At 37.4% G+C, this 72,089-nt stretch overlaps 2 protein-coding genes and 1 pseudogene across 5 annotated transcripts in view; 1 reads left to right on the top strand and 2 right to left on the bottom strand.

The window, feature by feature from the left end:
• Positions 1-34,643: 34,643 nt before the first annotated feature.
• Positions 34,644-34,744, top strand: LOC116668388 (annotated as a pseudogene).
• A 4,541-nt stretch (positions 34,745-39,285) lies between these two features.
• Positions 39,286-52,908, bottom strand: IFI44 (interferon induced protein 44). 3 transcript variants are annotated; one of them, XM_006178516.3, is made up of 8 exons: positions 52,814-52,908; positions 52,125-52,561; positions 48,131-48,167; positions 47,211-47,406; positions 46,904-47,053; positions 43,461-43,632; positions 42,263-42,363; positions 39,286-40,539 (listed from the first exon to the last, which is right to left on the bottom strand). In XM_006178516.3, exons 2-8 carry the CDS (start codon positions 52,549-52,551, stop codon positions 40,348-40,350), a joined length of 1,275 nt encoding a protein of 424 aa, XP_006178578.1. In that variant the 5' UTR covers positions 52,552-52,561; positions 52,814-52,908; the 3' UTR covers positions 39,286-40,347. The 3 variants fall into 3 exon arrangements, with proteins under 3 accessions (XP_006178578.1, XP_032350542.1, XP_032350541.1); XM_032494650.1 differs by having other exon boundaries at positions 40,400-40,568; XM_032494651.1 differs by lacking the exon at positions 42,263-42,363 and having other exon boundaries at positions 40,358-40,539.
• Positions 52,909-59,230: 6,322 nt separating this feature from the next.
• The window catches only part of IFI44L (interferon induced protein 44 like), a 21,444-nt gene continuing 8,585 nt past the window's right edge, over positions 59,231-72,089 (bottom strand). The window contains exons 3-9 of one of the 2 annotated variants that reach the window (XM_032494648.1): positions 71,853-71,901; positions 70,930-71,125; positions 67,533-67,685; positions 65,824-65,995; positions 61,221-61,321; positions 60,710-60,884; positions 59,231-60,014 (exon numbers count right to left, since the gene is read on the bottom strand). In XM_032494648.1, the coding sequence (XP_032350539.1) occupies positions 60,714-60,884; positions 61,221-61,321; positions 65,824-65,995; positions 67,533-67,685; positions 70,930-71,125; positions 71,853-71,901 (842 nt within the window). In that variant the 3' untranslated portion in view covers positions 59,231-60,014; positions 60,710-60,713. Of the gene's footprint in view, positions 60,015-60,149; positions 60,547-60,709; positions 60,885-61,220; positions 61,322-65,823; positions 65,996-67,532; positions 67,686-70,929; positions 71,126-71,852; positions 71,902-72,089 lie in introns of those variants that run through there. The other variant, XM_006178515.3, reaches the window with a different exon arrangement.

Raw genomic sequence — 72,089 nt, 5'->3', positions numbered from 1 at the left:
AAGCATTAATTTCAGTTCTATACCATTAAGCCTTTAAACCGTACAATTTCCAGACAGTTGTAGAATGCTTTCATCAAGCATATTGATTTTATTCAGAATCTTGAGTGTAAAATTAAGCCCCCTAGCTCAAAGGCATTTATAAAATTTTTCTAGATGTTAAAAGTACAATTAGAACTATTTAATTTGTTGGAAATATAGTCTATGAACTAACATTAGTACTTCCTCTTATTTTAGAAAATAAAAATATATTTTGCATCATTAAATCACCATTTAACTTTGAAATCACCATTTAATGTCAGTCTGGTATTGATTGGTAATTCTGAAGATGAAGATTGATGTATTTTTATTATATCTCCTACCAAAAAGAACTTTGAAGATACTTAATTAAACCATACATTACTATCATTTGTAAGGTAGTGAGAGTCTCTTAGACCATTATATATTTATTTATAAATAATTTTCTCTTGCAAATAAAGGCTCACTTCTAAAATATAATTATTTCCAAGTGTGTTTTCACATATTAATTCTCTATAATTCCACACTTAGTGCCGTAAAACTCTAAGGTCTTTTTTCTTTCCTTAGGACATGAGCTTCCTGTTGGTATGCTAGAGTCAATGTGCCATAAAAGGACAGAGTCCGTCTCTATCCACCTGAATTATAACACAAGACAACATCCATTTAAAATTTTAATGCACTTAAAGCTTCTCATATATATTCTGATTGGTATTGTCCATCTGTGTTTGTTCATAAATATCAAAGAAAGGAACTATATTCACTAGCTTGTAGTAACCTATAATGAAAAAGAATATGAAAATGAGTATATGTACGTATATGTATGACTGAAATATTAAGCCGTACACCAGAAACTGACACAACGTTGTAAACTGACTAGACTGCAATAAAAAAAAGAAAATCTAAAATTTTTTATCGCATTGATTATTAATCATCTGCTAAATCTCAAAAAAAAAAAAAAAAAAAAAACCAGCTGTGTGTGTGAGGTGAGAAAAGATATTGTAGCCCAGCGGTTCTTAACAAGAGGAGATCATGAGAAAGATCTGTAACCATTTTTAAAAATACGGAGGTCCACACCAACCCTCTGACATTCAGTTATTCAGATGTGAATTCACAGCTAAGAATCATCGTTTTAGGCAGAGATAATAGGCAATGCTAACATACATAGACGTAGAGTAAATAAGGGAATATGAATATGAATATACAAAAGGAATCAGGACATTTTTAGATTTTACTTTTATAGTATGAGCAACTGAGATATTGAGTGATGTCCTAATAAACAATGATTTAAATTTTAATTCTTCCTGATTTTTAATGTTGTTCTTCTGTATCCTTGATGTTTGTGCAAATGAATTTCATCATTAATTCTTCCACAAAGATTTCTGGATCTCCTACCACATGCCAAGAACACCTTAGGTGCTGGGGTTTTAAAGAAAGACGAGATGAGGCTCCCCTTTCAACAGGAGACATGTTTTTACTTGAGAACCATGAAGAACAATCATTTTAACTCCATGCTTGCATGGTATGTTTGACTTAATTTGCCCAGTTTGTGTAGTTTTGAAATTCTTTTTTTATTGAAGTATAGTTGATTTACAATATTGTGTCACGGTCTCAGATAATAAGAAAGTAGATTATGAATGCTTTTATTTCATCTTTTCCACTCTTCTAAAAATAATCAAAAATTAAAAAATTTCAAGGTTAACAAAAGGTAAATAATCTTTCATCTTCCTAGAAACATAAAGTGAGAAATTCATTCACCAATGTTTTAAATGGTCTTGTAAAAATAATAAGATTATTATTCAAATTTTTATTTATTCACTTAAGCTTTTTTTTTATTTCTAGAAAAGAGGAGTTTGTGAATTTCTGATTAAGTATCTTCCTAACTCTCCAAGTAAAATAACAACATAAGTTTGAGAATTGTGACTGCTAGTATTTTTCCAAAAATGTCCGCACCCTTACATAGTCCATTCCACGTACTCTTCTGAACGACACGATGTTCACGCCCCTCCAGGGAGAGGTGAGGTCTATACATCTTCCCCTTTGATCTGGGTGGACCTTTGTAACTGCTTCCATCAACAGAGGGAAGCAGAAACGATGCTACGTGACTTCCTAAGCCAGTCTACAAAAGACAATTCAGCCTCTGTTTCTTTCTTGAGACTCACACCTCTGAAGCCCTGGACCACTCTGTAACAGACCAGCTATATTGAAGATTTAATTCAGCAGAGATCACATTGAGAGACGGAGGAATGCCCAAGGAGCCCCAGCTGTGCTAGCAAACTGGGCAATCTGAGTCTTCTGAACGCAGCCTTCGGGTGCATGAGTCACAGGTCTTCAGAGGTTTCCAGCTCCCAAACATTGGACTGCTTCAGCCATGCTGAGTGGAAAGGAAATTAGACTGTCCTCACCAAGCCTGGCCCAGACTCCCGATGCTTGTTATGTAAGCAAAATAAAAGATGTTGTTTCAAATCATTAAGCTGTAGTTTTGTTATAGTCATAGTCCTGGAACAGAGATGTCCCCTCTACACAATCACCCTGGGTTGAGCAAACATAGCAAAGAACACCATGAATGTAGCAAAGCTACATCACTCATTCATTCACACGTTTCCATAAATGTACATTAACATGTGCCAGTCACTAGGCTAGGCACTGGCTGTATGTTGGTAAGTGAAGCACGCAGTATTGGCCCCCAAGGAATTCAGAGCATTGGAAATGTGCTGACAACAGGCAGGCTTATGAACAATCTGATGTCCTGTAACAGTGGGCATTATTAGAAGGATCTACAAAAAAAATTATTGCTATAGAAGTGGTGATGGAAATAGCTGACATCTTTCCTTGTCAATGGTGACATGTACGTGTACCTCCAACCTCAGTCAGAGCTGACACTGAAGAATAGCAGCAAAGAAGAGCAGGTGGATGCGATCATTCAGAATCTGGCGATCAGAGTTTTAAAGACATCTCTTTCTTTGCATTAAATTGTATATAACAGACACCACATTGGGATAATATGACATTTTCTGGTGTTTTGAAACCTGTGGGTCAGATTGGTTGGAAAAGTGTAATTCTAAGATGACCTTAATATTGTTTGATTTCAGCAAATAGGTGGTACTGAGAGTTCCAACTCAAATTTACAGGGTAATTTGGATTGTTTTAAACTGTTTTAAACATTCTTTATATGCAATATACATCTCATAAATAGCAAAGCCAGGAAACAAAATTAGAGAAGCTTTGCACATTCCAGTTATGCAAACTTAATCCAAATAGAGGCGCTAATACTCATCTCTGTACCATGATAAACCCCCAACAGCTGAGAATTTTTATTGGGAGGATGAATCATATTATCCCATTTAGATTATTTCAGCATTAAAGGATATGGCTTGTTCCTGCCGCAGATGATAAAGCCGTGTGGTCAGGTTAATGCTAAAACCGACAAATGCTATGCCAGCTTTGAGAATATATGGGAAATTTTAATTAGAAGTTTATAAAAGTCTGAAAAACCTCCAAAGGGTTTATCCCTAAGAATGAACTTAAAACAAATTTAGAGCTAGTATATTAGCTAATATGAAGGCAGTGATTAAGGGAAAACAGGTGGCTGGTGCAAAATTTGCACAACGGTGTCCTTTTTAAGGTTGCCTCTGGTTGCTCGCAGAGTTTGTTTGTTCTCAGCAAAGAGCAATCAGGAGCGTGCTTCCCTTTGCAGAGAACATAACACACTCTCAAACTTCGTGCTACCTTTGTTGGACTCTACCTTTAACTCTACCTCTGCAAACTATTTTTAGATCTGTTTATTTCTCTTACTATTAATTTATAAGCATTTTATTTTCTTTGCCTATTTGTCAGTGAACTCAACTGTCTAGGAGATTACAGGAGAAAAAGAAGCATTGTTCAAGGAAAAAGGGGGACATGGGGAGAACCAGAGATGCTGATTATTTTAATTGTGTGTGGTTCGGTGACCTTTTTCCCCTTGAATAGTATCTTACATGTTACTCTAAGATGCTAAACCACTATTACCACGGACTAACACCCCAGCTATAAAGGGGTTATAACAGATGCAGTAAAACATTTTAAAAATATGTTCTAAAAGAAAGATAAATCCAATGCAATTCATATAAAGCCTAATGTATTATGTGCAGTCTTGCTTAATAAATGCATTACTCATAAAATACACATCCACACGTCCCCCTTTCTTATCAATAAAGCAATCAAGTTGAGCATAAGATTATCCAGGAATTCCGCTCCATCCTATACAAAAATATAATCACATTATTCCCTTTTTAAATCATGCTTAGATGAAAAGAAACAAGAAATAGTTACCTTTAATATTTCATTGTATAAAGCATTTCATATTTAGCCTGCTGAAAATACTGCATGCATTTTTTTTCTTTCATGTTTCCCAGCACAGAAGAGAAAAAAAAAATTGATGCTTTTTACTCCTAACCCAGGAACTAATCTTAAAGTATAATACAGATCAGCAATTGAGACTGGTTAGAGTTACCCTGAAGCATTCAGGGACTTTCTGTACTACAAAGACCGTATTTTGATTATCCGTAAATGGACATAATGCTAGTTCCTGATCTCTAAAGGAATTTGGCTCTGTGTTTGTTTCTTTTAATATTCTTCTCCATTTGTCAGACTGAACAACCCATAGCCCCTGTGTGATGTTAGGCATCCAAATCACATTTCTCCCGCAGAGTTTGCCCAAAGCATTTCTTCAGATGAGATCAAGACTCTGTCTTCAGAATGAAGATTAAACTGGATGCTGGCAATGTGGTCCCCTCTGATCTACTATTCTTCATCTGGACAAATGACCCCTTAATTGCTAAGTGTCCTGTATTTTTATTTTTATTTTCATTTTATTTTTTATTGAAGTATATATAGTCAGTGACAATGTGTCAATTTCTGATATACAGCATGATGTCCCAGTCATGCATATATATGCATATATTCATTTTCATATTCTTATACCCCTGTATTTTGAAAGCCCAGTTCTATTAATAAACAATTAAACAGCAAGTTAAGTCGACCATGGTTCATTCTAGTATATAGACAGATTCTATAGAATGCCTGAAATGTTGGTGGCATTCCTACAGTCAAAATTATGGTTTATTACTGTGGGAATAAGACAGTCTTTAGAAAGACAAAATAATGCACCATAGCTTTGAATTCCTTCTACCCCCATTTCACTGCACCCCAACTTCAGCTCTTTTATGATTATTTGCTGCACACCAGCAGACCCTGTGGCTCTCTTCAGCACCTGCTAAGGCATCTTTGTACACTTTACTAGCAAACATGTCATTTGGAAAGGCAAGCACCAATTTACATGAGGCAGGACTTTGTGTATCTCTCCCATTCCTTTTTCTCTCTGACAAGCAAAAAAATCGTAGGTCTCATTTTCCAATCCTTATTAAAAAGTGTGATCGTGGTTGTTTGGAAGGCTCGTTAGTGGCATTGCTCTGTGATGGACTGCACATTCTTTATAAGAAAGACAGAATGTGTGGACGCCTCAGTACGCAGGCATAATGAAACCCAAATGTGTCCTGCACAAGCCTCAAAATTTAGGTCTTCATTTGCTTTTGTGAAAAATGAGAATCAAGACCATGGGCATTTGAAAACACAGCTAGTTCCTTGTCTTCCCAGTAATAGGAGTGCCCCACTATTGCATACACGACCTTCAGGGAAAGTAAAAGAAACAGTTAACTATGCAATGCTTTGTGACTGGAGCTGAGGCCAAGCAAAAAGCATGTTTGGCAGAGGGGCATTAGTGATGGATTAAGACCGTACATGGGAATAAACTCGGAGACTTGCCCTCATCAGCAGTGAAGCACTGGTCTTGGGTGATGGTGTCAAAGGCGTTTAATTTTCTCTACTTTTCAACTTCCCTTCCAAAAATATTAGTCATAGAGTGTCTGTCTAGATCACAAACTGCCAAAGGTTAAGTTAAATGAAAGATTTTTTTACAAAGTGAAGAAAATCATGGACATAACCTTATCAATAATTAAACAATTATCACAGGTCTGAATCTTGGGGGAAATGAAGCAAAATGTTGATACGGCGTGAGTAATCCAGAGCTCTTTTTGTTTTTTTTTTTAAACAGATATGTTTCTCCACTAGACTTTAATGAGCTCTGTGTGTGTGTGCCCCCCATTCCTAACGCACTCACGGAGGAGGACACACTGTCTTGTAGGCCTAGAGCTTACTTTGCCTCAGAGCCTGTCTCTTGCTCCCTGGGTGACAACAATGAATCACTTAACCTCAGTGGGCGGCAGAACTTTACCTACCTCTTGGAGTTGCTATTTTAAAAAAATGTTTCAAAGTAAAATATGGGCAGGGGATTTCTGGAAGTAATTGGACGTTAGAGACCATCTAAATCAATCTTTTTATTTTTTCATGAGGAAATTTAAGCAAAAGGAAGGTGAGTAACTTTACCAAGGGCACCCAGTATTTAAGTAAGAAAAATTAAATTAATGACAAGTTATGATCTAATAAGATAACCTGTATATTATTTTATGATTCATGTAGTTACATAAATTAAGACTAAAAAGTAGTATTTATCCCAATTAAACGAAAGTTCAAACACTTAAATAAGTGTATATAATAAATAGCATATATAATATATATCATCTCTCTCCTGATAGTGACCTTGAAAGATCCTGACTAAATAAACAATGTTATTTTCTAGGATTACTCTACTTTTTTTTTCCAATATTTTAGAAATACGAAAGAGGGTTAGGACATTATACATAAAGAATCCAGTTGTATTGATGGGATTTAAAATCAAAACTGTCTAATTTCTTATAATTTTATTACCTAATTTATCAAAATCATTGTGTTATAAGCAAATTGATAGAATTTTGTTTTATTTTTTCTAGAAATTTATACTTTATGAAGATTTTTTTTAAAAAATAGAAATAACTAAATGCAATATGGTATCTTTCTTTGGATCTTGTAATAGAAAAATTATACTTATGGAAAAACTAGGGGGATCCAAATAGAGCCTTTAGTTTAGATAATAATGACATACTAATGTTAATTTTTTAGTTTGAATAAATGTCCCATGATGAGATAGGATGCAAACTTTAGGGAAAACTAGGTAAAGGGCAAATGGGATATTCTCTTTGCTATCTTTGCAACTTTTCTATAAATCTAAAATTATTCCAGAATAAAAAGTTTATTTTTAATATAGAAATAAAATTGAGAACTATCAGTAATATTTGAGGGGGCATACTGGGCCAATCAGAACAATCTTACAATGAGCTCACTCATATGTGGAATCTAAAAAAAAAAAAAAAGACAAAAATACAAAACAGAAATGGACTCATAGACATAGAATACAAACTTGTGGTTGCCGAGGGGGTGAGGGGTGGGAAGGGACAGACTGGAATTTCCAAATGTAGAATAGATAAACAAGATTATACTGTATAGCACAGGGAAATATATACAAGATCTTGTGGTAGCTCACAGCGAAAAAGAATGTGACAATGAATATATGTGTGTTCATGTATAACTGAAAAATTGTGCTCTACACTGGAATTTGACACAACATTGTAAAATGACTATAACTTAATAAAAAATGTTAAAAAAAATAAAGATCATCTTTATTGGAAAAAAAATTACAAATTGATCAAGAAAAATGATGGAAGATGGTAATTTCAAATAAAGGAAAGAACAAAGAAAGGAAGAAAGGAAGGAAGAAAAGAAGAAAGGAAAGAGGAAGAGAGGGAGGGAAGAAGAAGGAAAGTCGTTCTAACTCCTTATAACCATAGAAATACGGGGCCGTATTTCCCCTAAAACCACAGATGGCCCAGTTCCTACATTTACTAATTTAATCCCAACAAAACAATGAAGTAGTTGTCTTTAGTACCCCCATTTTAGAGATGAGTAAACTGAGTCACAGAAATTTGAATTACTTGCCTAAGGTCACACAGCTAAACACATTGTGGGGACAGGACTTAAACTGGTCTCTCTTAAACACTTGTCTTAGCAAGGGAATGACCTGCTTTCCTTTCTACAAAACTGATGGGCTGTGCCTTGTGATGATTTACAGTGCTAAGAAACATTTTTCTTTCAGTTTTTCCTTGCAGCCTTTTTAGTCTCCATCCTCAGGCAAGAGGCAGAGCCCAGGATGGACCTCCATGAAAACTATTAGGCTTTACTCACAATTCTGGCTTTGAGCGTTGTCTAAGGTGAAGTTGGGCTGCTCCAGGCAGAAATTGAGAGACCACCCCATTCTGCATATTTTACCACCCAGGATCTAAAGCAAAAATCTCACAGAGTTCCTCCCAGGAGAAGCTCTCTCCAGTTTTTTCATTACAGCTCTCTTTTTCTACGGCTCAGAACTAGGCAAAGGGGCAGGACCAGGTAACGAACTACTTGATAATGAATTCTCTCCATCATCCTGTTCCGTTTTCCTGTCTCTCCTACTTCTACCTCCAGGTTTTTCACAAAGTTTCTTTTGTAGAAGCTGCCTGCTGTATCCTCTATCAACTCAAGCAAAATGGAACGAGCCGAGATGTGTGGACCAACATGGCAACTGACCAGCCACTCCAAATCTAGGATTTGGCTCCGCTGGGACACCCAGCTTTATAAACCAGTGGGCAAGCATAAAGTAGAGAAGAAAGGCTGTTATTCTTGTGCACTTAAATAGCTGTGCTTTTTACGTAGAATCCTTGAAGTTTTTTGAGAGGCTGTTTCTATGACTAGAAGCATCTTCCCATACATCTGGCAAAGCTTCAATAAATATCCACTGCTATTTAGCAATTTCAAATTTACAAATAAAAAAGAATTATGTTTGAAAAGGTGCAGCCTTTTCCCTCGGGTGGCTCCAGCTGCCTGGATACCCGTATTTCCTAACCCTGCTAAAGTGACAGTCCCAGGAGACACAGCTCATTAAGTGACAAAATATAGTCACACTTCCACAGCTGCAAATGCGAGCAACCCCAGAGGGCCATTGTGAGCATTAAATGAGATGATGTTGTGAAAACACTGGAAAACCCTGAGAAATCTAACCACTGTAAACCATTATTGTTGTGAAAGTATAATTTTCTCATCTCCTAAAACCACTGCGATGGGATGATACAGTGAGGTAGTAACTGGCAGGTTTTTCTCTCCCTGCCTTTCTGCCTTGTGATCACCTTTCCTTAAGTAGCTCATCACCTCCAGGGCGAGTAGTATTGGAGAAGAAAAATGTTGAATTCTTGGCTTTAAAGATCAGAAAGCCCAGTCCTTTGGTAAATTCATGGAAAAGAATAGAAATATTTAAAATAATATGGGTAAGTATTTTTCCCTCGGCCTCCATGCCCCACTTAATAAAGATCACCTAAGCTTGGAAGAAACAAGAATTGGAGAAGAAAGGGCCTTAGTCACTAACCAGGTGGCCTATCCCCTTCCTCTAGCCTCAGAGTCCCTCGGGAGGGATGAGCAAAGGCCAGGATAAAGTTGGGGACCTATGGACTGAAAGCTATGTGTCTCGTTACCCTTCTGGAGTCGTGAGGGTTCCACAGGGGAATAGAGACAGCAGCTCCACAGAAATGCCCAAAAAGAACACTCTTGACAGCCTCACAGAGCTCCAGCACGCCCCAGCAGGATGCTGAGAATTGCCTAAATCATTTGCTTGCTTTCATTTCTTCTGTGTGGCAGGAATTTGCAGATATGAGCTGCACCAAACTAAGGATGCCCAGAGTTGAAATGGGAGAATTTATCTACAGACGAATATGGCACCCTTGAGTTCCAAACTCAGATTCCACAAAGGGATTAACACCATCTGAAGCCCCAACAGATGGTTTGAACACTTCAGTGGACGTCAGAACAAGGCAGGATCTCTGTCCACTGACACCACTGCAGCAGGTCATTGTCCCAGGACTGAGAATTATAATCAAAGAGAAGAAAGAGGAAGGGGGGAGAAATCCTTAATTTTCTTTTAATTTAAACTTGAAATGATCTTCAAAAAATTCCTGAGTTGGACTGAATGCACCTGTAAGTGTAAGGTAGAAAATAAAAACCTTCCCTGCCTTCGGGTGGGAATATGGCTTGAAATAGAAATTAAGATCAGTTATTGGAGAAGTTATATTTTTGTACAAATGATTGCATAGTTTGTGAAAATTAATATTTACTAGACTGTTATATTTGATAAGCCCACATTGTATAAAATGGGATGGTAATGTTTCACTCAAAAGTTCTTGCATGTATCTGTCTTCTCTGGGCCCATGAGCACCACGTCTAATGCTTTCCCTGAATACTATCAAGTCCATGAATATTATCAAATCAATGGGTGAAATTTTAAAAAGAAAGAAACAATAAAATCATTATAGGGAAATTTTCCATTGTGTTTATTTAATTAATATTTTGAAAGCCTTGTTTTTCATTTATTCTCAGTACTCCATCTCCCCAGTTTTAAAAATTCCTCCCCAAATGTATTTATTAGAACTCTCCTTTCTGGAGGTACCAAAATATCAAATGGAAACATATATATATATATTAATTAATTTATATATATATATATATATTAATTAATTAATTCTGCTTTTAATCTTATCATTAACAGAGCTATTTTTCTTCCCTGCCCCACCTCAGGAAAAGCCACACAGCCTGCTTTGACCAACAGGATATTAGCAGCTGTGACAGAAGAGGAGGCTGGGCAGGCAGTCAGGAAATTGGTTTCACTCTCTCGTGCCTCTGACACCAGCATGAGAAGAGCTTCCCCAGAGTAGCTGCTGCCCCTTCAGCCTGGGCCCAGAGTAAACACACAGGGAGCAGATCTGGTCTCTCCAAGAGGAGCCAGCTCCAGCGGGGTCCACAGTTTGAAGCAGAGTCGCCCTGTTACAGTCACCCTAGATCCGTCCACCCCAAGCTGCCCAAGGGCACGTGGGCAGGAATAAATCGGTTGTCGCCTTGGCACCCACATTTCGGATTGGTTTGTTGAGCAGCAAGAACTAATGACATGAGACCTTAATGTTACTGGATTCTCAACCCTTAACTTGTACTAATAGTAACTTTGCCCAGAGTGGTTGGGGAACTTGTCCACATTCACCTGTCACGATAGTGGCAGAGCTAAATTCTTTGCACACACAGACCGATGTGTGCTCACGAAGTCACATTTCCCTGAACTGCTTGGACATGTTTTGCTTTAGAAAATCATAAGCAATGGAGAATCATGTTTCATTTCCCCCCAACACTGTGCATGGGCCTGGAGCCAGCGCCCCTCCTAAAGATGGAATCCACAGCCAACCACAGTCCCTAGGGTCTTCTTATATGATGCTCAGCAACTGCCAGAGATGGGATGCTTTCTCCTACAATGAAGACTATTCATGCCTTTGCTTTAACTAACAAGATGAGAGTGTCCAATCCTCTCAATAGTGAGCACTGAGCCCTTACCAGGGGAATAAGGAAAGAGAGAAAGAGAAAGAGAAAGGAAGGAGGGAAAGAAAAGGGAAGGGGAAAAAAGAAAGGAAAAGAAAAGAAAAAAAGAAAGGAAAGGAAAGGAAGGAGGGAAGACACATAAGGGATGCTGACAAGACATCTGATAAGTTACCATTCTCCAGCTCTACTGCTTTGATGGCAAATGAAATAGACCAAACCCAGGATGGTCATTATGGTATCTTGGCACCGTGCATGTGGTTGTGCCCATGTAACAGGAGCCATCTAGTTGCAAGGGTTTGTTAAGAGGAGTCAGGAGGTGGGGATGTGGAAGGACGGGTGGCTGGAACAGTGAGTGGGTAGCTGGGAGGAGAAGGGAATTCACCTCCTTTCTAACATGTCTCATATCCCAGAGCCAAATGTGTCATGAAATGTGGGGAAAGAAATCTGTACATTCTGTGAAGATTATTCCCTTGAACTTAAATCTATCTTCAAACAGGCACAACTTATAATTCTCTTGGGAATATGATTCTATACGGACTTTTTTTCAAAAATAATAAACGTTCTAAGCAGAGCTGTAGTAACTTTACGTATGCTTTCTAACAGGAAATAGAATATTAAGAATAGGAAGAAAATGTGTGTGATGCAGCATCCAGTCACGCTATAAAGGATGGAAATTTTAGAAACATTCAAGAAAATAGCAATTTTCCCTTTGCTATAGATAAGGAATTCCCATGGGTATCAGTGGAATTTTACATAAAAATCGATGGCAAATTACAGTCCTTAATGAAAGAGGAAATTATAATTACAGCGCTGCTGGTAGCATCACCAGAGTTAAGGCTGAGCGGTCTTCTCCATTATCACTTATCAGGATTTAATAGCTCAGCTGTTCCGAGTTTTACTTGGCTAAAATGTGATATACAACTCACCAGGCTGGGTGGTGTAATTAGTTATTATTATTGTTACTAAACAAATATTTTAGTTAGTAAAGCATTTTTTTTAAATTATGAAGCTTAAAGAGAGTATATTTTCCTAGTGACAGGTGCAGGGGTGGGGAAGGAGAGAGAAAAGAGGAAACATGCTTAAGAGGAGGTAAATCGAATGTTGGCAGGTCCCTCACCTGGAATAACTCACTTTCTGTGGCCTGTGGCATCCGTGGGACCTGCTATGAAACTGAATCCCTGGGGGAAGCAGCTCTGTAGAAAACTCGGGGAAGGCCATTCCCTGGCTCCTCTCAACCCATCTTTCTACCGTGGGGGTAAGCCCCTGTGCAATGCAGTTAAATAGTGACATACTACGGGCTTCTCAGATTCCTACTGGCCGATGCCAGTCTTACACTTCTGGGTCAAAGGGCATCATCTTTGGCTTGTACATGCTCTCTTGTCACTCATTGTGGGAATGTGCATCTTAGATATGCATAAACCTTAGATCAGAACATTTTGATAGGTCCCAAGGAGTGTATTCAGGATATGATGCAAATATCCTCCCATTTAGGTGGGTGGCCCCCGGAGATCAATAGAGAAACCTTTGTGCTTATTGCCCATCACGCGCAGGTGAGGAAACTAGAGCAGCAAAGTCTTTCATTTTTTTATTTTTTTATTTTTTGCAGTTTCTGTACTCACAGCCCCAGAGGTTCCTGGAACTTGCAAAGGCCACATGTGGTTGTTTACATCAGAAACTTTCATTCCCTGAAGAAGGGGTGGATCAAGGGAACAGAATGTGAGAGGGAAAAGTAAATGACACTTGTGTCTATTACATACGTAACGCACTCTGCATACATTGCTTCGTTCAATCCTCATAACTACCCTCATGTGCAGCATTTTATCCCCGATTTACAGAAAAAAAAAATGAAATTCACAGAAATGATTTCTCCCAGGTGGTTCAGTGGTACATGGCAGGGATCAACTTCAGTCTCAGGCCTTCTGAGGCAAGTGCAGTGCTCATCCTATGTTCCATACCTTCATTCTCTTCTCAATACTGTCCTTGGGGACTTCCAGCCTCTTCTGTTAGACAAACTGCTCTTGGCAGGCCCATGGACCACCCCTGTTGCCAAATCCAGTGACCATCGTCTATCTTCATTCTGCACGTCTTCTTGTCAGCATCCAAAGCAATCAGCCTCATTCCTTCTGGACATCGTCTCCGACCTCCACTTCCAAAATGACTGCTATCCTGAGCCAAGTGTTCTTCCTACCTCCCTAGAAGCTTCTTCTTGGTGCACTTTGATGGATCCTCATCCTCTGCTCAGCCTCTAAATGTCCCAAGGCTGAATCCTGGGCCCTCTTCTTCTCTCTTCTCTTGCTCACTCTTACCCTAATAGCTTCTATTCAGCCCCATGTTTTTTGTTCCACCTCTATGCTGACGAAAGCACACCAACCTACATTCTCTACTGAGATGTGGGCTTGTGTCTATAACCACTTACTCAGTAATCCCATGCAATTCTAATAAGCATCTTGAATGCCTCAGTCCCAAAACAAACTCTTGCATCCCTGCCCTCAGACAAAGACTCCATGCTTTCTCTATTTTTCCCACCTAAGTGAATCACACCACGCCCTTGTTTTTATTGAAACGGAAAAATTATGTGTCATCCTGTCTTTCTCTTGCCATGTATTTATTATCTATCTACAAATCCTGATGATTCTGTGTCTAAATCACGTCTGAAATCTACTCACACTTTCCAGCATTGATATTCCTGCTCTGCAATTGCCTACTGACTAGGTTTCCAGCTTCCACTCCATTTAGTAGCAATGTGATTGTATTAAAACATAAATCAGATCAAGTTACTTTCAGGCTTTAAGGTGTTCCAAAGAAATACAAAGTTACACACACACACACACAAACACACACACACACACTCCAAAATCTTCCCACAACCCTTAGGATAAAATCCAAGTTCCTTTCCATATTCTCGCCATGACCTTACCTGCCTCATTATCCTTCCTGATTTCCTACATCTCACACTCCCACACCAGATTCTGAACCAAACACACTGGGCTGTTGTTGTCCTGGGCACCCCCCCATCCCCCGCAAGCTGGATCCCACCTCCACCACCTTGAGGACTTTGCACTTACTGTTTACTCTGCCAGGAACACCTTGAGTTTTGCATAATTGGATCTTGCTCATGATTGATTTCTCCGCCAACTGTCACCTTAGAAAGGCATTCCAGAATAAGCCTTGTAATGCTGGCCTGGCACACAAGCCTAAAATATTTATTATCTGCGTCTTTGCATTAGTCAGCTTGGGCTGCCATAACGAAGTATCGTGGACTGAATGCCTTAAACAACAGCAATTTGTTTTCTCACAGTTCTGAAGGCTGGCAGTCTGAGATCAGGGTGCCAGGAGGTCAGGCTCCGGTGGGGGCCCTCCTCCTGGCTTGCAGAAGGCTGCCTTCCTGCTGGGTCCTCACCTGCTGGAGAGTGCCCTCAGCTGTCTCCTCCTCTTCCAATAAGATCACCAGTTCTAAAGAATCAGGATTCCACCTTTATGCTCTCTTTTAACTTTAACTATCTCCTTAAATCTCCTGTGTCCATCACAGTCATGTGGAGGGTTAGGGCTTCAACACAAATCTGGAGGAGACACAATTCAGTTCATAGCAGCCTTTATACCAAAGAATACAGTCTCTCCCCTCCACCATATTGCCCATCTGTCTGGCAAAGCTACTTCACCAGTGTTTAATGCCGCAGAGCGCATACGCATTTCCACTAAAAATTGTTATATATTTAGAGCGGAGTAAGATTAGGCATAGCCGTAATGTTGGTTATAAAACACCACCCAGTTATTTTAATTCTGTAACATTTTCATTTTTGTTCTGTCTTCAAAATACATTGTTAGAACAAGAGAAAATAAATCTGAGTGGAACGAATGTAAATATCTCCTTGGTTTTTATACCTACACTTGGTAAAAATAGAAAAATTAGTCATCGTGAGAATCAGAAAGCCCTTCTCGAAGCCTTAAAGAAACAGAGCTGATCTGCAGCAGAGGACCGAGAATGCTTTTACCAACACCTTGTTGCCTCAGTTTTATTCACTGCTTATCCCATTTTTAGAAGCTATTGTACAAAAATGTATGTTTTCTAAAGTCTGACCATGTCCTAAGGAAAAGAAAGAGAAAGTAGATTACCCCCAGATAAGCAAGGTTTAGCTTTGTCCATCACTAGAGGAATAGCCTGTCAAAATACAGCAGGTGCATGCCAAGGAATAATGACAGATAGCAGTTAGAAGTAACAGCAACTTGCACGTTTCTTAGGAACATGGTATTGAGTGGAAAAAAATAAGAGACAAAAATCAACAGTGTAATACTATGCATAAAAATTAAAAATATGCACATGCACAAAACATACATATTTTACAAGTGTACATACACTGTCAAGGTAGACATCAAATACACGGGCCTGAGTACCTATGGAGAGACTGACTTGGAAGTCCAGGAAAAGAGGAAAGCATTCCGAAAAAAAGAACAAGAGAGGAGTTTGCAACCTGTGATGATGGTGAGCGGAGTGTGAGTGGCTCAGATACTCGTACTTGAGGTGCGGAAGGAGGGAGGAGGGGAGGGAAGGAGGGAGGGAGGAAAGAATAAAGATGGGGGAAAGGAGGGAGGAAGAGGGGGAAATGAGCATGGGGTGGAAGCAGGAAAAAAATAATGGTGAATAGAACTCTCTTCGGATCACGTCCGTTCATTGCGTTTTTGGTCCCAAGCCCCTCGGGGTGTACTCATGGACCGTTGCTGATTGTGGACCAAAGTTGAAGTCGTAGTTCAGAGTGTCAAAGAGCATCAGAGAAGCAAATAATGCAAGCTCGGATAGAAGGGTTAGATGTGAAAGGCGCTGCCAAATGGCCCTTTTTCTTTCCTTGAGCCTCCGAGTCTATCCTGACTTATGGATGCCATCTACTGGTCCTTTCAATTAATCGCCTCTCCAAAACTCACTGCTTGACTTGGACTTTACAGTTATTTGGAAGCCAGTACTGAGAGCCTTTTTCACTCAGATACTCCATTTCTTGCTACAGGTGTCATCTCTGAGGCAACCTCTTCCCCCCATACTGGTAGGTTCCATCTTAAGCTTTTTCTTTGTTAGCAAACCTCCGCAGAATTAATTCCTCTGTTAAAAGTACTTTTTCAGGGGGAAAACAGAATGTAGCTTCTGACAGAGGCAAGGAAACTATTTCCCAGTTTTCTCTAAACATCAGCTTTGATTTTCCTTTTCCAAAGCCAGAAACATGCCTTGGACCTGAGGTCCTTACATACACCTAAACTGCACTTGTAACACTTTCCCATTTGAATTAAAAAGATTTCCATAAACTGATTTGCATACAATCCTGGAGAGAGATTTCTAAGGTTTTTTTTTAACTTTAGTGTAGATTTCCCAACTATCTTACTCACCGTTGGACGTGTATTATCAAATGCCCTTATTATCTTACTGTCATTTCCCATCTTTCTGTTTTAATTTTCTCATTTATCAGACTCTGGCTCGATTCAGAAACAGGATAAATGTCAGCATGTGTAATGCGGTTCCAGCCAGACAGCCGGTCACTCACTTCATTACTGATGGTCTCTCTGAACATGTGGACGAACCTAGTCAAGTCTTGTACTTGCTCATAAGCAGAAGTCGTTCGTTAACAATTGCAACATTTCGACAACAACCCCCCAAAATCCTGTCTCATTCCACATTCCCTTCTTGACAGAACAGTGCATCATGTTGAATCACTTCTCATTCATGTTTAGTCTTTGTTACTTGAAAAAGGAGGAAAAAACTCAAGCAAGTTATTTCTGGAGCAAACACCGAGAACAACCATGAAACTGACACGCCATCTTCCCTCCCTTGATGGTGTGGCTATTAAGCAGCAGAAGTTGATTCTAGGAACAGATTGTCCTCAGACTATTTCCCCCAAATCCCATATGACTATAATGCTGTTGTTATGGGGAAAGAAGAGGGAATCTCCTGAGGATCTTGAACACCAGGGAGGACATGAGGCCCTGAGACAGGTATCAGGACACAACAGCCATGGGCCAAACCCACCCACCACTGTGCTCATACGGCCTGTAAGTGAAGAACGTTCTTCACATTTTACATGGTGGAAGAAAATGTCAAAAGAAGAATAATATTTCATGATGCATGAAAACTATATGAAATTTAAATTTCAGTATCCATAATAAAATGCTATTGGAGCACAGCCATTCTCATTTATGTACTTCTTTTGTACTGCTTTTGTAATACAACAGTAGAGTTCTGTAGTTGAAACAGACACCACATGATCCATTAAGCTGAGCATATTTACTAACTAGTCTCTCCAGGAAAAGGTCACCAATTCTGCCTTAAGGTCAAAATTGGTGAATGAGAGTTGAGGGCTACAATGTCCTCTGTAGAGTCTCCAGCCAGAGACCCCAGTGAATGGGTTTCCAGGGAAAACATGGGAACCAGTGCAGCCAGCCCCTTACTCTCAGAATCTATTGCTCTTCTTTCCTCATCCATTTAGTCCTTTTATCGTCCGACACTGGTCTCAAGAATCTTGAGGTTACCCTGCCAAATTCAAAAGGTTCTAAACTCATTTGGCAAAAAGGGGTCCTTTTTTTTTTTTTTTTTCCTAGAGCCACTCCATTCCCATCCCCAGGGTTAGTCAAAATTCTCAAGTCTTTGTATATCCAACCAGAAGTGTCCCATACATCTAAAAGCAAGTGTGCACTTTTTCAGAAATGCACTGAAGATCGCTAACTACAAAAAAAAAAAAAAGAGAGAGAGAGAGAATATTGAGGTTCCCTTATCGCTGTGTCCAAGGTGTGCTAGTTCACCTTGGACTACACACACACACAAAGGAAGGGCTTGTACTGGGCAATTCCCTTAGAAACCTCAATTTCTGGTGGCCTGTGGAGACTAGGTATAAATAAAGAGTTAAAAAGCTCCAGGTATCTACACCAAAAACAGGTTCAGTTTCTCCAGAGTAGGGTCCTTCTCCATTTTATACTATAAAATGAGGGCAGAAGCCGAGCAGACAGATGGTCCACTTCCTTGTGGTTTGTTTCTTTCAGGACCTTGCCCGTGAAATGATGAGTTCTTCCGTATCGCTGAATTCCTATTTTATATCACTAGCCCAGTGAGACTAAAGCAAGTTTTAAGCCTCTGCTTTTGTTAGCTTTTAACCTTCAAGGCTGTGTCTTAAAGAGTAAAAGTTTCAAAGAAGAGCTCACCTTGGTATATATATTTTTTTCTTGTTTATGGTTATCTTGGTTTCTCTCTAGTGCCCTTAAGTAGCTGTTATTACTGACTTACTCTTTTTTTTTCAATTGAATCCTGTTTTTATTGTTTGTTCCAAGATAGGAAGTTTGTTCTGATGCAAGATACTCTCTTAAAACCAGAGATAGAACTATTTTTTTCCCTCTCTTCTTATAGTAAATAGGGATCGCAAGTCTTTTTCTACTAGGATTGTCAGATGATAAAGTTGTCTGCTTCCTTCCAACAAAGAGTGACTTTAGGCTGGAAATCCTGGGAGATGCCTTTAGAGAATAAAGTATATTTTCACTGAGTGTCCAAGGGATGCACTTTACAACAGGAGAGATAATGTAACTGTGCGTCACGGAAGAGTCCACACGATGACCTACAGAACAGAATTTTGTCCCGAGGACATCTTCAGAAGGTGAGATGCCATTGAGAGACTATAACTGTGCGATGACTACTCATGTCTGTGCTGCCATTGGAAACCCCCAGTTGTCCCTTCCGTCACGGTTTCATGCAGGTACTGAGCCCAAGACAAAGTACTCAGAACTGAATTACCTCTGTCTTTCTCTCTTCACTATTGCCTTGTCTCTCAGTAAACTTAAGTATTTATTTCCCCAAATTGTAGAAGTGGAGAATGACAATATGTGGTTAGTTGATTTCTTAAAAGCAGGCCTTGCTGTAAGCTAGTCATGAGCAGTGCAGTATTTTTCATTCATGGAAATTCTGGAAATGCTTTAATTAACCTTATAGAAAGGTTGTTAACTTAAAACAGATTCTACAACAAGTAATACTTCCTAGATACACATTTTAAATGGTGGAAGAAAATATCAAAAGAAGAATAGAGCATGAATCAATCAAATAGAAAACAGGAAAGCAATAGAGAAAATCAGTGGAACCAAAGTTTATTCTTTATAATGATCAAGTAAGTTGATAAAATTGAAAAAATTGATTAAACCTAGTTAGACTGATCAAAAAGAAAAGGAAAAATTTAAAAAGAGACATCACTGTAGATCTTACTTTCATTTAAAAAATAATAAGGAAATATTATGAACAGCTTTATGCTAATAAATTTGGCACATGGACAATATGCTTGAAAGATATGAATTATGAAAAGATATCCAAAATAAAATAGAAAACATAGATAGTCCTACAGCAATTACTGAATTATAATTTCTAATCAAAATCTTTACCACAAAGAAACTTCCAGGCTCAGAAAGATTCAATGGTAAATTCTATCAAACATCTAAGGAAAGATAATATGAATCCTACACAAACTATTTCAGAAATTAAAAGAGAACACTTCCAATTCATGTAACCAAAATCAGACAAAGACATCTCCAGAAAAAAAAAAAAAAAAAAAAGACTACACCAAATTCCTGTAAACACAGACACAACTTCATAAATATATAGACACAGAAACACATGAAGGCCAAGAATGGCTTATACTGATGATAAATGATCAGTTCAACATTCAAAAATAAATCAATCCCCATATAAATAAAACAGAGGAAAAACCCGTATGATCATCACAATAGATGCAGAAGAAAAGTGAACAAAATTAAATTCCCATTTATGATAAAATCTTTGAAAACTAGGAATAAAAAGGAACTCTAACATGATGAAAGGCATCTGGAAAAACCTACAGCTAGATTGAAAAAGACAAATTTATTTTGTATAGCACAGGGAACTATATTCAATATCTTGTAATAACCTTTAATGAGAAAGAATATGAAAACTTATATGGATGAGTGGGACATTACGGGGTACACCAGAAATTATACATTGTAACTGACCATATTTCAATTAAAAAAAATTTTTTTAAAGAAAACCCTACAGCTAATATCACTCTTGAAAGTGAAAGGCTCAAAACTTTCTAACTAAGATCACAAATAAGAAAAGAATGTCTGTCTAGCTCCTTCTGTTCAACCTTGGGATGGAGGTCTTAACTAGCTAGTTTAACAAGGCAAATATAAATAGATAGATAGATAGATAGATAGATAGACAGATAGATAGATAGATAGATAGACAGACAGATAGATAGATGATTGATAAAGTCAAGGAATAAATATTGGAAAGAGAAACTAAAACTGTCTTTGTCTTCCCAGGACATTATCATGTGCACAGAAAATCCTAATGAATTTATGCAAAAGCTACTAGAACTAATAAAAAAATTCAGCAAGTTCACAGGATACAGTCAATAATACAAAAATCAATTCTATTGCTGTACAATTACAAGTAAAAATTTAAAAATAAGTTTAGAAACTAACACCATTTATGAGAAAATCAAGATATGAAATATTTAGGCATAAATTTAGCAAAGAGGGGCCAAATTTGTGCAATGAAGACTCTAACACATTGCAAAGGAGAATTAAAGAAGATATAAATAGATACACTGTGACAGTGGCAAAATACTGCTCTTTAATTTTATTGTTTACCTTTGACATTTTGAAATTAATTTTGTGATGACCTCATAAAATAAGTTTGGAGGTGTTCTGGGTTCCCATTTTTTCCATTCTGTGTATAAAGTATGTAAGATATTTTGAAGAATTTATCTGGGAATAAGCTTTTCTTTGTGGATGGGTTTATTTTTTCATTTGAATATTCCATAGCTTAATCAAGGATTCAGTTAGGCAGAGGCCCTCAACAGATTGGGTGATGTCCACCCATACTGGGGAGGGCAATGCACTTCATTCAATCTGTTGATTCAAATGCTGGAAACATCCTCACAGACATAGCCGGAAATAATGCCTAACCAGACATCTGGACGTTCCATGATCCAATCAGATCCTAAAATTAACTCTTAGATATGGCTATGCTATGAATACCACAATTTGTTTATTCATTCATCAGCTGGTGGGCATCTGGGTTATTTATAGGTTTTGCTATTATAAGGAATGCTGCAATAAGCATGAATGCACAAGTCTTTGAATGGATATATTTTGTCATTTCCATTAGATAAATACTTAGAGTGGGATTGCTGGATCAGATAATCTTAAGTTTGTAAGATACTGTCAAACTGTCTTCCTAAATTAATGTGCTATTTTGAATTTCCACAGCAAGGTATGAGAGTTTCAATTGCTTTACATCTTGGTCAGAAGTATTGTCCATCTTCTTGACTTGAGCCATTCAGGTGAGTGCGTACTGGTATCTCTTGGAAGTTATCGTTTGCATCTTCCTGATGACTACTGATGTCTAGCATCCTTTGTGATTATTGGCCACTTTTGTGAAGTGCCGGTCAAACTGTTGCCCATTAAAACTTTTTTTTCTTATCTTTGAGTAAGAGTCCTTTTTATGCTCTGGATAAGGTCTTTGTTTACTTTTCTGCATACCAGCTTTTTGTTGATCCAGTTTCAATTTTTTTCTCCCAGTCTGTGGCATTCTTGACTATGTGTTTCAAAATGAAAATGTTTTAAATTTTGATCTAATCCATTTTCAATTTTTTTCTCTTAGGTAGTTTTTAATATTAAGAAATCTACCTAACTCAATGTCAAAAAAAAAAACTTTGTCTTAAGTTTTCTTCTAGAAATTTAATAATTTTAGCTCTTATATTTAACTTTATGACATGTTTTGAGTTAATGTTTGTCTATGGGGTGAGGTAAGGGTTAGAGGTTTTTTTACCCTATGCATTTGTTTATCTATTTGTTCCAGCACTCTTTAAAAGGTTATCTTTTCCCATTAAATGATTTTGTCACTTTGACTAGAAATCAATCGAACATTTAAGCATGAATGTCCCTTCTGATGCATTTTCACAGCCCCTGTAAGAAAACACCACATTAGAACAGTGAGTCATTTATTTGAGCCCCGGTGGGACCCCTCCTAATGAGTCATTTTTGGGAAGGACTCTCAAAGATGGAGTTAGTTTCTATTAGTGACTTGTACAGCCGAGATACTACCTGGTTCTCCACCTGCTTGCATATCCAGGTAATTTTTGGTAGGCGCCTGAGAAGAGTGAAATAAATAATGTTTTTCTTTAGATATTTTAAACTTAGTTTTACTGTGCACTGAAGGCTTTCCTTCTCTTTGATTTTGGTGAGGGGATTTGATTACCCCTGAGGTGTCATACAAATTAATAAATAATGATGTAAAAGAGTGGATGGGTGACAATTAGCCCTCATGAGTCTTTGTCTCATAATCCTGTATAATATTCTAAATTTCTGCAATATATTTGCAACAATTGGCATTAAGGGAAAACAACAATAATAAATGTGCAGGGAAAATAGTGCAGTTAATGTTTTGTGGTTTGGTGATTTACACTGGTTCAAATGCAAGCAATTCACTTTGTGATGAATAGCAAAGAAGAGAAAACATGAAATTGGTAGGTGGACAGAGCCACCTCGCCATCATCCCGGCAAATGATTACTGCTGAAGCTCCCAGTGAGCTCCAAGATCATTCTTTCTCAGTGCAGTCATATTCCCAGTTTATCCAGTCCTCTCTCCCACTGCGCTTCCTTCTTCTCACTATCTGCATGGACCGTCACTCTCCTCTCCTCCCCCTGCCCAGGTCTCATCGCCAGTTATGAACTTGTCTCTTCTTGGTCCCGGACTCAACCTGGTTGAAGTAATGAAGTGATATTCTCGCTTCTCTGGGCATACAGGGTCGTCATTTGAGCTCACAAATGGCAAACTGGGACCAATTACAGATATTTGGTGCATCATTTGGTAATTTTAAATGAAGTATGAAAACAGAATAAACATAGATTGATTTTTATATCTTACTTTGATTCTACTTGGAGGCGGATTGTGAAAAAACTTGTTATGAATAGAAAACTACGAAAAGGTGAGATAAAAGTCACAGAAAGAAAGTTTGTAACTTAAGGGCACCAGTGTCTTAAGGATTTCTCCCACCGCTTGCACAGCAAAGATACCTTTCAAAACTTAGTTCTATCATTGGAATCTCATGTGTTAGAAGGATTTACTTCATAGAGTTTTTACTGCCTGTCCCATACATGCAAATATTTACATCGGGACTTTTATAGTTGTAATACCCTAGAATTTCAGACCTGGAAATCAGCTAAATTAATCTTGTGAAGTCCAAGCTCCTAACTTGACTAATAAAACCCCTAAATCTTACGGAAGGAAAGAAATTAACCTCCAATCATAGTGCTACTTAGCAATAGAGCAAAATGTGGAATCTTTGCTGCCAGAGTCTCATTTAATGCTATATCCCTCAGACTCTAGAATCTAGAACAATACCCTCCCTACACAGTGGACATTCCCATGAATAATAATCATAAAGGTTGGAAGGAATGCTTTTTCTTGAATGCAAAGAGGAGTCCATTCTTATAACTTAGGATTCACGTGATTTTCAGGATATGCATTCTTTCCGTGCATATGGAATGCATAGAAAATGTAGCCCAGATGAATGCTAAATGTTTAACAAAATATACTTGGAAAAGGAGCAAAATTAGCACAGTAAAGGAGTGAGTCTCAAAAACCCATAGGCTGAGACTCTTGAAAATCTCAAGTTTGTAGAGATTACAGAATAATTGCAAGTTTCTAGATATTGAGCTCTTGGAATGACTGAGGACTGTATGTTGAAATGCATGCCCTTGGCCCTGCAATGATGCAGTTAGATTGTTTCATTGTAAACCAAGCTGGGCCCTCAACAGCCCCCATCCACATGCCTGAATGGAACTACCTAACCATCCAGCTCTCACTGTGACCAAACTTTGTGCAGAATGACCTTCCTAAGACACTTACATAGTTTGTGGCTTAATAAAGAATGTTGCTAAACAGGTGAATTTTCTCCCCCCAGGATGCTGGGAAGTTTGTAGCTTGATGTACCACTGGGGAGTATGTTGTTTGAAGCTATAGGTACTGCACACACACTGACCAACCCCAACATTTGTGTTAATAAATCATAACCACTGGTAAAGGAAAAGCATGCTGGCCACAACTCTCAACCTCTGTAGCCTTGTCTTGCAAAAGAGATAGAAACCTTTTCCGTATTTAGAAGAACAAAACTATCTTTTAAAAAATTCAATACCTTTTCTTTTTTCTAAATGAATTAGACTCATGCCAATGATGGTGAATGCTCCAAAGAGTGAGGGGAAAATGTTGACATCTATTTTAGCTTCACCCTCCCCATGCCTCAGGGAGACAGTTCTTTCCTTACTATCTCTGAGCTAAAAGAAGTCCTCCCTGGTGTCCATAGAGAGATACTGTGCTCCACAGTCCCTGGGCTGTGAGTGGAGACTGACCATTCAGGTAATGACCTCACAGCGCACAGTCCACACTAATTATGGCACTAAAGAAAGCGTTGAATCTGTGGGGATTTTTAGTCAAGCGATAGCCAAATGTGTTTTCAATATTAGCAGAAAAGGGCATATACATAAATCACTACACTGTAAAGCAGAAATTACTGCTACAGGAGACGCATGATCAAAGTACTGTAAGTACCGATGGAATACTTCACTTCACTGATGGTGTGGGGAAAGTTATAAACTGGTGTGGCTTTCAGATTGGGCTTTGAACAACTGGTCAAATTCTAATAGGGAAAAAACGTAGAGACTGTGTTCTGTGCCACAGGAGTAGTGAAGGCGTGAACATTTATCCTGTGTTTAGGAATGGACAGAAAACCGGAGGTTGTAATGTAAGTTGTGGGGAAGAGAAGAAGTTATGGGATGGTCGACCGCACTTTTGCCTTCAGACGTGTTTCTCAGGCTTGCATCCAATTCCATTCTATACCATAGCAAAGCCTGCCCCTACAGATTGCTTTTTCCAGGCTCCCACCTCAGCCAGTTGGCGGCTGGGTTTGGCCAGTGGGAGATACCAGCTAGAGACTAAAGGGCAGTGGTGCGGCGATCCAGGGGCTGTCTGCTCCTCTCTCACTCTTGGGTGTGACTCCCAGCAGCAACTCTTGTCTTCTTCATGGCTCCACCATCCACGGGCCACTCCCAACCTGTACGGTGTCACTGCTCACCAGGAAACCCCACCCCCCATACTTGGAGTTTCAGCCAAAGATCTCTGGCTTCTTGGTTCTGGTAACACCATCTCATCACCTTTCTCTCTGCCTCAAGGGTGGTAGCAGCTTTCTCTTTCAGCTGAAGGAAATCAGAATGTGTCACCCCAAAATACGCCTCTCTGGTATAAAAATTATTTTGAACTGAAGACAACTAAGAAGAAGGACAAGCTCTCTCTACCTTCCCCTTTTCTGCCTAAAGGCTGGGTATAAATTCTCCCTGCACTGAAAATTCTTATCAGCCCATAAATAGTGCCAGAACAACCTGCAAAAAACCTCATTCCATTAGTTCCTGCCCAAATATTTACTGTCCCACAGTTTGTCATCCTTGGAAGCCTAAAGCTGCTTTCCTTTGCCTGTCATTTCTCTACAGATGCATTGTTCCTTGTTGAAGATGCTATATAACTGGAGTTCTAAGCCACAGCTTTGAGTTACTATTTGTTGAGGTTTCTCCTCCATGATGCACACTCCAAGTGTAAATAAATGATTTTTCTCTTGTTAAACGTTTTGTTAAAGAACCCCAGTTGACAGCTTAAGATTGGCAGAGATAACGTGTTGGCTTCCCTACATAGCTAAACTATGACTTGTTTCTCTAGCTTTCATTTGACTTCTCAGTTTTTCCACCACTTTGTTTAAAAGACCTGGAGTTGCTTCTGTTTTCTACCAGGAGCCTGTGAGTACAGATGGCCATAAAGACTGACCAGTAAAAGAAATAATGGCTTCAGAACCACCTCTCTTTGCCTTTTCCTACCTTAGTCCTCTATATATGAAAATATAGTTGACCCTTGAACAATGCAGGGGTTAGGGGTTCCTATCCTTTACGCACAATCGAAAATCAAGTACAATTTTTGACTACCCCAAAACTTAACTACTAACAGCTCACTGTTAGTGAGAAGTCTTACCAATAACATAAACAGCCAATAACACATATTTTGTATGTTATAGGTATTATATACTGTATTTGTACAATAAAGTAAGCCAGAGAGAAGAAAATTTTACGAAGAAAATCATAAGGAAGAAAAAATACACTTGCAGTACTGTTATTGTATTTATCAATACTGTAAGTTTACATCATGTGTTTACAAGTTGAATCATCTGTCTGTTAGTACCTACATCAATATTGCCTTACATAATACAAAACACTATAGATGTTCTACATAGTACTAACACTAGACCAAAATGAAAAGATAATGTGAAAAGTAAATTCATATGTATTTCCAGGTATGATGACTCATGCACTGATAATGGGAGGCAGCAATACAATTGATTCAGGGTAGCCTAGCCTATACACTAGTGAATGAATCAGTATAACATTTTAGGGCATACAGTGAGTATGACAGTCATATTAATAATATAGTATTAGAAACAGTGCTGAATTTTTTAGAAACCACTTACCCATAATGATAGGCTGATACACAGTTTCTCCAGTTATGAAAGAGATATACTGTACGGTAATGCAATTCTTTGCAAGCAAAGTTATAAAACAGTAAGGAAACTAACACATTATTAATTTTATATTAAATATCACTCACCTTATGCCTATATAAGATAGACTGTCCATTTCAATACAAGCCTTGTGCACAATGTCCTACAAGATAAGCACCTGGGTGATGATGATGATGATGGCACAAGAATGTCTCCTATGGTTCCTGCCATACAGTTACTAGATTTTCACACGAAGACACACATGCACAAAAGATAAGTTTATCAACTGTGGAGCACGATGGTCATTTACTGTTTATTAAGTGGAAGTGGATCATCACAAAGGTCTTCGTCTTCATCTTCACATTGAGTAGGCTGCGGAGGAGGTGGAAGAGGATGGGTTGGTCTCACTGTCTCAGGGGTGGCAGAGGTGGACGAGGTGGAGGAGGCAGAGGAAAGACAGGAGAGGCAGGCACCCTCGGTGTGACTTTACAAAAACACATCATAATTTCTGTCTGACATTTCTGCTTTTCCTTTCTCTAAAAACATTTCCATATGGAATCAATCCTTCTACCGTTCACTTTAGTTTCAATGCTCCTATCATAGAAGGGTCCATCCTTGTCACAAAAGCAGTCTGGAAACTTTGGAACCTTTCTGTCGGATTGTCTAATGTCAGTTTGTTTTCTGGCACTGTTTCTCTACATCTTCTTCCTCACCCTCTGGCACTGGTTCGGAAGAACTCAGTCATCTTCTGTTAGTTCCTCTGGCGTAGTGTCTGTTAGCTCTTGGATTTCTCCAAGATCCATAGTTTGAAGCCCCTCACCCCCTACCTTTTTTGCCATACTCACAGTCTCTCTCATGATGTCCTTGATTGGCTCTGTGGTAAATCCTGTGAAGTCACGCACAACATCTGGACATAGTTTTCTCCAGGAGGAATTTCTTGTTTTAGGCTTGATGACTTTCACAGGTTTTTCTATAATAATAATGGCATCTTCAGTGGTGTAACCCTTCCAGACTTTCATGATGTTCTCTCTATCAGAGTTCTCTTCCATAGCATTGACAATCATTTTTATAGAGTACCATGTGTGATGAGCCTTAAAGCTCTTTATGACCCCCTGATCTAGAGGCTGAATTAGAAGCATTATGTTTGGGGGCAAGGAGAGCATTTCAGTGCCTTTGGTGTTGAGCTCATGGAGTTCTATGTGCCCAGAGAAATTGTCCAATATCAAAAGAACCTTAAAAGTTTATCCGTTACTGGTGAGGTATTTCCTGACTTCAGGGACAAAGCAGCAATGGAACCAATCTAGAAAAAGAATTCTCATTGTCCAGGCCTCCTTGCTGTACAACCAGAAGACTGGCAGTTGGAGTTTATCTTTTCCCTTCAAGGCTCAGAGGTTAGCAGTTTTACAGATCATAAACCCAACTGCATTTGCACAAAACAGTACAGTCAGCCTATCCCTTCCTGCTTTAAATCCTGGTGCTTGTTTCTCTTCCTTGCTAATGAATGTCCTTTGTGGCTTTTTATTCCCCCCAGAATAGGGCACTTTTATCTGCATTAAAAACCTGTTCAAGGGCTATCCTTTCTCCTCAATGATTTTCTTAATGGCATCTGGGAATTCATCTCCTGCCTCTTGGTGGGCAGAAGCTGCTTCTCCTGTTACCTTGACATTTTTTTAAGCCAAACCTCTTTGTAAAAGTATCAAACCATCCTTTGCTGGTGTTAAATTCTCCAGCTTTAGATCCTTAACCTTCCTTTTGCTTTAAGTTGACATATAATGACTTTGTTTTATTTTCTTCAAATCATATTAAACTCTGAAGACATGCCCACACTCACATAAAAGCTGCATTTTCAATACAAGATAATAAAAGGATTTCACAAAAAGTGCAGTTTTCCTGCCTGCTGATGTAGCTGCAGCAATGGCTTCATGAATTTCCTTTTCTACTTTTCAGTGGTCCTTACGCTGGATCCATTTATCTTGAAATGGTAGGCAATAGCACTGCAAACCTCAATCTAGGGGACATACCAAGCAATTCAACTTCTCCTTGTAATGCCATGACTTTTCTCTGCTTCTTGGGAGCACTTCCAGCCCCACTAGTGGCACTCTGTGTGGGTCCCATGGTGTTATTCAAGGTTTACAGTATTGCTCTAGGCATGACAAAGACCACACAAGACCTGGGAGAGTTTGCTTTTTACTGTGATACTCAGTTTACTGGAGAGAGGAACTGCTCACGCAGAGCTGATAAGCATCACTTGGCATTTTAAACAGATACTCACAACACTTGAGCTCACCACAACAGCAGCAGGAGGCAGCCGTGGCGTTATTGCAGTAGAACAGTATGTACTAAAGTTAATTTTATGCAGCTATGATTTAATATTGCATCTTTACATTTGTTTACATTTCTCTCAGCTGTGCATGACGCCAAGTACGGTCTTTAAGTGTTTGCATGCATAAGTTTTGATAAATTTTAACTTTTTATAATAAATTTGTGCATATTTTATAGTTATAAATGATCAGACTAGTATTTACATATGTTTTATGCATTCACCTAATTTTTCTTCAGTTTTTTGGATATTTTTAGACTATATGGTTTGTCTGCAAGCTTTTTCAAATTGTTGCAAATCTCCAATCTATTTTTCCAACATATTTACTGAAAAAGATCTGCATATAAGTGAACTCATGCAGTTCAAACCCGTGTCATTAAAGGATCAACTGTAGTTGTTATGTTCTTATCACAATTGGCTTTTCATGAATTGTGTTCACATCCTGTCAACCTTCATATGTTTTCTTTTTCTTTTTTTTTTTTTTTTGCAAGTTCATGTTTTATTTCCAATACATGTGGAGATTTTTTTTAATTGAAGTACAGTCAGTTACAATGTGTCAATTTCTGGTGTACAGCAGTGTCCCAGTCATGCATATACATACACATATTCATTTTCACATTCTTTTTCATTATAGGTTATTACAAGATATTGAATATAGTTCCCTGTGCTATACAGAAGAAACGTTTTTTTAATCTATTTCTCATATGTTTTCTAATCACTTCGTTTAATCTCCCAAAACATTATTGAACATCTATTATATGCGGAAACTTTACTAACTGAACTGCCCACGAAAAGCGGTATGCCAGGTACACAGCCATGCAGCTAAGTCGGTAACATACAGTGTGCTAATGCTGAAAGATCATCTACGAAGAGTCAGCAGAATGCAACTGATGGAGAAATCAACCCTTGATTGGCAGGTGGTAGAGAGGTGCAGTGGAAAGAATGTTACCGAAGGAAGGTCAGGGAAAGACGAACAATAATAGGCATTTATTTACTGCCTACTGTGTTTCTGACACTTTTCAAAATGTACTTTATATATACTCTCTCATTTAATCCTCAAAACAGCTCTCAGTTGTTTCTGTACTATAATCATTCCCATTTACCAGATGAGAAAACAAGGTAAACAGAAATTTAGTAACTGCCCCAAAGTGTGAACAAAGGCACGGAGACAGGACAATGCATAAAACAGTCAGAAAGAGGAAGTCATTCTGTGGCGCTCTTGTTTTAGCATTTGAGATCAAATATGTCCAGATTAGGAAAACTGTCCCAAGAGGTTTGAACATAATACTATGTGGCTGAAAGGAATTCATTGTCAGTCTTTGTGAAGGAAGCATCAGCAGAGAATCAGGACACAGTGTCATGTTTCTATAGCAATGTACTATAGTAACTAATTTGCAAACTCTTGGTTCATTTAGAATAATTCTAATTCAAATATAAATTAAAATTGAAGGAACATGGCACTTTGAAGCATAATGTTTCTTCTGTTCTCCAGGAGTGTAATTTGTCTGCACAAATTAGCTCATGTGTAAGTGAGGTTCAAACTTCATTATCCAAAAGTAATGTAATTGGGGATAACATTTATGAAAAGCAAAAAGCAAAAGGACCATTTTACATGTTCTTTGATCACCATAAACCTTGAGTACTATATATTAAAATTTCTATTCTGTGGGTTGACAAACACACTAAAATAGATTCATTAATGACAGCTTAAAATATAAATATGTATGAGCTTAAAATGTAAATATGTACGAATACTGGGTCTGAGATGATGCCAGGAATAACAAAATGTAACACAGAACACAGCATTTCCAAATACTGTCACATATTCAACATCAAAAGAGAATTATCTTTCAGTTAAATATTGCAGACCTTTAGTAAAATTACACTTTTTAAATGTTTTCTGTTGTGATCTTTTTTTAAGAATTAGAAGCCTGAATTTTCAACCTTCAGCATCCTCTTCATTTAGTAGAGCATTGACCACAAGGGGGCAGACATCACCAAGCCATTTAATATATTTCTATTTGCTAGTTTAGATTTTGAATCTGAGATAAAGTATGCTCTTGAAGCCAAAGGTTTATTTTCTTTAAAACTGTATATTCAAACAAGCAAAAAAAAAAAAAAAAGAAAAAATCTTATAATTGAATTTTAAGTTTCTTTCATTTTCTGATGAGCTTCCAAGTCTTACCTTTGTTTTCAACTACAAAAAATTAAATTTATAATAGAGAGACTGATAATTATCAGTTTGTTGTTATCTAAGATTGACAATGTCCTTCAGAACCTGGGTTTGTGTTTCCAAGTGCCCACACTAATAATTTAGTTATGTATATAATCTAATTTAATTTTTACAACGTGTCTATGAATAAACTATTCTCACCCTCATCTGTAAGCTGGGGGAATTAAAGATTTTTTAAAAATCACCAATTATGTGGCATAATGGGGATTTAGACCCAGTTCTGTCTAACTCTGTTTATGTATGATATTACTTCTTTTGTTCTGTATGAGATATACAGTACATGTGAAAAAGTACGTAAAATAAATGTATACAACTTAAAGATAATTATAAAGCAAATATCTAAACTTAAAAAGGAAAAATAAATAACTTAAATAAAGCAAATACCCTTCTCACTACCATCCTGACTGAAACAAAGGACATTTTGAGCTCCTGCAGTTGCAACAAGTGAGCTGCTCACTCTTCACAAAGCCCCTCCACCTTGGAAGCTAATCACCATCTTCATTTTTATGGTCATCATTCCATAAAAAAATTTCTTTTATTTAGAACTTTTGTGAGTTTTATATAAGTCCATTCATAGTGTATAGATTCATTCATGTCCTTGTCCTTTTGGTCAATATCCTATTTGTAGTATTTATCTATACTGTCATATATAGTTATTTTTCTTTAATTTTCATTGCTACATGAAATGAAATGCTCTATGCAATATACCACAGTTTATTATCTGTTCTTCTATTTATAGGCATGGGGGTTGTTCCCAATTTGTTACTATTATAAACAATGCTACTCCAAAAATTCTCACACATTTATTTTGATGCACATATAAAAATTGTCCCTAAGATATATAGCTGAGAGTCAAATTGCTAGCTCTGTGCATCTGTCTGCATATTTTCAACTTTATTGGAAACCATCCAGAAGTCTACTGACAGATGAATAAATAAAGAAATGTGGTACATCCATACAATGGAATACTACTCAGCAATAAAAAGAAGGAACTGTTGATACATGCGACAATATGGATGCACCAGGTGGACTATTTTATTCCTTCTTTATCCACTATTACTTGTAATACCATATTATTAGGTATTGATAGATATTGCATGTATAACTTTCCCAAAATGAAATTTGCTTCTTCCTCTGGCCAGTTAGTTTCCATGGGTAATACACCACATTGGGGTGGGGGGATCATTTCATTTTGGAGATTTATTATTTTCATAAATTTTATTTTCACTTACATCTATAAATGAGCCTGTAAATCCTTTATGACACCAAACAGTTATGGTAGAGTTTTAAATGGTGCATAGCACACAACACCTCAGTAATACTACTGTGCCATTTTACCACCTTTTCTAGTAAAAATGCCATTTTCTGTATGCCATATATTTTCCTGCATCTGGGGTAGTCACCAGAGGTTATTGCTCTGTAAATTTTGGGTGCCTTCCAGTCTGGATAAAAAAAAAAAAATACATGGTCAGCCATCAAAAACTAAGTTTTGGCTGATAGGGATTCCTAGGGACACAGTGCTCCCCATAATGAGGGAGGGTTGATCCCAGACCTGCCCAATCTCAACCAGTTTTACTCAGGGCAATGTGATCTTGTTTTTAAGCTGGGCACTCTGGTTATGACGAAGCAGCGATAAAAGACTGCATTCTCAGGGACGGCCTGCCATATTAGGTTGACCTTAGAGTTTCCAGAGCCTAAGCCTCCATTTCACCCAGCACCTGCTTTCTCTCTCCCCCACCCTTTTTCTTTCTCTTTCAATTTCAGGTAGCTTTCAGATAGCTGGAAAGATATTGTCTTTCCAGATGACCTACCAGCAAGACAAGCTTCCTGAGAGAGAACTCCAGTGTCCCTAACTGGGTTGAAATTCCTCTTAGCATGGTGGTGAGCCCCCTGAAAAGCCATCTGCCCTTAACTGAACACACCAAGTCCAATCCCCCAGGCTCTCAGTCTCTCTTGTCATGCTGGGGCCAGTTTTAGTTAATTCACCACAAGCATTGTTGCCACGAACTGCTGGGGCTGTGAATGTTATTCACACAGGTAGTGGGCACCTAAAATATTGGTATTCCAGGAGGTGGTCAGTTGAACATGTTGACCCCTCGATGCTGTTCGATTTAATAGGAATAGGCTTTTCATAATCATCCTTTTCAAAGTTTCAGAGGCAAACCCCATCAGTGATATTTGTTCACCATATCAGGCATAATTCACTCTCTTGGACACCATTTTGATTTCCTGAATGCCCTGCTGACTTACTGTCCCTTCCACATGCATATCTGATTTAGTCCAAAGAGAAAAGGAGACTCCAGGACCTACTGGAAATGCCATAGTGGCACCTCTCCCTTCATACTCATGCCCCGTTCAGAGGCAAGCACATCCCGCTCAGTTCAAAGGAAGGCTCTCTCTCTCCAGGTACAACAAAATCAGTATGATACATGTAATCAACAAAATGTGACTCCAATGGAAATTCCAACCAGCTAATATTGAGGTGGTTCATCAAGGGCAATTGACGTCTTTTCGGTAAGTAACTAAGTCAGAGTTCTTAGGTCAGTCTTGCAGTTTGGCTTCAGTGTCATTCTCTTTCCCAGAAGAAAAAAAAAAAAAAAAAGTCCAGGATCTTCTCTTTGAGTTAGCAATTATTTGGCATTATATCTGAGAGAAACAGTTAAGAGTGTTTTTCTCTGGCTCTGAAATACTCTCTCAGGAAAAGAGTGATGCATCATTACACATTGTCTGTGCTTTGTTTCCATCTGCCACAATCCGCCTTTTGCTCGCCATTTGTTCCTTGCTTATTACCAGATTATATTCCCTGGGTGTGTCTCCTTACTGTTTAGCTGATTGGCAGGTAGCTGGAATAATGGCCAAGGCTTCCCCTTCTGTTCACTCCCGGGAAGAAGGGAAGGCAAGTAGTGATGGGACCATCCTACCTGTAGTCAACAGGGCAGCACTTAACAGTCCTAGGTAAGGGAACATGAGGGGAGTCACTATCAAGTCCATTGTTTTCTTACCAGTATGCAAGTCAAATTCAGAGAAACTGAAATTGTTTCCCGAGTTGCAAATCCTCCCTCTGCTGGGAGAAGCTGTTGTAGTCTTGAACACAGCACAGTTGAATCTAGCAAGATAAAACAAATGTTCTTTTGGATGCTTGCTTTAGCAGCACATATACCAAAATTGGAACAAGACAGAGATTAATATGGCCCCTGTGCAAAGACTAATAGGCAAACTGGTGAAGCATTCCATATTAAATAAAATCAAAGGAAAGAAATCTTCAGAGAGTTGTGTGATCGCACCATCACTCATCTTTACCCTTACATCCACATACCAACCCTGCCAAATGATTTTTCTACTTTATGTTTCTACTTTATAGACCCAGTCAAGCCAGCCAGTCCTTGATGATCAATAGATATTTTAATTACCCATCTCAGGTCTTTATCAAACTGCTGCTACATGAGTGATATGGAATTTGGTAAGTCCACATGATGTTAAGTCTCTTAGCTCATTTTTGTACATAGGCAACAGTGAAATGTTTGATTTGATAAAATATAACCTAGGAGACTGAGTTACTTCACATTCTGCTATTCCAAATCTTTAATGTTATCTTCAGCCACTGCTACAGCCAAAGGGTAAACAAAGTCAAAGTCTAACTTGAGTTTGTTCTAGTCAGGACCCAGTTGAAGCCACATGGGGCTATCAGTAAGGGTCCTACATTGTCGACCTGTCATTCCTTGCCCTTGAGGAACCTGACCCAAAGTCATCTTTTGGAAATTATTTTCCCATTCACAATCCATATAGCATATTATCACATAATCAATTTCCATAGCAGAGTATGTCATGGTTTCCACCCAATATTTGAAGCTTAAGTAATAATATCCCCATTTATTTTATGTATCCAAGTAGATAGATCCAAGAAATAGACGAAAGCATAAGCCTTTGTCTTCTAATCCCAGGTTTTATCTGATGATTATTGATATGGCCCATTTTAATTCTTCTACAGAATTTCCACACATTTCCATAATTTACTTCTCCTCACACTAGTATTCTTAACTGTCCACTATAAAGTGTTATTTTATTAGGATGAAAATCATAGGTTCACACTTCACAATAGCAGAAACTAACCATTCTTCTGGTGGGTCTTTCATCTGTCCCAAGGGCAGGGCTGCAACCTGCTCATGGATACAATGTACTTTCCCAGAGTCACATCTGGTTACTCTTCCGTTTCTATGTTATCCGTCATTGGATCTGATCTGTCATCACTAGAATAGCTCTCTGACATTACCTAATAATATAATACATATTTTGGATGTTAGACTTACTTGATGTCTTTCTACAATGGGAGCTATCTCCACCAAAGCCCAGTTTCAGGGCAACAGCGGTCTCTTGGAATGACTACATGTAGCTACTGCCATCAGGTTACTTGCAAATCTAAGTCTCCCAGTGGTCACCAAGTGGAAACAGTTGTAGACTTCTTCCAGGGAATTTAGCCTGCTTATGTCCAGATAGTAAATACTTCCAAAATAATTTATGTAACAGCATCACATCGTCTTGATTTTGCTGCTTGAGCTATAGTGCTTCCTTTAAAATTCTAAGTCTCTTTTGTTCCAGATCCCATTCAAACTCACATTTCTCTTTGGTCACTTGATGTATAAAAGATAATAATACATTGGGTGCAATATATTTACCCTCCAAGATTCAAATAGCCCTAGAACCTACTGAGCCTCATTCTAATTAGTATGGTCTGGCAAATATTATGTACTGTCTCTGGAAAGTCTCCTATACTTCCAGCCCATGTTTTTCACTCAAAATTGACACGAATGAGTTATCACAATTCTCATTTTTCCCTGGCTTTGTTTTCTAATAAATTATCATAATGGTATCATTGTTATGAATCAGCTGACTTTTAATAATGATCAAGTATAAATCTGTCTTATTAGGTTATGACAGTGTACCAGAGAATGTAAGTACTTTTGAGGGAGGATGGAGAATGTATACTGTTGCTCCCATGAGAAAGTAAGTTAAACTTGGCTTTCTTTTGATATGGGAATGGAAAACAAAGCATAAGAAGGAAATTGTATAATTTGTTACTCTCTCTATATAGTGTATTATAATATATACGTATATAATAGATAGACATATACATACATTATTATTGGTCTCAATTCTTCACTCCTTTCTGCAGTCACTAACCCACCATGACCTCATTGTTGCAGGGCTGAATTTTTCAGCCCCTTGGTTTTGGTTTACTCATAAGACTTGCTTTGGCCAATGGCAGATGGGCAGAAGTGATGATGTGCTAGTTGCACATCTAGGCTTTAAGGTACATTGCATGGCTCCCCCACCTTCCTGCAATTCTGCTGCACAAGAGGAACTTCCCCCAGGAGGCTCCTGTCTCAGCAGTTTCAGAATGCACACACCTGGAGTAGAGCAGCCCTGTCAGCCTACCCCAATAGCCACAGCTTAGCCCTTCAGCTGAGCCCAAGCTCAGGGATAACGAAACTTCAGCCAACCCTCAGATGCAGGGGATAATAAATGATTCCTCTTCAAGGCACTAAATTTTGAAGTAGTTTCTCAGGCAGCAAGAGTTAACCAAACATAAAGTACTAATAGGTCAAATTTCTTGTATCTCTCATTTTAAATGTCCTAATCAAGTGCTTAATTTGAACTTGTGGATTTAAGTTGAAATCTTAGTAAATGTTTGTCATATATTAGGAAATTTAGAATAACTTTAGATTTACTATGATTTTAAGGTCAAGATATTAGATCTGTAAGAATCTTTTAGTACTCAGGAAGGTCTAGTCAAACAACTGAACTGCTAAAATAAGAAATTAAATATATTAAATTTTGAGATGGAGTTTTAAAATTTTGGAAGGTTTGAGTCATTGAATTTTTAAATAAAACCAAAATATATTTAAGTGCCTTTAAAAAGGGATTAGTATTATCTATTAAAGCTAAGCATGTACATACATAGTAATTCTGTCCTAACTATATACACCCAATGGAAATATTTCCCTTTGTTCTCCAAAAGGCATGTACTGGAATGCTTATACTAGCACTGTTTGTAATAGTCCCAAACTGAGAACTGCCCAACTGCCCATCAAACAGATGAGAATAAATGATCTTTATCTTTGTGCTATAATATGAATCAAACAAACAAATGCAATATCACATGAAAGAAGTCAGACCCAAAAGAGTAAATAGTGCATAAGACTAGTTATGTAAGGGATAAAAAAGACCACTCTATGCAATTAAAAGTCAGAACAGTGGCTATCCTAGATAACTAGCCTGGGCATAACGAGGACTTACAGGATACTGATGATGTTCTGTTTCTTCTCTGAGTTCGAATTTCATGGGTTTGTAATGTTTGTCAAAATGTATCTCGCTATGTATTATACTTAAGAACCATGCACTTTTTAGGTGCATATGATACTTTAGCTTAAAAAGCTTTTTATTAAAGTTTAAAACCTTTTTTAAAGGTGAGCCAGTTTAAACTAATTAATAAGAATTTTAGCAAACTTTTTCATCTGAATGAGGAACTAGATATGAAACTTCCCAAATCTATAAGGGAACATATTATAGTGCCCCTCCAGCTCAGTTAATCCAATAGTAGTAGCCCTTCAAATAATAAATCATTCTTCCTGAGCAGATATGACCTACAATGTGCTGATCACCTTTCCTTGCTCTTCTAGATAAAGTAATTATTCCTGGGAGGTAGGGGTATGACTTTAGCTAGATCAGTTGAGGTCCTTTTTTGTATTATTTCACAATGAAACTGGGAAATAAAAATCCTGTTTCACTTCAGGTCACAAGACTGAATTAATGTCAGCCTGAAGCTTGGACTCAGAAGATGTAGATTTATCATGATTGCTATCCTGAAAATACAATATGATATTACTCATATGTGGAATCTGAAAAAAAAAAGACAAATGAACAAATAAATAAAACAGAAACAGACTCTCAGACATAGAATATAGACCTGTGACTGCCAGGACAGAGTGGGATGGGAAGGGATAAACTGGGAGTTCGAGATTTGCAGATACTGACTGGTATATATAAAATAGGTAAACAAGTTTATGCTGTATAGTGCAGGGAAGTATATTCAATATCTTGTAGTAGCTCATGGTGAAAAAGAATATGAAAATGAATATATGTATATTCATGTATGACTGAAGCATTGTGCTGTGCACCGGAAATTGACACAACATTGTAAGCTGACTATACCTCAATAAAAAGAAAAGGATTGCTAGCCTGAGAGAATGACAACAATATACAGAAAGAAGGGATCAAAAGGCTGTGTGTGTGTGTGTGTGTGTGTGTGTGTGTTTAAGGGAGAGAGAAAGAAACAGAATAGTTCTGGAACCCCTGAATTCAACCACTTATGAGGACAATCCAGTCCAATCCCAGCCTTTCCCATGGTATGATTACTTGGCCCATTACTACAGTCTTCTTTTCTACTCACGCAGTTCAGGTTGAGTTTTGTCACTTGTAACTAAAATAGTTGTAACTTACAGAGTAATCATACTACAATCCCTTTCAGTTTTGGTCTTCTGGAACTCACTAACTGCCACATCCTGGAAGAAGTGTTCAGATATTAAAGTAAAAATGGCTTTAGGTTAAAGAATACAACATTAACTGGGACCCAAAGAGAGCAAAATCAAGCACTTTAGAAATAAAATAAGAAGGCAAATTAAAATGACTTGCGTGTAGATCAGAAGATGCTGGCAAATCATATTAAAATAAGCTTTGCCAAAATCACACACACGCACAAACACACACACGCACCCATGTTAGACTCGGGTTTTATAAAAAGAAACTTTAATTTTTCACAGATACAAAACATAAATTCAAAAGGAATTATGATTGTTTTTACAATTAATGACTTTAAATTGTGCTGTTCCTATTTATAGGTGATATGATTTTGTATATGTAACTTCATTCCAGATAAAAATAAAATAGGTTCAGTTTCCACTACTTCTCTCCTTCCTGTGTTTTCTCATGTCTTAATTTTCATTCCTCCATGATGAGATAAAAATATACATATATTAATGTAAAACATTCACTTACTCATTTTCTTTACTCATACACTTAATAATCCTTTCCTCTCATCTCTGAATAAAGAGAAAAAAATATTCTTGATGGACTCTTTAGGGAAAAGCAACTAGCAGGAGGAAAACCCACTGGGCTCCTGGAGGTGTAAGCCAATCCTGGCTTTGAGAGTGCCTGCACCATGAGGAAGAGAAAGAATGGAGAAACCAAGACTGCAGAGTCAGGACAGCAAAGGCAGTAGAATGAGGGTTTCCCAGTAGTTTGCAGTGAGAGAGAACTAGAGATGTTATGATACCCTAATTTGATTTCCCACAAACTAAAATAAGATTTGAGTTTAGACTGAAACGTGTCTGATCTCTGGTTGGAACGGTAAAGCGAGTACTGCGCACACGTTGACAACAGAAAATACATGGAACCCTAAAATCTGAGGCTGTCAACAGGAAGGGCACCCACCACTACCCAGAACTGATCACACTGCGTTCAGAGTGACTCTGACGAGGAGAGGCGTCGAAAAGCCAAGCCAAAAAGGGCAAAGAAGCATCAGGTCCCAGAAAAGGACCAACAGTCAAAGACCATATCGGATCAGGAACAACGGCGAGCCAAGCCCTTTCTGGGTCTCACGCAATGAAGCCCATTTTGACAGAAGAGGGCAAAGATACAGCTTGGAATGTTCAGTGGGAATGGCACGGGTGGGTCATTTCAAAAATTTCATTTTGAAAAGAGACGAAGGGTTAGAGAAGTAGTGCAGATCCTCTAGGAGGGACACAAAACGGAAGTCCCCGCGGAGCTGACACGTTCGCGCTTCTGCGTCACCAAACACATCTGTCTGTTTCTTCAAAGGGCAAATCCTCTAAGAAGTCGTCTGCAGCCCACAGCATGTGTCTCAGCGCAGAGAGGATCAGAACGTCCATGACAGGCTCCAGCTCCCACTCTGAGGTGTAATTTCTAACCACGAAGATGTTAGAAGGAGGAAATCCAAGTTCTCGGTGAACTGCCTCCAGCTGCAACACCGACATTAAAACCCAGAAATCTTAAGACAGTGAAAAATACAGTTTTATGTCAACATGAATCATGAACGCAGTAACAAAACGTAGGAGCTTGGCAGTACTTTCCCTGTTGGAGGACGGGGGGGATAGAGATCTAGCCCCATAAAGTTCTTTTCTTCGAGACCTTGACAAGTCAAGATCTATTATCACTGCTCATTTTCAACTTAGAATACATGTAGTAGATTCAATATGAATTAGAAATAAAAAAACAACTAATAGTTCCATATGAACTGCTTTGAAATTGAAGCATTTTTAATGCCCTTACACTAGAGTCCATAATTTGCCTGTTTCCTTTTAAAGGTTATTCTCAGGATAAGCCATTTTACTAGACTAGTTTAATGTTAATGCTTCATTCATGCTTAGACTAGTTTATTCGTGGAGCCGCACTGCCTGGATTCAAAACAGGGCTCTGTCACTTCTTAGCACTATCAATAAACTGGCAAATGCTTTTACTCTGTCTCCTTTTGTTTCTGTATCTATCAAATGTGGTCGTAACAGTACCTGTCTCACAGGGTTGTCGTAAGTATTGAGTAGGAAAATTTCTCACATACATAGTGTTCAACAAATATTAGTTATCATTATGTCTTCCCAACTGGTGTTCCCACCTCCAGGTTCCTTTTGACTCCAATCTAGTTCTGCATGTGGGTGGCAGATTAATTTTTCTGAAGCTCAACTTTGGTCTCGTCAATATTCTTTCCAAAAATTGCTATGATTCCCCATTCATGCACCTAATGAATTAAATCACCTCATGCAAATGAAACTTTCTCACTTCCTCTCCCCCTCCAAGGATCCAACCCTCCACTAAATTAATGGCTCCATGCTTCCCTCATATGCTGCCTTTTCCTTCACTGATGTATTATTGACTTATGCTGTCCCTAGAACTTGAAGTTGGTTCCCCCCCCATTTTTGTCCCTTCATATCCTGAAATACTTTCTTCTCCTTGAAAGCCATCTCCCAGTGCCACCTCAGTAATAAAATCTTCCCCCATCCCTGTAATACAATTTTCTCTTCTCTAAACGTTAAATACTTTTCATTTTTAATCATTTCATGATACTTATCATACTCGATCACATCACATTCTTTTGTCAATTTCCTCTTACCCTACTTCCCCAACCTCTCACCTCTATTGATTAAAATTATAAGCTTTTAGTGCAGGGAACTTGTTTTCATCACTGATAAATACTGGTTGAATTGAACCTAATTAAATTAAATTGTAATGAACTGGAATTAACCTAATTAAATTAAATTGTAATGAACAGAATTATCTGTATCAGCATAATGATGAACATATATTTAATTTTTAAAACTTGGGAAATGAGTCTGAATTATCCCAAGCAATGGTTTTAACTCTTCTTTTTTTAACATTTTTTATTGAGTTATAGTCATTTTACAATGTTGTGTCAAATTCCAGTGTAGAGCACAACTTTTCAGTTATACATGAACATACGTATATTCATTGTCACATTTTTTTTTTGCTGTGAGCTACCACAAGATCTTGTATATATTTCCCTGTGCTATACAGTACAATCTTGTTTATTTATTCTACATTTTGAAATCCCAGTGGTTTTAATTCTTCTTAAACTCAGGAGATGTTTATTTTATGTTCATACACAGTAATATCATGTGAACATAGTGACGTACCCCAGAAAATGTGTTTATAAATGGCATCGCCCATTACCTTGAGTTTCACAGGCAGACAGCTGTATATGTCCATAAGGTCACCTTTCATAATCATATCCAAGGTATCCACATGAGTGAGCAAAACCACATGTACCACACCTATGCCAGATAGATTTTTTTTTAACGTTTTTTCATTACATTTTTATGATGTATTTATCAGTCTAGACAACCTCAGGATTTCTCAGTTAATCAGCTAGCTCTCAGCTACACAATAGGTTATCTATGGAGCAACTTCAGAGATTTGGGAAGGTTCCCTACTCCCTGACAGTAAATCCCCCTTAACTACTCACTGGTGCCTGGAATTCCTCTGACACAGGAAATTCCTTCATTGCCTTCCATGGTAAAAGAGGACGCTTCAAGTGAACCACCTCTTGGAAGCGGGAAGTCAAATTTATGCTACAATTTTACTTAATGATTTCATATCCTGTCCAAACAGCTGTGTTTTTATGGAGACGAAAGAAAAGATCAAAAGGACTCTAACAAACAAGACGGGAGAGAAGAGGCCTCAGGAAGGAGATGGAATTTATCGAGGCATCACAAATACAGTGCTCCCATGTCGCAGTGTTAACAAGCACCTCCCGGCACACCACCCTTGCAAGCGTTTAAATTTCAGCGAGCAGGTCGGTAATCCCTCCCTGCTTCTAACTTAACCAAAGCGTGACAAACCGGCTCATTCCCAAACACCATGTGGATAACGAAGCCAAGAAAAGCCAGCGTGAGGCCCCCCGGTTCCCAATCCTATTTACCTTCGCCAAAGTCTTTATGCGACCTCTTCTACCCAAAGTCTTACTTTCCTGCCTCTTTTTCTTACTGAAATGTTCTTTCCCACTTTCTAATCCTTTAAGACTCAAGGGGAAATGTAAGAATCTTGATAAAAAATGCATGCCAGGATGCCGTGGTAGCAGGTAGTGAGGACTGTATTAAGTTCTTCATCTGTATTAATTTGTTTCATCCTTACAATAAATCTCTGAGGTACATGCTGTTATGATGCTAATTTTATAAGAAATTGAGGCTCAGAGAGTTTGAGTCACTTGCACAAAGTCACACAGCTAGTGAGTGCTCCGTTTGATTGAATAACATTAAGATGCCAGGGAATAGTCACAAATGCAATTTCCTAAGTTCTTTGTCCTGTCCCAAAGCCACCAACAATACAGTCGAGTCAATTGCCCTTAGCACTTAAGTGGAATGAGACTCACCACACTTTATCAACTCCCTTTGAATTCTTTTGATCTTTGACACCATTTCTTTAGAGAGATGTTCAACAGAGTTGGCATCGAACACGAATGCCACACAGTGGATTCTGTCCTTCAGCAACGGGGAGCCTATATAGTTATCATGGCCTGGTGTGATTGGTTTCGTGCAATCAAACTGTAAGGTAAACGTCAAGCAACATGTTAATTCGATGAATATTTATGAGTGCGCACATATGAGCACAGACCCTGTGCAGGTGACTGAAACGGTGAACAAAACAGGCAGGTCTCTAACATTAAGGGGATAGCAATCTGGTGGAGAAGACAGTCGTTATGCATGTAGCTAGCTGTCCCTTCACGTAGTCAGGTAAAGCTCCTGTAAGGAAGGGGCATATACTCTGAAAGCTGAAAAATAGGAGTTCATCTGATACAGGGAATAAGGAAATAGCAGAAAGTGTTCTAGATAAAAGAAGCAAGGTTAGCAAAGATGGAGGTGAGAGCATCCGGAAGGAAATCTGGTTATCATCAGGCAGAATGCAAAGGGCGAAAGTGGTTCTCAGTAGGATGCACTTACTCTTTTTTTTTTTTTTAATTGAAGTCTAGTCAGTTTACAATGTTGCGTCAGTTTCTGGTGTACAGCAGAGTGCATCAGTCATACATGAACATACATATGTTCGTTTTCATACTCTTTTCCACCATAGGCTACTACAAGATATTGAATATAGTTCCTTGTGCTATACCCTTAACTAGCAATCCTGCTGGGAACCTGTCCCACTGAAGCACTAGCAAAAATACAAAATGGTGTATGGACAAGGCTATTAACTTCAGCACTACTTGCAGTGGCAAAAGTCCAATTTATCCATAACATATAGTATGCTATCATTTCTCTAAGAAAATGAAGCGCATATCTTGCCTTTCCTATATAAACTGTACCACTAAGTAATCAAGTGGGCAATAAGGGGAAGTTTCTCTTTCATATGTGAAATGAAGAAGGAATGATAGAAACAGAATATTGCTGCTTTTACACTCTAATAAATAAATCGACCTAGGCATTGAACGTTAATGAATACTTACATTAGAAAAATGAGAAAACCCAAAGTTGTGTGGCTCTTCATGAAAGAACACGACACCATCTAGGAAGCAAAAGCTGAATCTGAAGGTGACTCTAGGTTCAACTACCAATTTTTAGGGTACACAGAAAACAGAGGACCGTGGAAAACCACATCGAGTGATGACAACAGCAAAGCTCAGACTGTGGGGAAGTCTACAGGCCAAACAACCAGATTTCTGAAAGAAACGAATTTCAAGGAAAAATACCAGATGACACAGAGGCAGAACATGCAAATTAAAAGAAGCTGGATAGATTTCTGGGTTCTCTATTCTGTTGTATTTGATCCATGTGTCTGTTTTTGTGCTAATATCACCTTGTTTTGATTACTGTAGCTCTGTAATGTTGTTTGAAGCCCAGGAGGGTTATTCCTCCAGCTGTATATGTATGACTGACGCATTATGCTGTACACCCCAAATTGGCACAACATTGTAAACTGACTATACTTCAATAAAGGAATGGAAAAAAATAAAATAAATTTTTTAAAAGTTACCACCAAAAAAAGAGGCTGAATATATTTATTTACTAATAAATAGATCTATTTATTAATGTTATAAAATATTATTTTATAATGTTTCAAACAGACTGTTAAAAAAAAAGATGCATGATACCTAAAAGACAATTAGAAAGGGGTGATATTTAATAAATTAAGAGCAGCTATTAATTTTAAATGTGATAAGCATATTATGGTTACATTTAATAAAAGACGTATATGCCCCTGTGTGTGTGTGTGTATATATATATATATTTAAATGCATATTCATTTATGGATGAAATGTTATGACTTCTTAGATTTTCTTCCAAATAATACAAGACAGGAGAAAGTGGGTAGTCATAGATGAAACTATCAAAATTTGTCAAAGCTATGTAAATACAAATTGATTAAATAGTTTTGTGTGCTTTTGCATAGATTTAACATGCTCTATAGTAAATGTTTCTTTTAAAGAATATTTTAAAATAAGCTTAATTACCTCTGCAAGATAACTTTATACTAAAGAATAGAAAAATAAAACATGCTCTGTTTCTAAATAAAAACACTGGATATGTAAAGATGTATATCAACTTTTGATACAAAATTTTAATGTAATTTCCATCAAAGGACTAACAAATCAAACACAAACACAAGCAATCAAATAAAACACAAACAAGCTCATTTGAAAACGTGTATGTGTGAAATGGTCAAGAAAAAAAAATGTGAGAAATGAATAACGGATATGACTTGTCCAGTGGGTTATCAGGACATAATTGATTGCTATGGTAATAAAAACATTAAACAACATAGTAATGCAAACAATATCATAAAGGAGTTAATAAATACATTAATAGAATGAGTTATAGAATATAAAAATAAATCCCATACTTAGAAGGAAAAAGATGCAAAAGGCATTCAATGAAAGATATTGGCACATGGACTATTTATTAGGAACAAGGTAAATTAACAATTAATTTAAGATCTAAATGTTTATAAAAAGGAATAGCAAAGTTAAAAAAAAAAAAGGCAGACTAATCTGCCTTCTCTGAAATCTCTTCCTTCCTCTGACAGTGCTTAGCATGAACATCTTAAGACATAAAGATGAAAGACACATATCCTAGTCAGCTTGGGCTGTTATAATGCATTACCCTATTCGGTGATTTAAACAACAAACTTTTATTTATCACAGTTCTAGAAGCTAGGAAGTTCAAGATCAGGGTGCTGGTAGATTTTGTGTATGGTGAGAGCCTTAGTCCTGGTTTGTAGATAGCACCTTCTTGTTGTGTCCTCATAGAGCTGAGAGAGAGGTCAGCTCTCTTGTGTCTTTTCTTACAAGGGCACTGATTGCATTCACGAGGGCTTCACCATCATGACCTAATCACCTCCCGCAGGCTCTACCTCCAAATATCACCTTGTGCACTGGGACTTCAACATCTGAATATGGAGGGGTGGGTGAGATTTCATCATAGCACCCCAGGCTGAGGGTCTCAGAACAGAAAGCCAGAAGGATCCTTGAAAATTGATAACCTGTCACACTGGCCCAAAGCTGCCTATCTTCAGACTTTCTGTTACATAAGAAAAATTACCCATGTGAGTAAATAAACATAGTTGGATTTCTGTTTCACAGAGCCAAAAGCAATTGAATGTATAACAACATTCAGAGTTGCTATGACAGCTATGACAGAAGAATCCTTCAGGTGTTTTAATTCTCTGTAAAATAAAATATCAAAAAGCAACAAAGGATTTTGAACAAGTGTAATTTAAAAAAAAATCAATGTCAATGCACTAGAGTCTGATATTGTTGAGAGTGGGCAAAAATAAACATTTTAAATATCAATTATACTTTCTCAATGAGTAACTAAATCATACCTTGTATCTGTCAGCAATGTGGCCTTTTAAGATGTAGGGTATGTCACCCATGCAGAGCCCTTCTTCTGTCTCACTCAGCCCCAGTGAGTCACACAGAATAAATGGCAAGGTGTCAGCATTCTTTCCATCGTTTATAAAATATGTTCTGTACTGTATAGGGGAAAAAAAAAACTTGAAGAGTTCATTTTTTTAAAAACTGTAAATTGAAATAGAGTTTATCTGTAATGAAGTTGATCAGCAAAAGCCTTTTCAAATCTAAGTGACTTGAGCAAAGACGCAAAGGCTGAGTGACCTAGAATGGACTCACCTTATCAGAGGTCCCACATGTATAAGAACCCACCAAAGCCTGGTTTGTTACATGGCCTCGGAAAATAGACTTTACTGAGTTGAGAAAGCTGGACTTGCCAGCTCCAATTGGACCCAGAAGCAGAATTCGTGTTTGGTGAACCAGGTCTCCATATGGTTTGTAAGTTCTTATGGCAGACAACAACTTCTCCTTGAGCCTGTTTAGACAAGACAATTTTAAAAGTTGATTAAGGATAGGTCACAAGGCCTTACCATAAACTTTCCTAGAATTCAGTTTCTTTTCTTATAGGTTATTATTTATTTTTGATTAGCAACTCATATAAAAAGACATGAAACTATCCTATCTTCAAATCCTATTGTAAAAGAAGTAAAAGCAAACATAACACTTTTAACTAAAGCAAATCAGACATGAAACTTTTCAGATTTAAGCAACCAGGTCATATACACCCCTGAATAAATATCAACTATGTTAAACATGAAGATAAGTTATCAGCAATAAACTTCAAAAACCACAACATAATATGTGACTTCTGAAGTATATGAAAGTAGACAATTTCTAGCATGTTCTTGGAGTTCATGATGGGTGTTCCCTACCTGCCAACCACCCCTTCCCTAAAGTAGCTGGAACTGGAACTGGAACTGTAAGAATTCTAAGTAAAAAATGCAGACAGATGTATTCAGCCAAATAATCATTTCGCTTCAACTACATAAAAACATTAGAAATATCTTCCATCTACTCAGTGTTCTTTTTGTTTTAACACTGCTATTACCAAATATTTTGTGATTATAGATACAGTTTGTTCTGGGTGATCCACAAGTTTTCTATGATAATTTGTACTACCAATTTTCTTGACAGAACCTGTAACAGAATAAGCCTATGATAATGAACAGAATAATAGAACATTAAAAACATTGACTTACTCTATGACCCCTTCCATCCTCCTTTTGTCCAATAAATCTAGAGAAATAATCAAAGAACAATGACGATTACAAGCTGTTGAATGATGGACACTGAATGAATGTCAATGAATTCACTAAGGAAAAAATGAAGAAATAGCCTTTCGGTAGGAATAGTGCAGGATAGTGAAAAGCAAATGTAGAAAGTTATGGGAAATCTTCTTAACATCATCACATTTGAAGAGTCTAGAGCTAGAGTCAAGGTGGGCACTGAAAGACTATAGTGTCAGCAGATTTTTCCCCCCCAAATTACCTAGCAGTAGTGTGTGACTCACTCCAACATGGGAGATGAGGGTGGGGTCCTCTGTAAATCACAGAAGCAAGGTCTAGAAACATGGACAGACTAGGGAAAGACAGGAAATACTCTAAAATATTTTCTCCTCCATAATCCAACAGATCTGAAAGGGATAATGTGCAAAGACACACAAACAAACAAAAAAAATTCACAGGCACTAATTTTCTCCAAAATCTACTATTAATAATTGGGCCTCCTGGAACTTCCAATCCAATTGATATTCTTCTTGCTGCTTTCAAGAGAATGTAGAACTTCTGCCTAGCCAATCAAAGAGCAGTGAGCGGTTCAGGGGTGGGCTTAGGTCTTCATTTGAACCAATGAGACTCAGGCCCAGAATTCTTTTCTTTCTTGAAAAGAGACACTCTTTTATGATGCATTTAAAACTGAAAGGATTAGGTGTAGTAATGCTGGTAATTCTCTAAACAAAAGAATAATAACTGTGTGTAACATTTACAAATATAGCTATATGTATGATTACAAAGAAAGCCTCTTTAAATGACCAAAAGTAGAAACAGTCAAGACTACGTTCAATGACTACAATAAAACTAGAAAAGAAGTGTAAACAAAGGGAAAGGCAACCCCTTAAATAGCTTTAACACCCAAAAGGAAATTAAAAAATCACAATTGTAAATATATAGAAAATAACAATAATACAAATACTTAATATAAACCTTGTGATAAAAGTACATTTCATGAAAAACAATAAAGAAGGAAATAGAAAATCGAAACAGAAAAGAATAAAAGGGAACAAACCTTAGAAATATCAGAATATAACAGAAATACAAATCCATAAATCAAAGAAAGGATAAATTAACATAGTAATTAATTAATTAAAAATGTGAAATAAATAAATTGCTAACTAGTCTAATGAAAGAAAGCCAAATTCATGAAAGGTCACACCATAGCTCACATACCAGAATGGTTACATATTGTAAAACTAGTAATAAAAAATGTGGGGAAAGATTCGGAGTGGCAGGAAGTCTCGTACACTGCTTGTGGTAGTGGAAATGGGTATGACAGTGTTGGAAAACTTTGTCAGTATCCACTGAAGCTGAACATACACATACTCAATGACTCAGAAATTTCATACTTATATATTCTTCAAAAAATATGAATATACATGAACCAAAAGACATGCACAAGAATATTTATAGCAATATTATTTGTGATAGCCCCAAACTGGAAGACCCAAATGTTCATCAAAAGTGATTTGATTTTTGATTTTTTTTAATATGATAGAATCATTGCAATGGAATAATATATGAAAATGAAAAGGAAAAAATACTACTACAGGTAGTACTATGGCTGAATCACTAAGGAGGTAGAAATTGAAACAACTGTCTGTGATACATTCGCTCGCTTTATCAGGTAACACTCTCAGGGGAAAAAATGTGACTGGGCTCCATTTTCTTATAAATATGCTAATAATCTTATCTCCTGGTAAATAGACTAACGATATTTGCTACAAGGAAAGTGCTTATCTCTTGAATGTCCTTGACAGGAGGTCCCTAGCTAAGTATTATTTATAGTAAATAAATCTAGATTATCTGTGTTTATGGGCCATCAATTTTTGAAATGTCACATAAGCTAATTGTGTCAGTCTGCTCAGGCTGCTGTGCAGATAAACAGCAGAAATTTACTTCCCACAGTTCTGGAGGCGAAGTCCCACACCAAGATCAAGGTGTGGGCAAGGTGGGTTTCCTTCTGAGGCCTCTTCTCTTGGCTTGCAGGTGGCCACCATCTTGCTGTCTGCTCACAAGGCCTCTTCTTCTGGATTCGAGGAGAGGGAAAAAGTTCCCTGGTGTCCCTTCTTATATGGAAATGTATCCTATCCCTATCAGATTACAGCGCCACTATTATGACCTCACTTAACCTTAATTACTTCTTTTGGGGCCCCATCTCCATGTATAGTCACATTGGGTGTTAGGACTTTAACATATGAATTTGGGGGAGACACAATCCGGTCCATAGCACCAGCATGTAAATGTTCCATAACCTAACCACTCTGATATCTAAGGCGGCCCACAAACTTAATTTTGAATCCCTGCATGTTGTTCTTAGCCAGAAAGCATGTCAAATATGGAAAGGAAGAACCTAGGAGCCACGCAGAATATCCTAGTACTTTTTCTGCCTTCTCTGAGATTTTTGATTGGCTTTATTCTTGAAATTATTAGTAAAACTTGATCCTGGGTACGACATTTGATTAGTAGAGCTCTGGTTTTACAATCCAGTCCCCTGTATTAGCCCAATCTTTCATACACGGTATTGAAGGAAAGAAGTCAGACAGAAAAGAGCATATACTTTGCTGTGGTTCCATCCATATAAAATTCAAAAATAATAAGTATTAATTAATGTTAATATGAGCCAGAAAGATGGTTACCTTTGGTTAGTAATAACTGAGAAGAGTCTTAAAGGAGTCTTCTGAAATGATGGTAATAATCTATTTCTTCATCCAGGCAGTGGTTATGTGAGTGTATCCAATTTATAAAAGTTTGTCATTTGATACACTGATCAATTATGCATTTCCTTTAATGTATTATACTTCAATAAACAGTTTACTTAACTGGTTGAGGATGGTCAACACCATGACATATCCAAGTAAATTTACCAGACTTCAACAATAAGAAGTTTTTAGTTGTTTGGGACAGTGAGGAAGAAAGATTAAATCACTCAAGGAGAAACAGTTAAAAATACTACAAATAAATACGCCTAACCTGAGTTTTTCGACAATTGTAATGTTTCCAACAGTGCTGTTGAAATATTACAATATTCCCCCAAATAAAGTGTGCTCCATGAAATATGTATTCTGATAGTCGTTTATGTATAAAAAACACAATTAGTTTGGAACATGCAAATGCTCAAGGAATACTATTCCCAGGAGCCCTGCTTTTAAATGGATAGTTATAAGAAACTATTTCACAGAAGAAATATAAATGGCCAATACACAGAGACCTGTTAGTGATCAGGGATACACAAATAAAATGAGAAACCATCTTTTGACCATGAAGTTGGTAAATATTCTAAATATTAATAATAGTAAAGATTGGCAAGGATACAGGGAAAGAGGTATTTCTGTAACAGCCCTGGGGATAACAAAGACCACTGAAGCTTTGTTGTCTAATGAAATGCAAAAGCACATAATTCTTAAAACAGCGATTCCACCACTGGGAAGTTACCAAAAAGAAGTAATTTTGTGCACAGATATATGCATGCATGTATCACAGAAGCATGGATTATAAAAGCAAATATAGGAAACAATTGAAATGTCCTTTAATAGAAAAATAAGGAAATTAATTTTGGCCTTTTGACATAATGGATAGAATGGGAAACTGCAGTAGAAAGGGTCCAGTGCTAATCAAGAGAAGTTCAAACTCTGATTTCTTTCTGAGAATCTCACAATCTTCAAGTTGCTGCTTTCTCTCTCTCTTCCTTCCACCTTACCTCCTAATCTCCCACCCCTTCCCCAACAAACTCCAGAAAACCCTATATGCTACTTTCAACTGTAGTTGTGTCATAGAAAACAGATTGTGGCCAGATTTCAGTCTGGGCTGGCTGGAGATGAGGACAAGTGAAAAAGTCACTGTTTCTTACGGGGATGAGCCAGCTAGAACCATCCACACATAAAGACAAAAACTCTGTGTAGGATGATCTGGGTAAACCTACCTTCACATCGAAAAACTTCACATTCCTGGAAGGAAATATATCCAGATAGTCCAAGTTTTTCCTTTGTTTCTGGGCTAATATACATCCTTTTTCTCTCTAGATTTACATAAAATTCAAAATTATCTTGAAACACCATAGGTAGCTGGAATGGTCCTATTTTGCATTCTGAAATTTCAGTCTCTTGAAAAACAAAAAGGGTGATGAAAACATATTCCTCTTTGTCATTGTTCTGCGCATACACCCCAACAATGTAATCTCCAGCGTAAATCACTGTTATAGTAGGTCCTTGATTAGAGCATCTCTCAAGCAAACCTTTACTGGAGAACCCATGGACACTGGCCTTATAGAGAAGGCTAAACTGCTTTTCTCCAAAATAATTTTGCAGCACTTTTTCTTGCATCCACGTTAAACAAGTTGTCACTGCCATACTTCTCAATCTAGCGGAAAAGCAAACACACTTTCCATTAAATATTGAAAAACAGATTACATGTACCGTCACAAAGCTTGCATTTATGCCCCTTATTTACCTCTCAATTATACATGAAATGAGTAAACAGAGGGTGAATAGATAGCAAGAAAAATCATTAGCTAGTTTTTCATTCTAAGTGATTACTTTCTGATTTAAAAAAAGGAAGAAAAACCATTATTTGCAAGTGGCTAGGAAGAGGGGAAAGTAGCAAGTCATTTACCTGTTTGTAGAATCTCTACAAAGGCTGAAGCTGAGAGTAGCTGCTCCGTCTGGACAGCGAGGCAGGCACAAAGTGAAAGCTGAAAATTTCTCAGCAATGAGGCTTCCAAGACTCAGGGAAGAGGAAACTGAAACTCAGTGTGACCCAGCCCAGCTGGCTCTGTGCCAGCTTCCCTCCAGTGAGCAAGCAAAAACTGCTCCAGCTAATTTTAGATAGTCAAGTCCCGTAAAAATAAGACGGCGAGAATCAAGGAATGGAAGTCCGAAGGAATCAAACTGATAGAAGAAATTTTCCTGTATTGAGCTATAGGGAAGTTATTCTGGCTTATACATGAGTTAACTGGAATTTTATGCTAACTGAAACAGCCTGTTTGCGGCCTATCAAACATGCATTGTACATCTGCTTTAATTATTAAAGAAAAGAGCACACTGACCAGAAGTAAAGAATGTTCATGTTAAAAATAAAGATTAAACGCCTCCATTCCTGGGGCACCAATGCTGGTCCTCCCTAGAGGATAAGTCTCCCTTTCCAGGGCCAAGGCCGAGCTGACTCGCTCTGTACATGCTGATCTGTGTTTTTGTGTTTTTTTTATGTTTTTTGAGACCTTGAAGAAATGTTTTCCTGACTTACTTAATGTTCTGTGTTCTGACAAGATACAAAACTGTGCTGGAATCCATGCTTCTCCAGAGCAGTGCCTCAGAGTCATGTGGGACGTGGGTTTCCGCGCTAGTCCTCAGTTTGGCTCAAATAAAACTCTTTTCTATTCTTATTATTGATTATTGATTATTTTTGTTGACCAAAGCTTAGAGCTCACTACTGTCTTTAAGTGACTTTTAAAAAAAAATTTTAAGAAAAATTCAGTTTCTGTGTATGTACAGTAAAAGTACAGTCCATTCTAATCCAGAATGTGTCTCAGATTCATTCACTGCTCTTGATCTCGGCTATCGGTAAGTCCTAAACCAACGTACTGTCCTTATGGAGATTGTTGACATAGTCTCCTAGTTGGTTCCTCTGCTTTTCTGCTTTCCTCTCTCCAATTCTTTCTCTTCAACACAGCCAGAATCAACTTGATTTGTAAAACGTTTACTAAATCACATCAATTTCACACAAAAACACATTTCTCTGACTTTATGTTGCTGGGAGCAAGGAGCACAAACTTGTGACCTACAGGCTGAACACAACCTGCAGACTTGTAGGGCCAACACGATTCCTTTTCTTCTTTCTTTCGATTTCTTGTTCTTTCTTGCTTTCTTTTCCCGTTCTTTCTTGTCTTTTTTTTCCTTTCTTTCTTCTTTCTTTGCTTTTTTAGGGAGGGGGAGGGGGGACAGGACTCCCTTACGGGCAGTCGGCTTGTTCTCTCTTCTTTCATCTCCTTTCTACATTTTTCTCTTTCTTTCCTTTTTTTTTTCTTCCTTTCTTCTTCTTTCTACCTTTCTTTCTTCTTTCTTTCCTTCTTTCTTTTTTCTTCCTTTCTTTCTTCTTTCTTCCTTTCTTTCTTCTTTCTTCCTTTCTTTCTCTTTCTTTCTTTCTTCCTTTCTTTTCTTCCTTTCTTCCTCTCTACCTTTCTTTCTTTCTTTTTTTTTTTCTTTCCATCTTTCTTTTATTTTTTCAGTGGGGAGTGTGGGGATTTTAAATTTGAATGCTTTTATATCATTCCAGTTCCCAATTATCCTAACAAATCCCCTATTCTTGGTTCTGCAAATTTAAATTAGCTGCCTGGACCAGAACGGAATTCAAGTTTTTGACGCTATTAAAAAACAAAAGCAATATCGAATAAAAATATTTTAAGCAGTTTTAGGTATTATTTACTTAGTTAAAAAAGTGCCAGAACTTATTACATGCTTATTATTTGCCAACCTGTTTCCATGTATCTCATTTATTCATTTCAATAACCTTATGAGAAAGATACTAATATTTCCTCCAGTTTTCAGATCAATAAACAAAATACTGGAATTAAATAATTTGCTAAACTTCATTCTGCTACTGAATTTAAGGCCAAGATTTGAGCTATAATCTAAGTGAAAATAGCATGATAATGGTTTCATAAGTACATACATTTACCCAAACTGGTCTAATTATATACTTTCAATAATTTAATGATCTCAATTATACCTCATTATAGTTATTTTTAAAAGTCAAAAATTTCCAAACAGTATATTACCTTGGTTTTCCCTGTTTTGTAAGAAAGTTTGTAGTACCATTAAACTGCCTGGCCACAGTTTAAGGGCAATGACATACATAAATATACTTAGATAATGCATTTCATTAATATGAAAATAAAAGTAAAAAAATAACATCTAAGAGATCACTGATCTTCCACTGAATTGATGCTCTTTTCAAAAGTCATTAATTGTCTGCTTACTCTAATGTCTCTAGCTGTGCAAGGTAAGCTTCCTATTTGTGTTGTGAACTAAGAGTCTTTCCTTCATTCTTTCCTCCAGAAAATATTTACCACATACCTACTATGTGCCCCCACTGTTCTGAAGCCTAAGGATGCAGTAGACAAGACAGATGAAGTTCCTTCCCCCATAAAGCTACATTCTTCCCTGGAAGGCAGACAATCAACACAAGCGTCATCCAGAGAAAAGCACTGTGAGGAGAACAAATGAGAATAAGAAGAAAAGGAATGACGTGAGAAGGTGTCTGCCCTGTACACCACGTGACCAGGGAAGGTCTGAGGAGATGACCTTGAAAAATAAGACCTGAATGAAGGGGCCAGAGTGCCATGGACATGTCTAGGGGAAGGGCACTGTAGGCAGAGAAGGGCAAGCACAGACAAACCTGGATGGCAGTAAGGCCAGTATGGCTGGAGTCAGGTAGATATGGAAGAGAAGGAAGTCAGTGACCACTCTGGTAAGAGAACGAGCATAGGGCACCTCGGAGGCTATTGCAGTAGCAGGTGAAAGATCAAGGTCACGTAGACTGGTGGCAGTGGGGGAAGCAACGCAAAGTGGTCAGAATCTGGATGCCTTTAAGGATTAAAAAAAAAAACAAAACAAGGGAACTTGTTGTTGGACTGGACATGGGGAGTAGGGAGTAGGAATGAAGGATAAAGGAGCATTTAGTCGACCCCAAGGATTTTGGCTTGAGCACTGAGTAGATGGTGGAAGCATTGACTGAGATGAATATACTAGAAGACTTCTTGAGGGGAAACCACGTAGTCTGTCTTCCACTGAAATCTAGAATTGCATATGTAGTATAGGGAGTTGGGCGTATGAGATCAGAGACCAGGAAAGTGGTCAAGGTTAGACTTTGAATTTGAGAATCATCAGCGTATAGATATATTTAAAGCTAAGAGTGAGTTTAAATGAATAAGGGCAGCCCTATGGACCGAGACCTGCCCCTCTCCCCAACATCTACAGGTCATAATGATTAGAAGGGTCTATCCAAGAAAAGTAAAGAAAAGTAAAGAAAACCTAGAAGAGTAAGTTATCCCAGGACCCACGTGAAGGAGAAAGTGATCAGCTGCATCAAATGGTGGAGCTCTTTCCTTCAAAGCCTCTTCCACTTATACATCAAGAAAGACTCACTCTCTTCCTGAGGAGCTGGGAGCTTGAGGGATGGTCTTGTCTCACTGTGGGGAGAGGGCATTCTGGGTAGTGGTGACTATCTCCAGCTAGGGAAGTCCTGGGCAGTGCTAGACATGAGAATGTGACTCGACTGTGAAAAAGAGAGTGAAGCTGCAGAGAAGCTGTCTCCACAGAGCTGAGCGACGTGCTGTGGTCCAATCTAGCAAATGGGAGGGAGGTGTCCTGCCCTGGCCACCGTGAATGGATCTTCAGGGGTGAGTGTTTCCACTTCCCTGTTTTCATGCTCAGTGAAGAGGGTCTCTTGCCAAATGGGCCAATCCGCTGAGGGTCTTAATGTATTGGAGTCCACTGCTTCATGTGCTGCTGTTGACAAAAGACTTTAAAGCTGATTCTAGCAAGGAAACATAGTAAGGTTTCTGAAAAGCTGTGATGGGAGGAGCAGCCTCAGGCAGAGAACATTGAGTAATACAAAAGGGTTTGTTGGTGGGGATGGTATATCTTAGAGGCAGAGCCCGTGCTTAGCATGCACGAGGTCATGGGTTCAATCCCCACTTTCTACAGTCAGATTCCACTGCTCCCTGGAAGGCTCAAAAGAGCAAGAGGTCTTTTTCCATTTTGAGGACAGCCTCAAGAACTCAGACTGGAGGCAGAGGGTCTAACATCACCTGAGAAACAGCTGTCAGTTCAATTAGAAAGTGGGAATCTTAGGGTAATATTTGACACAGTCTCTGTAGTACCATCAACAGAATGGAAATAAATAAGGCGTAGCTCCTTAATAATAAAGAAACAAGACATGCAGATGGGAAGAGAGATCATTTAGTAGTCTGGACTTACCTCAAATTCTTTTAAGAGATACTGTACAATCAGCATCTATCAAGATGTAGTTTCAAACCTGCTCCCCACCTCCCCTCCAACATACATACAAATAACCCAAGACTTAGGTAGCTCTTGCTCATAAATTATGTCATTTGAATGGACCAGCTCCTTCAAGAAATTGATATTCCCAGTTTTTCTATCCCAGAGTCTTTGGAAAACATAGATGCTCTCTAGGAGATCAGAGGTGTGATAAGCCTTATCTAAAATCCTGTGTTGGGGTTCCCTCTTGCACATCTCCACCGGACCTTTTAGTGTCAAGGATCCACCATATATGTTGGGAGCATTCCGAGTGTCACAAGCCTTTATAAAGGGAATGCACTCCAACTGTTCAGACAGCCTCAGCTAAATTTCAGGACAGAGGTGTGTCCTTCTGTTATATAATCTATAGATGACAGTCTTGCCATTATTCTTGAATAGGCCCACAGGCCACATTGATAAGACTGACAGATAACATTTCTTCTTTATCATGTGAAGTATGGGGCTTTGTCAGATGGGAATGAAGACTTTGGACATGTTGCTTCCAGTCAGTGTCCTTGACCCTCACATGGTGCTGAGAAGCTCCCCTTCCTCTTGGTCCCTCCAATTCTGTCCCTCTTTCATACTTCCCCCAGAGTTATGGCCAGTTTCTCTTCCCTCTTTCCTCTGGATGGGTGACCACCTTGTAGTTTCTACAGAACTGGGTTCCTCTATTACTTTTTTAATCCGTAACGATTTCCTAAATTCTGTGTTCAGATTCTTTCATGGCCTGGACTCCCAAGGGTCCACTATGGATGTTAAAATACCTGAACATGGTTTTAGGATTTTTTTTCCCCTCTCCAGATTAAAAAATCTGAATTCTCAGGAGGACAATGTGAGTAACTCTGGGAAATGGGGAAAGAACCATATACAGGGAAGTAAAGAAAAAATTACAAAAGTTGCTATTTTAAGAGGTTATTTAGCTACACGTGGTGCCCATTTGAAATCTCTGAAGTCCTATCATGTAGATGAATCACTTTTTTTTTCCTCCCTGGACTCTTCAGTCTTAGGGACTTGACAATCTCCCCTCTCTAAGTCTACACTGAGAACAGAACCACCAATTGCCAACCAGGCAGAACAGGTCTGACACACTCAGAATGCCACGAAGGTATTTGTTTTAGTGCACTTATTTAAATTGTAGTAGTCCATTCACATGTGAATGACTTCCACAGCATCTCACCAAATGGGAGACAAATGAACTCAAAGGCTTAAATATATTTCCTTGCATTTTTTTTATTAATGTCAGACATGCATTGTGATGGAATATGCCAAAGAAATCAATTGTTCAAAAAACTATTAAAAGTTACAATGATTTACCCCCCACTGCTGAGCACAGCTTGTCAGTCTTCTTCCCCACCCCCTCTCCAACTCCTGCAATCTGCCCTTGCAGTTTTGCTTACACTGACATTCCTGTCCTGGAGCCTGGAACAGCTTGCATCTACCTGTGTAAGGGACGTGACACACAGCTGGATTTTGGCTCTCTGTCCTGCTGACCCCAGTGGCCTACATCTTCTCCAACATCAGAAAAAAATTGTGCAAGGGTTTGCAACTGGTAGGCAAGATTCCTGATTGTTTAGGTTGATGGCAAAAATAAGATGTACTTAATCTACTGTCCTCCATAAACTGGCCCAAAGACTCATCACATTAGGGATGGAATTTAGGGGCCTCCAAATTCCCACAGTTTGGGGAATACCTGAAGACTTTGATCAGCCTTGTTATCAAGTGGCTACTTTAACATCCGATGGGGTTTTGTCCCTACAAGATGATTACTTATCTGCTGGTCTCTGAGAGTCCCCCAGTCGATTTTATCAAACTAGTTATGAGCCTGCTTTTTTAATGAAGAAGCAACATGATAATCTTTAAAATTAGTTTTCTAGAGAAGACAAGGGCTTACACATTACCCACCGTAACTATTCCTCTTTGGTATTTTATTAAGGTGGATTCTGGGTGAATTTGGACAATGCTACAAATTTCTCTCAGAAAGAGTCACTTTTGATTTTACTTTTTGTCAAGCTTTATTAAGATATAATTAATATATAACATTATGTAATTTTAAGGTATTCAACATGATGACTTAATACACATATATATTGTGAACTGATTACCACAATAAAGTAAGTTAACATTTCCATTCCCTCAAGCCATTACCTTTTTTGTATGTGAGGTGAGAACATTTCAGAGCTACTCTCTTAGCAATTTTCAAGTATACAATACTGGACTGTTAACTATAGTCACCATGCTGTACATTAGATTCCCAGAGCTCATTCATCTTACAACTGGAAATTTGTACTCTTTAGCCAGCATCCCCTGTTTTTTCCCCACCCCTCAGCCCCTGGCAACCACCATTCCACTATCTGTTTCTATGAGTTTGGCTTTTCTAGATCCCCACGTATAAATGATGTCATACAGTATTTGTCTTTCCTGTTTGACCCATTCCACTTAGCATAATGTCCTAGTCCATCCTTTTTTGTCTAAAATGACAGGATTTCCTTCCTTCTAGGGCTGAATAATATTCCATTTTCTTTGACTTGCATTAGTAATCTTATTTGATCACTCTACTTTGGAAACATGGCTAGGATGGTTTGGAATTCAATTAATGAAAATCAGGCCTGAGTTCATTAAAGGAAAAACTATTTTTTTTTGGAGAAACAAAATGTAAGTCCTTGGGAAATACTTGTTCTTTTCAATTAACTTCAATTCATATTTTCATCCAGAGATAAGTGAAACATTCTCCCTCCTTTATTTCTCTCCAGCATTTCATTCTGTCCAAGTCTTCTCTCCTATAAGGAGAAAACTTTAAATACATGTTATTGCTCTGGGAAGGTTGGGAGGGATGCTTAATAACAGGTGTGCTTGCTCCCTGACAGGCACTGTGCTAATTTCTGTGAATACAAAGATAAGCCAAATCCAAACCCTGCTTCTCAAAAACACAATTTATTTAGAGCAACAGATATGTACGTTAATTGTTTTGTAGTCAATGTGATTAGTACTCACACAGATTTTTCATTGTAAGGGAATAGTTAATTTTGCTGAGGAGATTTAGAAAGGCGTCATAGGGATTAAACTGTAAATAGTGAAGAAATACAGAGAGTGGTTTGCAGTAGGGTCCACCACTGCTCAGGGTTGGCCTCTGCACCTGAGGTATGACTGATTTTAGAAGGAACCATCAGGAAGATATTGTCGGGGACAGAGGCAAAACTGTAAATGAAAGCAGAGCCTCAAGAAGATTGTCAGCAACCCCAGTTTGGGCCAAGTGTCTGAATCAAGGCAACTGATACTGCTTGCAGAGCTGGACCATTCCCACAACTGCATCTGAAAACAAAACATAAAAAGGGTAAAAACAAAGCACATATAGAAACAGGGCTGACAGAACTGGAACAGGCAGATGGGCGCCAGCCCTCCAACTGAGAAATAGTTTAGAGTTTGTCAAAAAGCACCAGTGCTTTTGGAGAGGAGCAGAAAGGGGCCAGAGCACCTGTTTATTCAAGAGGCAGATCCTCTAAGAAGTCATCTGCAGCCCTCAACATCTGCTTCAGTGCAGAGAGGATCAGAATGTCCTTTACGGGGTCCATCTCCCGCTCTGAAGCATAATTTTCAACCACGAAGATTTTAGAAATAGGAACGCCTAGCAGCTCGCTGGCAATTATTATCTGTGGAAAAAATGAGTTTAATAAGCATAAGTCTTATATCTAAAATTTGACTGAATTGAAATATAATTCAAGGAACAGAAAAAGTAATAGCTTAATAAATTATTTTCTGAATATAATTATAATTCACATAATTCTTATTTTAAAGTGGGGTATAAACTTGAATCAACCAGGCAGTTGATCTGTGTCTTCATTTACCTGTGAGTATACAGTGTGAGCACACATACACACACACACACATATATGCGCACACACACACATATACACACACACACAGACACACACACACACACACACACACTATTTCAATATTGTCTAGTTGCAAAAAGTATTCTTTACCTGGCTTTGAGAAATCATAGATTTACTCATCTTTGAGAAGTTGTTTTCAAGAACTTCATTGCTGTTTTTCACTTTAGTAAGCAAGGCTACCTGTGCGACACCTAAATCAAGTAGATAAATCAGTTATTTTATGTCATGAAAATGATGTGTCATTTTAATATCTCTATAACTATTTTCAGATTGAATTTGTGGTTTTAAAAACTCCTGAAAAAGAAATCTGCAGGCCCAGATGCTTTTATTGGAAAATTCTACCAGATATTCAAAGAGAAATTAATACCAATTCTACATAATTTCTTCCAGAAATGAAAGAAGAAGGAACATTTCCCAACTCATTTTACAAAACAAGTTCCTTCCTCTTTAACTGACAGCAGTGCAAGAGAAATTCAATGGACAAATGATAACCTTTTCAGCAAATGGTGCTGGAGCAATTGGATATTCACGGGCTAAAATAAAATAAAATAAATGAACATTGACCTATAACTCACATCTCATATCAAAAGTGATTCAAAATGAGTCATATATTTAAATATAAAATGTAAAACTATAAAACTTTTTGAAGAAAACACAGAAAAAAATCTGGGGACCTAAAGCTTGGTGAAGAGTTTTAGACACAAAATGAAAAGCATGACTCCTAAAAGAAAAAACTGACAAATTGGAGTTCACCAAAATTTAAAAAATTTTTTTCTGTGAAAGGTTGTTAAGATAACGAGAAGACAACTGAGCACTTGGAGAAACTATTTGCAAATCATGTATCTGAAAATTGTCTCCTATCTAGAATGTATAGATCTCTTAAAACTCAGCAGCAAAAAGCCAAAGAGTCAAAATAGAAAACAGGCCAATGACAGAAGAGATATTTCACTGAAGAAGACATACACAAACAAATAAGTACATTAAAAGACGTTCAGTGTATTTAGTCATCAGGGTAAAGCAAATAAAGGCCAGGATTAGCTATCACTATATAACTATTAGAAAAGTTAAATTTTTAAAAAATATCAATAATGCCAAACAGTAGCAAGAATGCAGAGAAACTGGTACTCTCATATATTGCTGGTAAAAATATTAAATGTGTAGTAATGTTGAAGAATGGTTTGGTGATTCTTAAAAAATTAAACACATCTAGCATAGGACCCAGCAATCACACTCTTGGGGAATTATCCCAGAAGAATAAAAACTTATGTCCACATAGAAACCTATTCATTAATATTTAAATGAACTTTACTTGCAATACCCAAAAACAAGAAGTAATCAAAAAGTCCTTTGATGAAGAATGATTGAAAGAAAACTGTAGAGTATCTATACCATGGATATCACTGAGTATCATTTACTCAATAAGGAGTGGACAATGCCAAAACCAGGCAAAGACACTACCAAAAAAGAGATTATAGGCCAATATCACTGATGAACATAGACGCCAAAATCCTCACCAAAATATTAGCAAATCCTCACCAAAATATTAGCAAAATATTAGCAAATCCTCACCAAAATATTAGCAAATAGAATCCAACAACATATAAAAAAAGCAAATAGAATCCAACAACACATAAAAAAGATTATACATCATGACCAAGTGGGGTTCATCTCAGGGACACAAGGGTGGTTCAACATACACAAATCAATCAGTGTAATACATCACATCAACAAGAGAAAGGACAAAAACCACATGATCATCTCAATAGATGCAGAAAAAGCATTTGATAAAATTCAACACCCATTTATGATAAAAACTCTCACCAAAGTGGGTACAGAGGGAACGTATCTCAACATAATAAAAGCTATATATGACAAACCTACAGCCAGCATAGTACTCAATGGTGAAAAACTCAAAAGCTTCCCTCTAAAATCTGGGACAAGGATGCTGACTATCACCACTCCTATTCAACATCGTCTTGGAAGTCCTAGCCACAGCAATCAGGCAAGAGAGAGTAATAAAAGGGATCCAAATTGGAAAAGAAGAGGTAAAAGTGTCACTATATGCCGACGACATGTTACTATATATATAGAAGACCCTAAAAGGTCCACACAAAAACTACTAGAGCTGATTGAAGAATTCAGCAAGGTAGCAGGTTACAAAATTAACGTTCAAAAATCAGTGGCATTTCTTTACACTAACGATGAATCAACAGAAGAAGAAAGTAAAGAAACAATCCCCTTTAAAATAGCACCCAAAGTAATAAAATATCTGGGAATAAATCTAACCAAGGAGGTGAAAGAATTATACATAGAAAACTATAAACCATTGATGAAGGAAATTAAAGAAGACTTTAAAAGATGGAAAGATATTCCATGCTCTTGGATTGGAAGAATAAATATTGTTAAAATGGTCACACTGCCCAAGGCAATCTACAGATTTAATGCAATCCCTATCCAATTACCCAGGACATATTTCACAGAACTAGAACAAATCATAATAAAATTTATATGGAACCATCAAAGACCAAGAATTGCCAAAGCATTACTGAAGAGAAAGAAAGAGGCTGGAGGAATCACTCTCCCAGACTTCAGGCAATACTATAGAGCTACAGTCATCAAGACAGCATGGTATTGGTACCAAAACAGACATATAGACCAATGGAACAGAATAGAGAGCCCAGAAATGAACCCACAAACTTTTGGTCAACTCATCTTCAACAAAGGAGGCAAGAATATACAATGGAATAAAGACAGTCTCTTCAGCAAATGGTGTTGGGAAAACTGGACAGCAGCATGTAAAACAATGAAGCTAGAACACTCCCTTACACCATACACAAAAATCAACTCAAAATGGATCAAAGACTTAAACATAAGACAAGATACAACAAACCTCCTAGAGGAAAATATAGGCAAAACATTATCTGACATACATCTCAAAAATTTTCTCCTAGAAGAAATAAAACCAAGAATAAACAAATGGGACCTAATGAAACTTACAAGCTTCTGCACAGCAAAGGAAACCAGAAGTAAAACAAAAAGACAACCTATGGAATGGGAAAAAATTTTTGTAAATGAAACCAACAAAGGCTTGATCTCCAGAATATACAAGCAGCTCATACGACTCAATAAGAAAAAAATAAGCAACCCAATCCAAAAATGGGCAGAAGACCTAAACAAGCAATTCTCCAAGGAAGACATACAAATGATCAATAGGCACATGAAAAAATGCTCAATATCACTAATTATCAGAGAAATGCAAATCAAAAGTACAATGAGGTATCACCCCACACCAGTCAGAATGGCCATCATTCAAAAATCCACAAATGACAAACGCTGGTGAGGCTGTGGAGAAAAGGGAACCCTCCTTCACTGCTGGTAGGAATGCAGTTTGGTGCAGCCACTGTGGAAAACAGTATGGAGATTCCTCAAAAGACTAGGAATAGACTTACTATATGACCCAGGAATCCCGCTCCTGGGCCTATATCCAGAAGGAACCCTACTTCAGGATGATACTTGCACCCCAATGTTCATAGCAGCATTATTTACAATAGCCAAGACATGGAAACAGCCTAAATGTCCATCAACAGATGACTGGATAAAGAAGAAGTGGTATATTTATACAATGGAATACTACTCAGCCATAAAAACTGACAACTAACGCCATTTGCAGCAACATGGATGCTCCTGGAGAATGTCATTCTAAGTGAAGTAAGCCAGAAAGAGAAAGAAAAATACCATATGAGATTGCTCATATGTGGAATCTAAAACAAACAAACAAACAAACAAAGCATAAATACAAAACAGAAATAGACTCACAGACATAGAATATAAACTTGTGGTTGCCAAGAGGGTGGCGGGTGGGAAGAGATAGACTGGGATTTCAAAATTGTAGAACAGATAAACAAGATTATACTGTATAGCACAGGGAAATGTGTACAAGATCTTATGGTAGCCCACAGAGAAAGGAATGTGACAATGAATATATATATATGTTCATGTATAACTGAAAAATTGTGCTCTACACTGGAATTTGACACACATTGTAAAATGATTATAGATCAATAAAAATGTTAAAAAAAAAATAGGAGTGGACAACTGATACCCAAAACAACTTTGATGGAACTCAAAGGATATTAGAGTGAAGGAAAAAAAGCCAGTCTCAAATCAGACATACTGTTTGACTCCATTTGTGTAACATTCTCAAAATAACAAAGTTATGGAGATGCAGAAGAGACTAGTTGCTGGCAAAAATTAAGGATTGTGAAGGCACCATGAGAAAACTTTTGTGATGATGGAGTAGTTCTGTGTCTTGCTTGTAGTGGTTGTTACATGAATCTACACATGTGGCAAAATGACAGAGCAAGACCCAACTTATAAGAGTATTAGTCTCCTGGTTTTAATTTTTATGGTCTACTCACATAATAAGAGGTGGTGACTCCCTATCAAGCCACAGGAAAATCACACATGATGAAAATCTATGGCCACTCTAGTCTCTGAGGACCAAAGACTAAGCTCTAGAGCCTTTCTTTGCGTAAAGCTTGTAGATGATCTCCGACTGCCGCAGCCAGCAACCAACCCAGGGCTCAGGAACTGGATAAAGAGGACATGAGACCTGTACTCTTTCTGCAATGTCCTGGAAATATATTATCCTCTCAAAATGAATTTTTTTTTTGATAAGTACAGTAAGACTTACCGTGGTTCAATACTTCTTTCTGAACTTGTATGAGCTTTGCCCGCATTGCAAAGGAGAGACTGTCCATAGAGTTGATGTCAAAGACATAAGCCACACAGTGAATTCCGTCTTTTAGTGATGGAGAGGTGATGAATGCAGGATGCTTGGGTGTAATTGGTTTATGAGGACTAAACTGTTACAGAAACAAAAGGTAGCATTTAGAGAGTCTACTGAATTCTTTCAGATACAATTCATGATTCAAACATGACCACCACTAACCTCCAAGCCAAAACTTTCCCTTCTCTCAGATACTCCTTCCTCAGGTTAGTTAGCAGTATCTCTCTTGCATACTTCCTCTCCACTGTCAGCATAATGCCATTGTATCTTTTTAGAAAACCCCCACTTCATTGCTTTAGCAAAAATGACAACTATCCATAATTTACATTATCCATAATGAAAATATTTCAGAAAAGTATAAACAATGATTTTTGTAAAAAAGCTAATTTCCAATCCCAGTCTCCAGTACAAACTACTATTACTGTTTGTCACATACCATTTAAGACTCCTCCCCAAGCATTTTGTATACTTAGATGGACTAGTGGATAGAGATAAAAGGAGAGAGAAAAACATATTGAAAGTGTTATTTTAACTAAAATACTATAATTTAATTTTACAGAAGAAAAAAACTAAAATGAAACAGAAGGAATACTAAATTTCAAGTTAACATCTCCTTACTACAAGACAGTAATCTTTCCAGGATTAATAAAATAATTACAAAACATAATACAAGGATGGATTCATTATTTTTTTTAACTGTATGTTTCAGTGTTGGACTGAACTGATTGACTTTCTGCTGTGAAAAATGAATGTGATCATATGTTCATGATTTTTCTTATTTTTCTGCCCAGCTCCTCCTCCCTGTATCTATGTCTTTTTTTTAGATTGTGAGCTCCTTGAGGATAAAGATTATGTTTTTATTCAACTGTATGTTTCCAGTAACTAGAATAGTATCTGGCTCAAATTAGGTTTTAAATAAATGAGTGCATAATTAAGGTTGCTAATCAAGCACAATTGAGAGGCAAAGGAAGACACTCTTTAAAAATTGAGGCTGATTTTATCATACTCACTACCTAAGAGAAGGTTGATAATGATGGCTAAGTTTTTGAGAGCTTCAAGTATACTATCTTGTTTAATCTTCTTAGCCATCCTATGAGATGAGCATTATTATTAGCTACATTTCACACATGAAAAAACTAAGATTTACAGAGACAAGATGTAACTTGCTTATGGATACACATCTAATTAGTGGCAGAGCCAACTTTGAATCTGGGTATTTAAGTAGTTAGTATTTAAGCAGTGAAGTCTACGCACTTTCAGTATAACCTCACACTTCCACAAAAAGTGGTTGTTTCAATGGTTTGTCTAAGGGATCAAAAAAGGGCAAGAGATTAAACTACTACTTTCCTAAGATTTTTACATCATTACAAAGAGTGATATAAATATCTCCTCTTGACATTTTCCTGGAATCTACATGAGTAGAATCCTACCTTTAGGCTACATTTCTTAATGTATATACTTTCCTTACACGAATACGTATTCATCTAAAGTAAAAGTGTTGGCTGGTGTTGAAGCCACTCTTCCACAGTTAAAAATGCCTCAAGGGGTCAAGATTCAACAAAAGGCATTGATGAAAATGATTTGAAATATTTTAAAGATTGGAGAATTCTTACCTGATATCTGTCGGGCATGCAGCCTTTTAAGATGTGGGGTATGTCATCCACACACAATCCTACTCCCTCTTTCTCACCCAGCCCCATGGAGTCACACAACTTAAATGGCAGAGATTCACCATCTATTCCATATTTAATAGAATATATCCTGTACTGTGAAACAAAACACATCAAGTTTAAAAATTCACTCTTCAAGGAACCTTTAAGACATGACGATAGGAAAAACAGAGACTGGTTAATATTTTAAAACTGTGGTCCTCAAACATTTTGGTCTCAGGTCAACTTACACTCTTAAAAATTATTGAGGATTCCAAAGATATTTTATTTATGTGGGTTATGTCCACGGATATCTAACATAGTAGAAAGTAAAGCAAAAAGTTTGAATATTCCTGAAATCATTTAAAAATACAATCATGAATCTGTTACATGTTAACCTAACTAACAACTTGATGAAAAAAGGATTTTCCAAAACAACTATAGGAAAGGGTGGGATTGATTTACTTTTTGTAATTCTCTTTAATGTCTAAATTAATAGAAAACAGCTGGATTCTTATATTTGCCTCTGCACTCAGTCGGTTGTGATGTTTTGGTTGAAGTATGAAGAAAATCTGGCCTCACACATACACATATAGTGGAATAGGAAGGAGTATTTAACATAACAACTTTCACAGGATTGTGGGCTTTCATCATTAGTAATACATCAAAGCTGAACAAGTGATAATTTCTCAAAAGTTAGTGGCAATGTGAAATCTGTGACATTTTCATACTCTGTTGCATTAAACTCATTGATCTATCTTACAATTTGAAGATATCTTTTATCCATCCATGGTTTTGTAACCTGATGCAATGGTCATTTGAAAATATTGGTTCACTGGCTTATCTAGATCTTCCAGATACTGGCACATTTTATTATACAACATTAAAACATTATATTTGTTAAGATCATCATTCATCACATCAGATAAGTCTTTAGGTACTGGAATGTTATCAAGCTCAAAGTGATGGCAACAAGTTTCCCAAAGTTCTCATTTTTCTCAAAAAATCAGTGTTATCATTGGCAACAAGCATTGTTGATTATTTCCCTTGGAGTAATAAGCTCACTTTGTGCATTTTCTGAAAAAAAGGTCTACCAAATAGCCAAGAATGAAAAACTAAGTCTGTCCATTGTTTTCTCAATTAAAAATGATTCGACGTGAGTAAAGTTCAGCTCATGACTCAACCACACCGGAGGCTTTGCTGGACAACCACCATATTTGGATCTGCAGGAGGAGCACTTTATGTGCACTTCCCATTTCATCGCACAAAACTTCAAAATCGCATGTATTCAAAAGTTGAGTCTAAATAAAACCAATAATTGTTCTTAATTCATCAAGGACATTCTGAAGTGAAAATGGCATTTTTTTGTTTTGTTTTCACTGCGAGCTCAGTGGCAAGGAACATTACAGTGAATATAGTAATATTTGGTGTCACTGCCTAATTCACGCTAAGGTGTCAACAGAGAAAAGTATGTTTGTCTGACCAGTCCAAATGCTAACACACGAGGAAGGGCAAAAAAGCATCTTAGTATTATTATAAAAATAGTTCTAAACTCACAGATCCCCTAGCAGAGTCTCAGGGATTCTCGGGGTCCACAAATCTCACTTAAGGTACACTACTTTAACAAATCTTTTTTCTTCTAGACACACTCAATCTGATCCCAAGAACATTTTTCAGGACAACTTTGGAAAACATGTATTCATTGGTCAAATACACTTCCAACACAGGTACAACTATGGAAGATTTAGGAAACTCACAAAAAAAATCAGGTTCTCAGAGACACTAGACAATACTTTCATCACAATTTTCCCACTCCAAACCAGGAAGTGGAGGATCCATCTATAACCTGTTGTAATTTGTCATGGAGTCAAAAGCTCCCATCACTCCATAAAATGTCTTGGAGCAATGCTACTGGAGGTTTTGATTTAAGTGAATGAGGTTTACTGCTACCTCAGTATAGAATGAATTACCTGAAATATTAGAGTTATATACTTAATTAAGTATATAATAATAAAATATAAAATAATAAAATTTTAAGATCAATAGGCACATTCATAGTTCCATTAATCATTAACCTGTTTCCTTTACAACTTCATTTCCTCAAAGAGAGGGGGCTCTGAGCAATAAGGTATTCCATTTCCTTAAACAAATATTCTGTCTTGTTTTCCTTCAGTGTGTATAGTATTTACATTCCATTTGGAGTTCAAGATCTACATCTTCTCTTAAAACAATGCCTTTGGCATTTTCAACATGAAACAAAGGCAGAGAAAAACCTGTCCTGATCAGTACTTCTGGTATAGCGTCTTTCACACTGAATAGTACTTATTTGTTTATTGGTTTGTTTGTTGCAACACAATATTTAGCAAAGATAAACATTTCAATCAATTCTTAACGTAGTGAATTGCTGTAGTATCTTGCCTTGGCTCCTAAGGCTAGGCTGATATATCATAATAAAGTCACTGAAGTGGAAAACTCCAGCCAACATCAAGAAATAAGATGTGACTCTTGAAAGTCCTAGAAAATACCTTCAGTTATTGAATGTGAACACAAAACTAAAATGAGCCATTACTGTCTTATGCTAAATTTTGCATTGATAATATACAGAATATTCCCAACCAGAAGATGACAGTATTAGATTGGGGCAATCATAGAAAAACATAGCTTGATTATGAAATTTCCTATTCATCCCCTTTTTTGGCTTTGTATAATAACATTGACAGGCGGAGAATGGAAGAACATTTCTAGATAAATATTGCACTGTAATTTGTAGATCTTTATAGTAACAGCTTTAAAAATGGTATTAGTACTTATTTCCTTAAATATATTTGTTTACAAATAAGATACTCTTTATAGGAGCATTAATGGATTCACTTACACTTTGAAGGTTAACCCACCAAAGTGAATTGCTGCTTCACTTTTCATGGTCATTTCTCATAAAATGGTTTGTATGATGTAAAAGTATTGCAATACATAATTCTCATTATTTGATTACAAAAAAGAGTAAAGACTATCAATCCAGGCAAAACCATGTGGGACATGAGTAAAAATATATATCAAATAAAATAGACAAAGATTTCCACAAAGCTTTTAAAAATGTATTTTTTTTTTTACAAATACCAAAAAACATTCTTCTTATAACTGTTTTTTGCATCCATAAAAACTGAAAGCCTCTCTGTATAATATAACTTAATGAAGACAATTCTGATTCAATTTTTATTCCTGTTTTACATTTATTTTTGCACTTAATTGTTCATAGATTAGGTGGCAGTTAATTTATTGAGAAAATAGCAAAGAAATGAACAAACCTAATAATTTTGTAATCCAGAAGACAAAATCCTCAGGAAATCCTGAAATAACTTACCTGTTCAGTAATGCTAGTGATGTCAGAACCCACGATGGCTTGGCGAGTCAAACGGCCTTGGAAAATAGACTTCACTGAATTGAAAAAACTAGACTTTCCAGACCCAACTGGACCCAACAAAAGAATACGGATTTCTGATACCAGGTCTGCATAGGGCTTGTAGTCTCTGAGGTCTTCTAGGAGACTATTTCTGTGCCTGTTAAAATGCAGTAGTTAAAATACAACAGCCAGACCATCCGTAAGGAACAATACCATTTGATTCACCTGGAGCCTCTTGTCTTTCCTCTAAAAAGTATAGTTCAATTACTTACTTATCATTTGATATTAATGTCTTCTATCATATGACTTGAAAAGGTCTAAAGTTACACATTTTGTGCTTGAGAAAATGCACTTATCTATATGAGACTAATTCAACATTAACCAGCAACCAAATCATTGTTAAACTATTAGCCTTAGACCATATAAATCTAATGAGAAGTAACAATAATAATGAAGATGAATTTTCAGAAATAATATATTAAGGAGAAATAAAAATAAAATATATGCAATGCAAGTATTTATCTATAAACTTGGGGAAAAGTGACTTTGTTTTTAAAATTTTCTGAAGTTCCCCCAAAATTTTCTTCTCAAGAAAAAGATTCAGAGAAATTATCTGAAATGGTCATCTCAACTCTATCTGGAAAACTTTGAATCTAACGGGGCCAAAGTCAAATCGTCATTAGGTGGATCTTAAAAATTTCAGTTGGTAGTGGTTTTGTTTTTGTTGTTATTCTAACTTGTCGTGAACACATTATTTCAAGAACATTATAACTGATTTTTAACATTCCAAGTGGTATGATTTTTTAATCTTAATATTTGTCAGTGCCATTTATATGGTTAGTCTAAATGAAATGAGTAGCAAATAGTCCAAGAAACTAACTTACTGTGTGGCTTCTGTTATCCTGCTTATGTAGCCTGCATCATCCTTAATTCCTAAAGGAAATAAACATAGCATCATAATTTTTAAACTTCCCTGGTGAAGCGTAGCCAAGTCTACCTTCTAAACAGGGCATTGAGTCCGCTTGCATAACCCAGCTGAGCTACTCAGTAAGAGTTAGAGTTGGCAGCATAATGAGATGAAGGGGCGTGAGACATATCTTCTTTGCACAGTAACTCACTCT

The sequence above is a fragment of the Camelus ferus genome, chromosome 13 (assembly GCF_009834535.1).
Source record: "Camelus ferus isolate YT-003-E chromosome 13, BCGSAC_Cfer_1.0, whole genome shotgun sequence".
Lineage (NCBI taxonomy): Eukaryota > Metazoa > Chordata > Mammalia > Artiodactyla > Camelidae > Camelus > Camelus ferus.
The sequence above is the reverse complement of the archived record's forward strand: the minus strand, read 5'-3'. Positions and strand labels throughout refer to the sequence as shown.

Coding starts and splice junctions, on each gene's coding strand:
- IFI44 (XM_006178516.3), bottom strand. CDS start 52,551: ATGGCAGTGACAACTTGTTTAACGTGGATGCAAGAAAAAGTGCTGCAA. Junction 47,054..47,210: donor CATGTGGGACCTCTGATAAG/GTGAGTCCATTC, acceptor TCCCCTATACAG/TACAGAACATATTTTATAAA. Junction 40,540..42,262: donor GTCTGCCTGTGAAACTCAAG/GTAATGGGCGAT, acceptor TCGGTGTTGCAG/CTGGAGGCAGTTCACCGAGA.